The sequence below is a fragment of the Carettochelys insculpta genome, chromosome 1 (genome assembly GCF_033958435.1).
Source record: "Carettochelys insculpta isolate YL-2023 chromosome 1, ASM3395843v1, whole genome shotgun sequence".
In the NCBI taxonomy this organism is placed as follows: Eukaryota; Metazoa; Chordata; order Testudines; family Carettochelyidae; genus Carettochelys; species Carettochelys insculpta.
In genome coordinates this window covers 38,070,942-38,143,030 of record NC_134137.1, presented here as the reverse complement: position 1 = coordinate 38,143,030, position 72,089 = coordinate 38,070,942, and the positions used below count along the sequence as shown (strand labels likewise).

The following is a 72,089-nucleotide window of genomic DNA, read 5'->3' as shown; positions in this document are numbered from 1 at the left end:
CACAGGCCTGAATTCCTGAACACCCGAGCGTCGTGCGTGCTGCCAGGCCAGCCAACATAAATGTCCAGGAAGCAGCCCCGGCTGTCCACCAAGGCCTGGAGGACCACAGGATGGTAGCCCTTCCTGTTCAGGAAGCTCCTCTGCTGTGCTCCAGAGCATGGATGGGGATATGGGTCCCATCCAGAGCCCCAAAGCAATTTAGGAAGCCCAGGCTGGCAAACCCCACGATGGCGGCATCTGGGTCCCCAAGCCGCACGAGCCTGTGGAGGAGCAGGGCATTGATGGTGCAGATGAGCTGCAGGGGAAGGACATGGGAGAGCACCAGTGAGGGGTGTGCAGGGTGTGTCTGGCCCTCCCGCCCCCCAGGGGTCCCTCCACCCCAGGGCTGCCCTACCCCCAGGGCTGCCCTCCCCACCAGGACTCCCCCCTCCTTCCTGTGGGTCCTCTTACCTCTATGAGGACAGCCCTGACGGTGGCCTTGCCCACGCCAAACTGCTGGCCCACGGATCGGTAGCTGTCTGGAGTGGCCAGCTTCCAGACAGCGATGCCGACCCGTTTGTCAACGCTGAGGGCACACCGCATGAAGGTGTCCTGGTGCCTCAGTGCAGGAGTGAGCCACTGGCAGAGCTCCAGGAATGTCTGCCGGCTCATGCGAAAGTTCTGGAGCCAGCGGTCGTTGTCCCACTCGCCGAGCACCAGCTGCTCCCACCAGTCGGTGCTTGTGGGGTAGCTCCACAGCCAGCAGCATGTGCAGCGGGGAGGTGGGGTGGAGGACAAAAGGGTCTGGGTCTGCTTCCTCCTCCCCTGGGGGCAGCTTCTCTTCTGTGAATAAAAGGTGGTCAGCTGCCTCTTGAATAGCATTGAACAGGGCAAGCACTGCTCCTGCAGGCGTGGCTGTGTGGACCTCTGGCTGCTGCTGCTGCTGCTGCTGGGGGTCCATACTGCTTCGACGGGTGTGCGTGCCTGTGGTTCTGCGGACCGCGTGCTGTGCAGGCAGAGTGTGTCTGGGAGGGGCCTTTTAAGGGAGCAGCTAGCTGTTGCCCCGGAAGTGCTAGTCCGCCCTGTGACCCTGTCTGCAGCTGTTCCTGGCACCCTTATTTTGATGTGTGCCACTTTGGCGTGTAGACGCTCCCCTGCAGCGCCTACTTCAATGTGGTGCTGCCCAACGTCGACGTTGAACGTCGACGGCACCAGCCCTGGAGGACGTGTTGACCTTATTCATCAAAATAGCTTATTTCGATGTCGCTACATCAAAATAAGCTATTTCGATGTAGCATACACGTGTAGACGTAGCTAGGGTGAGAGTATACCTGTCCCTAACACAGCTATATAGGGGAAAAGTAAAGATTCCCATGCATTCACTAGGGCTGTGGGAACTGTCGGCAAAAGATACGCAAACTATACAATGCATTTTTGTATCTTTTGCCAGCAGTTCTGTTGTGAGAGGCTTTTCCAACATTTGGTGCATCCACAAGGGGCCAAATGCCAGAAAACACTCCTTCTGTTGAGACTGCCCTTCTTCTCCGTGGAACAAGGTGTACGGGGAGGTCAATAGAATGCTCCTAACCAGCTGATCTCTTCCAAGAGATCTGCAGTCTGGACGCGCGCTCTGTCAACAAACCGTCAACGGAAGCCTGCAGTATAGACATAGCCTAGGTGTTAGAGCAGCCTTAGACCCAACTGCTGAGGGGAGTGTAAGTATTGTATTCCAAACACTCTCGTAATGGATACTGTAGTTAGCCAGATGTGGGGACTAAATAGTTATAGACCCAAACCTCCCCTTAAATTGGCCACCAGAGCTGGCTAGCTATACTGCAAGGGTGGGTGGGAGGGAGTTAGCAGCACCCTGAAAAGCACTGCAGCAAGCTGCGCTGTCCAAGTGCACCATCAATGCTCCAGTTTTTGCATAAAATGCACCACCTACTATTGACACTGAAAAATTACTCCTGTTCCAAGTGTATTTTTAATGTTACAAAAAGACTTTAGTCCAGACCTATTTGTGACAGGGGTTTTTATGAATGATGTGCTTGGGGTGATAGTTTCTTCTCCTGGAGCAGTGGTTCCCAAAGTGTGGACATGTACCACTGGTGGTACTCAAAAAGATTTCAAGCGGTAGGCGGCAGAAAATAAATTGCTAAATATCAGGAGATAAGCACTGGGACGGCACTGGGAGAGGCTGTACGCCAATAAGGCCGAAGTCCTAGAAGGGGTACACCAATGTTTTAAATTTGGGGAACACTGTCCTAGCGCTATGATGAGCAAAAAGACAGATGGGAAAAGACTTTCCAAAGAGCACTGATGAAGAGTCTGCAGGGATTAGTGGCAAAATAGATGCAGCAATAGAAGTGAGTGGGTAATATTATACACACATGCAACAGGACTGATCCTATTATCTGTGTCTGAGAGGGAAGCCAGGTACATCAAGTGGGAGGAAAGCATGTAAATGAAAGACCCAGGTTTTTTTTTTGTTTTGTTTTTGGGGTTTTTTTGTGCTGGTACAGAGTTCTGGCACTTCGGCAATGCCAGCACTGATGGGTGGCAGGGGACCCCGCCAGCCCTAGCAGGGAGACAGCTGAGGTAGAAAACCCAGTCAGCGACAGCCCCAGCCACAGGAACCCCACCCCAGTGGGCCCTGGGCTAGAAGACTTGATGGCAGCTCCAGCCTTGGGGACTGGCTGGGACAGGACAGTCCCAGATCTGTGAGCTCTGCTGACCCCTCCAGCCCAAGGAATTTGGGCAGGGCTGGGGCCCATGGAACCATAGCAGCCCGGGAGCTGGGAGCCCAGCCAGCATCTCCAGCCCTAGGGATCTGGCCAGGGCTAGGGCCAAGGTAACTCTGGCAGCCCCGTGACTGGGAGCCCAGCCAGCTGCCCCATCCCCAAAGATCTGGCTGGGACTAGGGCCAAGGGAACCCTAGTAGCCCAGGGGCTGGAAGCTGGCAGATCCAGCCTGGGGGACCTGGTCAGGGGGTGGGGGTTCCCAGCAGCCCCGCAGTGGGGAGTGGCCAGGCTGCAGAGCTCCTACAGCTGGGGTGGGGCTGTGGGGTGGGGAGCCAGCTAAGTACCAGCTCCTCTTTCTTTACACAAAAAGCGCTGAGTAGACCCATCATTTGTCATTATAGACAAGTGGGTGTGTTTTAATAAAATAATACCGGACCAAATCTTCAGCTGGTTTGAATTTACTTAGCTCCAAAGAGAGATACTCCAGGTGAAATCATTTGGGGATCACTCAAGACCATTATATTAGTGTGTTAATATTTGATATTCATTTTAATTGGCCTTTTTCATGTTTAATTTAAAGATTCTGAAACTCTCCAATTTTTTATTGCAAAAGCTGCAAAATGCAAGGACTGAGTTCCCAATTAAGAAAAGTTCTTCTTTCTCTTCTTTGCTTATGGTAAATTTTAACCCTCCTTGAATACAAAAAAAGAACCTATTCTAAAAATAAATGAACTGACAACCTTCCACACATCACAAAGAGGGTAGGAAAGCTCCAAATTCAAAATGTTAATTAAGTTTGGCTTAATGTTAGAGCGCAAGAGTTTCAGCCAGTGGAATGAACACCCCTCCCCCCCGGGGTGGCATGGACCTTCACCCCTCACCCAAACCTTGGTATGGCCAACCTGGAGCAGACAGCTGTCTCCCTGGAGTCTAGTGTCCTATAACAGGGCTGCCAGCAAGTAATGTATGCGCCCAGGCCCTAGCACAGGGCTGGAAGCTGGCCACACTGGACAGTCACCAATCCATTGTCCACCAGTTTGGGGTGGGCAGGGCCAACATCAAGGCCGTCCTCAATGAGGTAAGCCATGCCCAGGTCATGCCCCCACTGCATGCAGGGGCCAGAGGGTAGGGGGCACCATGACATGGGGTACCATCAGGGACTGGGGGGGGTTGTCCCCACCAGGGATGGGGCAGGGGTGGGGGTGGGGACGGGGCCCCCAGGGAGGCCTGCCCTGCAGGGAACAGGGGCATGGGCAGGGATGAGGACAGGTGAGCCCACTTCACCCCACCCCACGATCACGAGCACATCCCACATTCTGGTGTGTGCACTTAGACCTGGACAAGCAATTCCACCAGCTGTTCATTCTGACAGATCATCAGAACGCACTGGTAAGTAGTTTGAAAACATATGAAAGAGGACATGAACCTCTATGCAGTATATGCAGTATATAGCAACATTACATTCTGGTTTAGGACAAAAGGTGAATACATTCTGCCCAAATGGGGAATTTAAGATTCAACTTGTTATATCGCTTTAAAAAACGAACACAAAAACTCAACTTCGGTGCCACTGTTATATATTCGTCTAAGGCCGCGTCTACACTTACAAAAGAATTCAAAATGGTAATACTAATGGCCAAATTGAAGAATACTAATGAGGCACTGAAATGAATATTCAGCACCTCATTAGCATGCTGCCATCCACGGCACTTTGAAAGTGCCACGGTTCACTCGCCCATGGCTCATCTACACATGGGTCCTTTCGAAAGGACCCTGCCAACATGGAAATCAGCTGATAGGAATAAGGGGATTTCGATGTTGGCAGGGTCCTTTTTGAAAAAGACAAGCTGTGGGCGAGTGAACCGCCACACTTTCAAAGTGCTGTGGCCAGTGGCATGCTAATGAGGCGCTGAATATTCATTTCAGTGCCTCATTAGTATTCTTCGATTTGGCCGTTAGCACGGCCATTTCCAAGTTTTTTGTAAGTTTAGAAGTAGCCTAAGTGTAGCAACATCTAGTTTTCCTCTACTGTCACTACTCCTACAACTCTAGCCCCTGTCATTTAGTAATTCCTCGCCACATCCCGCTTTCACAGGTCTTAAATAGTTCTTGATCATGAGTTTGGCTCCTTGCTAGGCTCAATCTCATTCAAAAAACTCAGCATCTGATGTGTCCCACATACCAAAAATGCAGCACTAGAGCTGCTGTCCCTGGAAGATGTACAAATGATTTAGAACCTGTATGGGCAGCAAAAGAGTCTAGGGTGCTATAACATTTTTTAAGTAACTTAAGGCAAAGTTGCAAGTTATTCCACAGGGATCACACTCAACAACTTTGGCCATTTTTAAATTGTACATAAAAATACACTGAAAAAAAAACAAAATTGACAACTTTTTTTACAAAATTCTCATTACCACAAAGCTTTAAAATAAAGAAAAATGAAAGGCTAGACAGCTATAGGAAGGGTAGCCTGACTTCAATACCAGGGAAGCTAGAAGAGCAATGTATAAAACATTCAGTTTGCAAATAATTGGATGATGAAGGGGCAACCACTAGAAGCCAGCAGGGATTTACTAAGTACAAATCTTGCCAAACCAGCTTGATTTCCTTCTTTGATAGGGCAAGTGGATCGGTGAGTAGGGAGAATGCAATGGACAAAGTATACTCGAAGTTCGTCAAGGCTTTTGACACAATCTTATATCACATTCTCATAAAAAGCTAGAGAAATGGAGGGTTGGGAGATGTTGAATTAGAAGGCGGTCTTAAGTGAGGTTCTACAGAGATCTGGGGTTTTTTTCCTTTAAATTTATTTGCCTCATATCCCTAAATGGCCCCCTCAGGGGCTGAGCTCACAACTCAGGGTTTAGCAAGCTAATGCTCAAATCACTGAGCTATCCCTGACCCAGGTCAATACACCCTCTTACAACCATCTGTCATGACATCACCCAACAATAAGGAGTCTGAGCTGATTCATTCTTCCATTTTTTCATTTTGGTCTTGAGATCTGTGTTTCAGACAAAAGCAAAAACAGCTGATGCAAGGTAGATTGACTCCCAGAGGACTGCTGATGTGCAGTCTCTGAAAGGCCTCTAGAGAGTCATCATGGAACTGTCAAAAGATTTTCAAAAAAAAAGAAAGAGCGTAAATCTCCTCCACATGTGAAACCAGGTAAGTCCTTGGCCCCATTCATTACACCCCAACCTGGACCATGGTTCATTTACCTGTTTTCTAGCCACCTCGTTCACTGGCAATTCCTGAGAGCCACAGTCACCTTTCTCCAAAAGGGTGGGCAAGAAGAGGCCATCTAGCTTGTCGGGCTGCCTCAAGAGTAATTGGGTTTGGAGTTTGTGTTCTGGAGTATCCACCAGCAGCTGGGCCAAAGGGCTCCCCCTGGCTACTGCCTCCTCCTCTTCAGAAATGTCATTGATATAGCACTTTTTCTGTGGGCAGTCAAAGGCCCTTGGCACATAAACAAAGTCCAGACTTCTGAGAGGGGTGGTGAAGGGGTCCGTGTTATCTCTCCGCTCTTCCACAATTTTCTGAAACGCGCATTCTTGGAACAAGATGTCCTCTTTTTGTGAGGTGCTGGAACTTCTGGGAGAAGTGCTACACTCTGATTGGTAAAGGGTGGTGGAGGAAGCTCTTAGAGGGGGTCACATGACCCACTTATGGGCGGGTCACTCCCCCACCCCAGAACCTGCCTAATTCAGTCAAAGCCCACTCTCAGGAAAGTCCTATGGAGGCAACATCCCTCCCAACTGGTAGAGGGTGGTGAGGGAAGTTCTTAGAGGTGTCACATGACCCACTTCAGGCCAGGTCAGCCTGCCCCAGAACAGCCTCCTTATTGGTCAAATCCACTCTTGGGGTGGTCCTATGGTATCCAAACCCATCCCAACTGGTGGAGGGTGGTATGAAGAGTTCTTAGAGGAGTCACATGACACCCTTTGCTTCTGGTCATGTGTCCAGCTGGACCATGGAAGTACTAACCCCCAGAGGTGGGGCTTCTGGTGACAGGTGGGCAGGGCCTAAGGGGTCAGTGGGTGAGGCTAATGTCTGATTGATGGTAGACTTCACCTTGGAAGTTCTTGGGTGACACTTCCAATGACAGGTGAGAATGGCTGGGGGTCAGCAGGCGAGGCGTAGGGGGTCAGTGGGCTGGGCTAACGTTTTATTGGTGGTAGACCCCTTATACTATTGGGGTCAGTGTTGCAGTCCAGGCAGTAGTAAGGGCTGACTGCCCTGGGCCCTGCCCTGTCCACCTTTGGCCCCTCCCCTTGTTCTCTCTTGCCACAGAGGGTAGGACAAGAGGTAATGGATTCAAACCACAGCCTAGCAGATTCGATTATATCTCAGGAAAATTTTCCTTCTGGTATGTCTATACTATGCAGCTTTTTGCAACTAGATTGTGACAACACAGCCCTGCTACTAAAAGCCAGCATGTGCGAGTGCTGTTTGTTGGTACTTTGCCAGTAAAATACTTCAGTCCTCAATAAAGACTGAAGCACCTGTGAATAACAAAAGTTTTGTTGATCAAGTGCAAGTGTAGACATAGCCTAATTGTAAGGAGAGTAGGACAATGGCAAAGACAGCCTAGGGAAGCTATGGAAGCTCTTTCACTGGAGGTTACCAGTCTTGGAAGGTTTAGCCATAACAAATCCTCCATCCTGGCTGGGGGTTAGACTAAATGTCCCTTGCGGTCCCTACTAAGCCTATGATTCCTTGACAGCTAAATGCTGTGAATTTTATGACTTCCTTTCAAAAGCAAAAATTGTTTCAGGTTTGAGGAAACACTGAAGAATGTCAGATCCAGCAAAACATTCTTTGTGTGGAGCTCTCTGCCACGGCATCTCAGCCACTAAGAAGACACCTCTGATTCTGCACACATTCTTAGTCCTAAACCTGGGAATGGCCCCAGTGATTTCACTGACATTACTTCTGCACCTACAAAGAAGAGTTTAAAAGACTGGCACCTTCTTTCACTTGCAATGTTGCCTTCTCTGGGGCACCTGGCATTGGCCACTGTCGGCAGATGGGATACTGGGCTGGATGGACCTTTGGTCTGACCCAGTATGGCCATTCTTATGTTCTTATGTTCTTAAGTCTGGAGTAATTCCTTTGAAATCAATAGAGTTACATTGGGGTAACACTTGTGTAGGTGATAGGCAAATCAGACACAATAGCTATGTCTACACGTGAAGCCTACATCGAAGTAGCTTATTTCGATGTAGCGACCTGTTTCGATGAATAACATCCACACGTCCTGCAGGGCTGGCAACGTCGACGTTCAACATCAATGTTGCGCAGCACCACATCGAAATAGGCGCTGCGAGGGACCATCTACACGCCAAAGTAGCACACATCGAAATAAGGGTGCCAGGCACAGCTGCAGACAGGGTCACAGGGCGGACTCAACAGCAAGCCGCTCCCTTAAAGGGCCCCTCCCAGACACACTTGCACTAAACAACACAAGATCCACAGAGCCGACAAATGGTTGCAGACCCTGTGCCTGCAGCATGGATCCCCAGCTGCCGCAGCAGCAGCCAGAAGCCCTGGGCTATGGGCTGCTGCACACGGTGACCATAGAGCCCCGCAGGGGCTGGAGAGAGCGTCTCTCAACCCCTCAGCTGATGGCCACCATGGCGGACCCCGCTATTTCAATGTTGCGGGACGCGCAACGACTACACGTGCCCTACTTCGATGTTCAGCTTCGAAGTAGGGCGCTATTCCCATCCCCTCATGGGGTTAGCGGCTTTGACGTCTCGCCGCCTCACGTCGATGTTAACATCGAAATAGCGCCCAAGACGCGTAGCCGTGACGGGCGCTATTTCGAAGTTAGTGCTGCTACTTCGAAGTAGCGTTCACGTGTAGACACGGCTAATGTGATAGAAAGTAGCAGGAAAGGATGAGAACATAGGTGCCAACTCCACAGGTGCTCCTGGGCTGGAGCCCCCACAGGGAAAAAGTAGTCGGTGCAGAGCATCCAGCAGCACCATGCTCCCCCTGTGTCTCCCTTCCCTCTCGCTTCTTGTGTGTTTGTGGCCTTGCTGACCTACTCCTCCCCTGCTCTCCCGGCACCTCTGGTGTGCTGCAAACAGCTGATCTGCAGCTTTCATGAAGCTTTGGCAGGTGGGGGAGGAGTGGGGACCAAGCATGCTTGGGGGAGGGGGCAAGGCCAAAAAGGTGGGGTAGTGACAGGGGTGTAGGGGAAGAGGTGGAATGGAGTTTGGGCCTAGGGCAGAACATGGGGACGGGGGTCAAGCACCTCCTTGCTGGAGGCGAAGTTGGCACCTATGGATGAAAATACAAGATTTGACCTTTATAATTGTTTACACTGCCCCAGCCTGCAAAGCTCTTCACGAGGAACTGAAATGGGAAAAATCTATGTCCACACCCAGGGACTGGGAATCAGCCTGACCATAACACAGAGACAAAAGCTTCTTACTCACGTTCTTCAGACTAAGCAACCGCATCAGAGATGGTCTGATGTACTCTCGAACACTGCTGTAGAAAACACGACTATAGCAAACAATGGTGAACAGGAAAACCTGGTCTTTTGGTAAGCAATTGAGGGAAAGAATGCAATAGCATCTCGGCTGACATCCCAGTGCCACTGATTTGGCAATGCTCCCATTGACTTTAATAGTGACTACAATTTCACTAATTTTAATGTTGTCTAGAAACAGTGACTCAGACAGCCGCCATGGGCCAGGTGGCAAAGTGGGAGGAGGGACCCTGGTCCTGGCTCCTGGAAGGGGCAGGGCCAGGGTAGAAGGGGCAGGGCTTAGGGCAGACATCTCTGTCCCCCCCCACCCCCAACATGCTCCCTCAGAACTTCATACAGAGCTGGGACACAATACTCCACGGCATTTCAAAAGGACCCAGAGCTCTGGTCACCGGGGTTGCTACTTCAGCAACAGAAGGAGCTCTGGGACCCTTTGAAATTCTGGGCCCGGGGGCCTGGCTAGAAATAACAGAAAGGGTACTGAGCTGATGTAAATCTATGTAATTCCACTGAATTCAGTGAAGTCACACTGAGTTACATCTGCTGGGACTCTGACCCAGCTCACGCATACTGAACTTTGAGTTTGTTTCTTTGTCAGATTTTAATTTAGGATGAAAGTCCAGCAATTCTGTCCATACCTTTACCATGAGTTAATTTTTTTCCCAAGACGTCCAGCAATAGATGAAAACTGTGATGCCAGTCTAAACTGTGACCTTGTTCCTACATAGAGACAAATCATTGTTTTCCTCACAAACAAGTACAGTAAATACTCCAACAGCTTCATTCTTCAGTGGTAGCTTTGCAACGCCCCCAGAAGTGGGGCATTCTCACAGAAATGCCATTAATGTCCAGAATTTTGATCCCTTTTGAACCAAATCTTAAGCCTGCTATATTGGGCACAGCTGTTATCACAACAGAAATATAGTCTCTGCTTCATTGGTCAGAAAAGAATCAGAGGACCCAGGGATAATAAGATATGTTCCAATTGTGTTTAGAAAAAATGGCTTCTGTTGAAAGGCTTTTAAGGATGATTGTAGTGCTGCAAATATAATTTAAGTACTAACATTTCTATTTAAAAAACCTTTGAGGAGATATGTGGATTAGGCAATCATTGACAGGACGTTAAGGTAGGATTTATGAGTAACTTATCACAAAGTAAATCAAATAGTAATGTTGCTTATGAGATATCTTCACAAAGACCTATGAACATTTCTCAAGGTAATTTCCTGCTTATTTCACACCAAACCAACCCAATACTCTTCTTTGACAGGTAATAAACCCTATAGATGGGGACAAAAAAAGCAGCAGCTGTGATATATCTCAACTTTAGTAAGGCTTTTGATAGCACCTCACATAATTTTCCCAAAAATCAAACTAGGCAAATACAGGCAGGATGATCCTACTAGAAGGTAGGTGTACAGTTGGTTTGAAAACCATGCTCAGAAAGTAGTTATTGCCCGTGCATAGTCAAACAGGAAAGGTACATCAGGTAGGATCCCTAAAAGATTTCTACTGGATCTGAGTCTATTCAATAGTTTCTTAAATTATTTGGTTTATGGCATAAAGAATGCACTTATAAAGTCTGCAGACAATATTAAACTAGGAGGAGTGGGAAGTACTTTGGAGAACTGGATTAAATTCAAAGTGATCTGGAAAACTGGAGAAATGCCCTAAAATAAATAGGATGAAATTCAGTAAAGACAAATACAAACTACTCCACTTAGGGAGGCACAGTCAAGTGCACAGTTCCCAAATGGGAAGATGACAGCCTCAGAATAAGCACCACAGAAAATGAGTACTGTGTCCATGTCTGGGCAACAGATTATTGGGAAAGATATGGAGAAATTAGAGTCCAGAGGACAGCAACAAAAATAATTAAAGATCTATAAAACATGATCTGTGAGAAAAGAATGAAACAGTTGTGTTTGTTTAGTCAGGAGAAGATAGTGTACAATCATCATCCAGTCATGATGTCAACCCTAGGAGAAGAGATGTATAAGGGAGTAGGACCTCATATCAATTTGCAAGTAACAAAAGGCTGTGGTAAATGTGGAATATTTTTGAGAACGTAAGGAGGAGGAATGGGCTTAAACTAAGTGAGGGACATTTAGGCTAGTCATTTGGAAAACCTTCTCAATTGTTAAGGTATTCAGCACTGGAACAAGTTACCTAAAGGTGTTGTGGCATCTTCATCACTGGTCATTTTAAGAACAGGTTAGACTAAGAGCCTTTCAGCTATGGGCTAGATAATATTTATCCTCAGTGCAGATGACTGGACAAGATGACCACTTGAGGTCTCCTCCAGTCCTACATTACTATGCTTGAGGTTTCTGCAACTAGAGGAGATTAAGAGCTGGATGATCCAGATATGTATATACAGCTTTTAGCACCACAACTGTGTTGATGAACCCCTGTTGTTAAAAGTCAGGCAGTGTAAATATTGTTTGTTGGTGCTTTTGCTGACAAAAATCTTCCAACCCCTAGGACCCACATTTGCTTTCTGCTGACAAAGCACCATTTACACCAGTACTTGCTGTGGAAAGCTTTAGTTGTCCTGAGAGGGCAGGGGACAGGAACAACACCTGTGAATGACAAAAGCTTTGTTATTCTATTGCCAGAGTAGACAAAGACTAAAAGACAGAGAGATGAGATGGGAAAGAGCCCAGGGAACCTTTAACTGGGACTGAAACCGAGCATACCTAGATTACTACACATAGGATGCCTGGACTTGAATCCAGAGATGCAGACAGATCCATGTTGCCCTACCTGCCACTTGGAAGTGGCAGTAGACCTATAGCTGGAAAGGAGGATGGTCTGAAGCAGCATTTGGACAGCTTGTCTGGTGAGACTTTGATGCTCCAGGAGCTGGGACTGTACAAGAGGGCAAAGTCACAAAGAGAGAGCCCTTCACTTTGTGAAAAAAGACTGGGACCACAGTGGGAACCACATAACAGTTGGGGTACCATATGGGAGTGACATCTAATTCCCAGAATTAGCACCAAAGAGGTGTATCTGCCTTGGGGGGAGCTCTTTACACATGTACGTCTTAACACAAATTGACAATGTTACTGTTTAAAAGTTTCAGTGGCCCAGTGAGGAAGCAACAACAATAGTATGTGACTACACTGGTCAACCACGAACTACAAATGTAAATGAGTTAAAGTGAAGAGTTTGGGAACAACTCATGTGTTGGTATGTTTGCATTAGCGGTATGAAGAGTGGAGGTATTTATGAGACTTCAAAGTCTTTTGGTGAGCTATGAGAGACTGACTCTGTAAGCTGAACACTTCCTTTACAAGATCACTTAGAACACCCTGGCCTGTGCTTATTTGTGTGACCTAGCTATAATCTGGACTGGAAAATTAGATTTGAGAATATGGCTAAAGTGTTATGGGAAATGCACAGTGTAGGGGTCACAGCTGCTCCTAGTGTGGTTCAGGTGTCTTTCACAATTGACTCCTAATTGGGGGAAAGACTGCTGCCCAATTTGGTATACCACAGTTGCACACCCATTGAATTCAGGATTCGGTTTTAATTACATTGAAAAGAGCTGTTCATTTGCAAGGAATTTCCAGTCCAGTCTTTTGTGTCATCCTTGGTTTGTGCCTGTGGGGGGGCTGTGATTGTGTGCTCTGCCTGAATCAAATTTTTCAATTAAAAATACCCAAATTGATGTGCCCTGTTTTCACTGAATTACTTTTTACAGAACACATTCCTGTAGCTGTAGGGTCACATTGTTCTGGTACAATTAGGGGTGACATTAGAACAAAAGCACTGCAGCAACTGAATGCTATATTTCATGGGATTTAGAAGCACAGCCAATAAAATGTATGTGAATGCAAGTAGGTTTCCATAGATTGCTCCACCACAGACAACTGGTCAGATCTGTGAGTACGGCAAAAATGAGAACCACAAATAAGGGGCCATTACCAGAAGCGACTTAAAGTTGCCCTTTGTATAGTCTTGGTCCTGTATATGCCATGCTCCCTGCACTTTTAAGCTCTCCATGAAATACTATTACATTTGCCAGCCTAGAATGGCCATCAGAATCTGTAAACGTTGCCCATGATGGATATGGCTTGAGGCATCTGTACTACACCTTTTTTATCTACCCACAGCCTTATTCCAGAATGGGCATGTGACACAGAACTCCTGGGTTGACACTATGTCACTGCAAGATCCTTCTCAGCCTGGGTTGATCTACCCTGAAGCCATTTAATCAGGTTTTACCACCAAAATTACCTCAAGACTTGGCCTAGGACCTTTTGCACAAACATGTTTTCACAGATAGGAATCTTCTGATTTGCATGTAGAAAACATTTCACAGAGCATACACATTCACTCTTCTGAGTGCCATGAAAAAAAATACCACTGAGGAACCCAATCCTGCAAATATTAACTACCAAGAGCAGTTTCATTAATGCCAAAGCTCTCACTCAGAGTAGCAAGCGTTAGAGCCCAGGGTCTCAAAAATATTTAGTTGTCTGATGACTTTTTCTTGGTTTCCTTGGAAGTTAAGCTTCTAAAAACATTTGAGGATCTGGGCAAAGATATTTGCAGAATCAGGGCCTAAATGTAATCTTTCATTTATCATAAATGACTATCACTTCTGCATCACAACCAAAAATATTTCTTTTAAAATGGGTTAAATGCTCCTCGCTTTATGACAGCACTAAATTTACCATTACGTAATGGCTATGGCTAGATTACAGCAATTTGTGGAGAGAAGTTTTTGTCAGAAGATATCTTCCAACAAAATTTCTGTCAACAGATCTTGGCCAAATTACCAAAAGAGCGATCTGCTCTATCAACAGAGAGTGTCCAGACTGCCCGTCTGCTTTCTCAACATAACTGCCAACTGGAAGTACAACAGACAGGGCTGCCTGATGTCCTGGAAGGCCCATCTGTTGACAGAGATCCCCCTGGAACATCCAGCCTAGCTTTCTGTTGACAGATATTTATGCCTTGGGGGAAGCTGAATAAGACTGTCAACAAAAGTGATTTTTTTTTGTTTACTGTTAACAGAATGCCTTGGGAATCTGCACACTCCCCGGGTTTTGTCAGCAAAACCCTCTAGTGTAGACATAGCCAATGTGTATACACAGAAAACCAGGGTTTATTAGGAAGGTATAAAAGTGGCAGGAAGAAAAAACGTTAGAGAATAATAATCTGATGTTCTTCATCATCTTTCTCATATGTAAATACTTTCTTCATCAGATAGTTCCATTGACTTTAACATGTGGTAACAACTTTCATTCAAACATCTAGCATACTTGATCTGTTCATTGTTACTCTGTCATCCCCACACTACCCACAGGTTCATCAGTGGATTTCAGCAAGTCACTGAGGCAGTTATTCAACCCTCCTAAAGTCCATGAGGAACAGTGGGAAGTCTTCACTACTGGAGGGAAGTGCTGTTAAATGCCATGCAGTACACTTGGATGGTTTTCTTCTTTTTGTCAAATGGGATTTTATTTTTGTTTACTCTTACAAAATGAGCCTGAGGGATTAAGTAAGCTTAATTTACATTTGCAGTATATCAGGTGCTCAGATGAATTTCCTCCTGGTCTCTAAACACTATGGACAAACTTTTGCTATGAGCACTTCTGAAAATCTCATCCTGTAGGCCAGAGTCTGGTACTATTACTCTCACCGAGCAGCACCAGACTCCAGTCCCAGTCACATCAGTGGGACAATTCATGAAGTTAACTATTGTGCAAAGTGGAAGGGGTAGAGGGACTCAGTCCTATGGACTAATGGTTGTAGTTCTTAGTCAAGTGCAATAGAAGTAGGAAGAAATTTCACCTGGATGAGGATTGAAGGCCCTGTCTTGTGATCCATGTGCCCCTGGCTATCCTCCAAACTTGCTGCAGCTCCAGTTGTTGTGTAAGAATATGCAAACTGAGCCCAGACAGAGATCTATAGCATGTGGCTATATTAAGAAAAAGGAGGGGAAAATCACAGTGGTAATAAATCTCAAAGAACTTGTCTTTTATTAGGGGCTACGTGCATTTGGCAGAGTCTATTGAGATGATGATAAAATAACATATTTCACCATAGATTATATTAATTTAAATCCAAAATCTAACCTCATGAAGGCAAGATGTTCTTTGATATTACAGCTTTGGATTGGCTGCTGCATGTTACAGAAGTGTTCATAAATGGTGCCCAGATGGATTTTTTTGTGGTGCCCAGATGGATTTTTTAGAATGTTATTTGCAATGATGGCTCTTTCTGGACCCACCCCCACCTCAGCATGCTCTAGAAATGCCGTGGCCCAGTGAAGAAAGGCCCTCTGAGATTCAGAGAAGTTGGGTGCACTGGGCTTCAGCCAGAAGATGGGGAGGATGCCTCAAGACTTGGACATGTCCTGGGGCTTCTGCCTCTCAGGGCAAGAGTGCAGCTTGGAGCGTTAGCCATGCATGGCTGTGGGGTGCTCCAGGATTCCGCTCTGAGGAAGAGCTTCTCCTGGGGCAGGAGGTATACAGGCTTCTGTCCTATGGAGCACCTGGGCTCAGGGCTTTTGAGCAGTCTTGTTTGGCAGACCGCCCTGACAGAGCTCACAGCTCCCCAGAGGGCTGTGGGTCTCCAGCTGAGAACTGCTAATTTACAATACACCATTACCATAATGAGAGAGAATGGTTAATTCTGGAGAGAAACATTTAGTTAGAATGTGGATGTGACTTGAGCTGCAATTTACATGTAAAATAATATGGATTACAACAGTGCTCCAGGATCTGTGCCGGCCTGGGAGGCACCAATATTAGCATTACCACACCCCTGGAAATTCCCTTCTACAGGAGGAATTCTCTACTGTCAAGCTGGAGCTGTTTCAAGTTCACTTCATACTACTTACATGGTGCAAAATGAGCATAGTGGGCCAGAGAATACACATCTCTGAGTTCACAAGTCACAAATCTGAACAGCTATCCCTTAACATTATAAAAGAGAAAAGGTGGGTGAAGTAATATATTTTACTAGACCAACTTGGAAGTGGGAAATTGGAAGCAGCTTGAAAGTTGATTCTGTAGAATATTATCTTACCTATCAGACGACTCCAATATCCTGGGACCAACAAGGGTATAAGAACACTGCATATTAATGTTTGCAGGCAGGACAGTGAATCCCACCAACTGAGGCATGAGGACATGGGCCAAGCAGATGAGATGTCTGTAAATGTCTGGAGTGATATCACACCACTAAATATTGTGACAGTAGATAGGGATGGCCATATTTGCTTCTGATCTGTTTGATCAGACTGTGATCCTCTATTTCCCCAGAACATAAAGCAGTGCTCCCTAGGGAACCCAATCCTATGGCTGTGTCTAGACTAGACCCCAACTTCAAAGGGGGCATGGTAATTAAGGTGTTGGGAGATTACTGATGAAGTGCTGCGGTGCGGTACGAAACTTCGAAGTGCTGGCTTGCAAGTAGCCGCAGGTCAACCGTGAGTACTTTGAAGTGCACGTGCGACTCCGAAGTCCCTTCACTCCACACAGGGCTGGATCATTTGAAATATTAGCAATGAAGCCCAGTTCAAGGAGATGGAAAGTTCAAGGCTCATGTTTTGTTCTTTGCTCAAATTACGGTAGTTTGAAGTTGAGTTGATTACTTGGTTCCACCAGCTGTCAGCTCAGAGGTGGATGTGTACTTTACCAGAACATAAGAATATGAGAACATAAGAACAGCCGTACTGGGCCAGACCAAAGGTCCATCTAGCCCAGTATCCTGTCTTCCAACAGTGGCCAATGCCAGGTGCCCCAGAGGGAGTGAACAGAACAGGTAACCATTCAGTGATCCCCCTCCTGTCAGCCTTTGCCAGCCTCAGGCAAACATGGAGACTTTTTCCCACTCGATGGGTCTTATGTGTTTGGTCACATATATGAATCTGGAGAAGAAATAGGAGATGGAATTCTTTTGGATGAAGATGAATTTTGGACAATGGATTATGTCTGCAAAGGTGAATGCTTCACTGAACTGATCAGCTTTCCCCCAAAGTGAATTGGAGCAACAAGGATCAGCTTCAGACTCTTATGGAAACATAATATAAGGTGAATTTCACTGCGTATGTGTCTCATGCTGCTGCCACCATGGAAGTACATGAATACAAGGCAAGATTGAGCAAATAAAAATCATTCCCTCAAATTAGGCTATTGAGTTCATGCCTACATGCCCATATAAATGGTTTGATTTGTCCAAGGGCCGACCAGCAAGAAATTCCCAATACGTATGCATTTTTAAAAATAATATTAGCTGCGTCTACACGTGCACGCTACTTCGAAGTAGCGGCACCAACTTCGAAATAGCGCCCGTTGCGTCTACACGCGTCGGGCGCTATTTCGAAGTTAACTTCGACGTTAGACGGCGAGACGTCGAAGTCGCTAACCTCATGAGGAGATAGGAATAGCGCCCTACTTCGACGTTCAACGTCGAAGTAGGGACCGTGTAGACGATCCGCGTCCCGCAAAGTCGAAATTGCTGGGTCCTCCATGGTGGCCATCAGCTGGGGGGTTGAGAGATGCTCTCTCTCCAGCCCCTGCGGGGCTCTATGGTGACCGTGGGCAGCAGCCCTTAGCCCAGGGCTTCTGGCTGCTTCTGCGGCAGCTGGGGATCTATGCTGCAGGCACAGGGTCTGCAACCAGTTGTCAGCTCTGTGTATCTTGTGTTGTTTAGTGCAACTGTGTCTGGGAGGGGCCCTTTAAGGGAGCGGCTTGCTGTTGAGTCCGCCCTGTGACCCTGTCTGCAGCTGTGCCTGGCATCCCTATTTCGATGTGTGCTACTTTGACGTGTAGACGTTCCCTCGCTGCGCCTATTTCGATGTTGGGCTGAGCAACGTCGAAGTTGAACATCGACGTTGCCGGCCCTGGAGGACGTGTAGACGTTATTCATCGAAATAGACTATTTCGATGTTGGCTGCACGTGTAGACGTAGCCATTGAGTGCAATCCATTGGCAATGTGGAGCACTTTGGCTATAGAAGGGGAATGCTCCTCCAACCAGTCAGCTTTCAATTATGTTTATGCTGTAACAGTTATTGCAGCATTCCAGGTTGAAAAGACTGCAAAAAAATAAAAATAAAAATAAAAATTAGGCTTATTACCTCAGAATGATCTAAAGACTACTGAAAACTAGTGGGATCTTTTCATTAGTTCAGTGGGTTGGGAAGAAGCCCAACATAATTATGGCACAGACAATAAATGGTAAAAACCAAAATCGTGAAGACAGCATAGCAAATAATCTCCATCTCGCTGTGCCAACTTTTTCTCTGTTTGCTGAACTACAGTTAAAGTGTATTCTGGTTGTCAAAAGAATCTTCAGTGTTTTTTATTATGGTATGTGCTGGGCTTTTGAAGAATAAACAACCCACAGCCTTTTAATGAGAAGTCATTTTTATTGTTTCCTTCCATGTCCGCTTTCCTTTACTTTAGTTACCTCTGATACACATCCCTCATGACTACCTGTTTTCCAAGAGCATACTTGACTTAGAGCCAAATTTGACTTCCCCCCAGGAAATTTCTGAAGAAGGCTGGCGGGAGGCCCAGGAAAGTCTGTAAGGGACAGAAGTACATCAACATCCAAAAGCTTGAAGATTAACCAGAACAAATTCAGGCTTGAAACAAGGCAAATGTTTTTAACCTTTAATTAATCACTAGGACAGTTTACCTAGAGATGCGGCGGATTCTCCATCCCTTGACATCTTTAATTCAAGACTGGGAGGCTGGGTCTACACGTGCCCCTTCCTTTCGAAAGGGGCATGTTAATGAGCAGGTTCGAAATACGCTAATGAGGCACTGCAATGAATATGCAGCACCTCATTAGCATAATGGCAGCCATGGCGATTCCAAAGTGTGGCTTTTCGAATCGTGCACCACCCGTGGAGATGGGACCTTCCAAAAGGACCCCCCTCCAGTTTTCAAAACCCCTTCTTCCAATCACCAGATGGGAAGAAGGGCTTTCGAAAACTGGGTGGGGTCCTTTCGGACGGTCCCATCTCTACGGGCGGTGCGCAATTCGAAAAGCCGCACTTTGGAATCGCCTCATTAGCATATTTCAAACCTGCTCATTAACATGCCCCTTTTGAAAGGAAGGGGCACATGTAGACCCAGACAGAGTGTTTCTAAAATATATGTTTTAGTTTACACCGAAATGAAGGGTTTGCTGTAGCAATTGCTGGATGAAATTCTAAGGCCTGCGACCTGCAGGAGGCCAGGTTTCTGGTCTTAAAATGGATGAATCACATACACCCATAGATTGTGCTTGTATTATGGCATATCACAAGAGATGTGCCTAGCTCATCTACTATTAAAGTAGTAAATTAGGAACTTGCCTTGTAACCTGAACTAAATGCTTTCATTCTGTTGTTAAGGCTAACGAATGTTTTATTGTCAGGCTATGATTTGTTCTGTGATGTGGATCATGAGTTTGGCTATTCTCTGCGACTGGCACCTTCCAAAGGCCCCAGTGGACTTGTGCAGCCAAACTGTATATTTTCTGGAACCAAAAGGATCCCAGCTCTCACATGATGAGCTAAGTAATCCAGCCTTTGCATGGTCAGTGCTGAAATGGTTGCAGTGTGAACAATGAGGGTCTAGTCCTCTACCTCAGTGTAAATCTGATGTAACAGAGTGATCTTATTCACATAGGCATCCAACTGGTGAACGAGTGGCGAATCTGGTGCTAAACATCTCTTTGACTGAGGGAAGGTGCAATCCTTCTATAACAGAATTATTTGTAATCAGATTATTTCGGTATCATTTAAATTAATTTTCCTTGTTTACATGAAGCATATAAATCGTGCTTCTTGCTGCAAAAACAAGTAGAATTTGATTCAGACTAATTGACAGCGCTTTGCATAATGCAATATTCTGAGCACAAAATGCTGTGTGCGGAGAAGGGTAGGGATCAGTACTTCTAGAAGCTAGTGAGACATTACTCTTTCATTGCTACAACCTGACATCCAATATGGGAATAATTATTTTGTTGGGCTTCAATCAACCTTTACCAAAGCGCATATATCTCTGCTATGGCAAAACTGATAATGATGATATTTAAAACAGGCGTCAGTTGGACATGCTGTTTGAACTTGTGACATTGTTATTGGTCGGTGCAGTCCCCATTAATCACAATTAAGCTCAAGATGCAAAAAATGCTGATTACATTATGGGCATTCTTCTACCTGATTATTTTTTAAACAAAAGTGGGAATAGGGGGAGAAGATTTCACATTGGAAGGGCACACCTCCCTCCACCCTTTTCCTTGACCTTTGTTTTACTTTTGAATACTTTTTGGAGTTCCCAGGAGAGAAACTGCTTTTGCACAGTTACATATAGACATTGCAATAGTGTTTTCCAATTGTCTGGTTTGAGTTGCACCTTTATAATTCAACAGGAAACTGCAGCTTTAGAGGGCGAAGGAAAAAATTCCAAAGCCGAGTTTATAAAGGTATGGCAGAAAAAATAAACCTTGTTCCTGGATGACAACAGATTTATTTGTACAGTGTGTTTTGTTTCATACACCTAATGTAAATCGTACACAAGCAATAGGTGTGCTTTTGTTTGAAGGCGGTCAAAATGAAAAATCACTTAAGGTCACCATTCCCCATAAAGGTGGTGATTTCCTAACGTTAGACGAAGTGACTAGTATTAGAAATGGGGTAAACATCCACTCGCATTATATACGGTGCTTTACTGATAACCTTATCTCTGTAGATGCAGTCCCACTTCTACCTAAACGTCTGAAGAGCACATTCCTTCCTGACTGTTCAATTTGTCATTTCACAGAATGACAGATACTAGAGGATGACCCTCTGTCTATCTATCTAGCTTATTCCCAGGCTCAAAAAGGTCCCATCTTCTTTTATCAGTGTCATGTGCTGAGCTGAATGACTTTGATTAAAGAATTGATTTTATGAAGTTTTCTTTAATACTCAGCACTTCTTAAAGGCTTATTTGAACAAACTAGGCCCCAGTTCCACAAAGCATGTATGTAGGTGAATAGTCCCTACAATAACATCTAACAATAACAATAACGTCTAACATCAGTACCAGGCAAATTAGTAGAAACAATAGTAAAGAATAAAATTGCAAGGCACGTAGAAGAGCACGAATTGTTGGGCAAAAGTCAGCGTGGTTTCTGCAGAGAGAAGTCGTGTCTAACTAATCTATTAGAATTCTTTCAAGGGGTTAATAAACATGCGGACAAGGGGCACCCAGTGGACATAATATACCTAGATTTCCAGAAAGCTCCTCAGTGGGGGGGGGCAACGAGCAAGCTGTCTGGCTACACACGGTCCCACACCAAAGGCTTTTATGTAAATTAGGTGGTCATGGGATAGGAGGAAAGATCCTTTCATGGATCGGGAATTGGTTAAAAGACAGAAAACAAAGGGTTGGAATAAATGGTAAATTTTCACAATGGAGGGGGGTAACTAGTGGTGTTCCCCAGGGGTCAGTCCTGGGACCGATCCTGTTCAACTTGTTCATCAATGATCTAGAAAATGAGGTAAGCAGTGAGGTGGCAAAGTTTGCAGATGACACCAAGTTGTTCAGGACAGTCAAAACCAAAAGGGATTGTGAAGAACTACAAAAAGATCTCAGCAAACTGAGTGATTGGGCAGCAAAATGGCAAATGAAATTTAATGTGGGTAAGTGTAAGGTAATGCACATTGGAAAAAATAACCCAAATTACACGTACAACATGATGGGGTCAAATTTAGCTACGACAGATCAGGAAAGGGATCTTGGAGTTATAGTGGACAGTTCTCTGAAGACATCCACGCAGTGTGCAGCGGCAGTTAGTAAAGCAAATAGGATGTTAGGAATTATTAAAAAAGGGATAGATAATAAGACAAAAGATATCATACTTCCCCTATATAAAACTATGGTACGCCCACATCTTGAGTACTGCGTGCAGATGTGGTCTCCTCACCTCAAAAAAGATATATTGGCATTAGAAAAGGTTCAGAAAAGGGCGACTAAGATGATTAGGGGTTTGGAACGGGTCCCATATGGGGAGAGGCTAGAGAGACTGGGACTTTTCAGTCTGGAAAAGAGGCAATTGAGGGGCGATGTGATAGAGGTATATAAAATCATGAATGGTGTGGAGAAAGTGAATATAGAAAAATTATTTACCTTTTCCCATAATACAAGAACTAGGGGACACCAAATGAAATTAATGGGTAGTAGGTTCAAAACTAATAAAAGGACATTTTTCTTCGCACAGCGCACAGTCAACCTGTGGAACTCCTTGCCGGAGGAGGCTGTGAAGGCCAGGACTCTATTAGGGTTTAAAAAAGAGCTCGCTAAATTTTTGCAGGTTAGGTCCATAAATGGCTATTAGCCAGGGGTAAAGTATGGTGCCCTAGCCTTCAGTACAAGGGCAGGAGATGGATGGCAGGAGATAAATCACTTGATCATTGTCTTCTGTTCTCCTTCTCTGGGGCACCTGGCATTGGCCACTGTTGGCAGACGGGATACTGGGCTGGATGAACCTTTGGTCTGACCCAGTATGGCCATTCTTATGTTCTTATGTCCCATTCCTATTCAACAAAAAATGTAAGTCTCATTGGCATCCACAACGCTTAAGCTTATGTGCTTTTTTGAACCAAGATTTTTGGCCCCAATCCAGCAAAATATTTAGGATAGGTCTATACAGAAATTATTTTGAAATATCAGCTGTTATTTCAAAAAAACTATCCTAGTGTTTACACAATGCAACTGCTACTTTGAAATAATTTCAAAACAGTGGTTCCCTTATTTTAAAATTGGTAAACCTCCTTTTACAAGGAACAGCACCTATCTCAAAACAACTATTATTTGTTGTTTAGACAGGGAATAGAGCCTATTTCAAAATAAGACATAGTGTCCACGTCTACACTAGCCGGCTATTTCAAAGTAGATGGCATAACTTCAAAATAGCACGTCATGTCTACACATGCCGCGCACTACTTCAACGTTGAAATTGACGTTAGGTGATGAGATGTCAAAATCGCCATCCCCATCAGAAGATGGGAATAGAGACCTACTTCAAAGTTAAACATTGAAGTAGCGAGTGTGTAGACGACCCATGTCCCGCTACTTTGAAATAGCAGGGTCCTCCATGGTGGCAATCAGCTGATAGTTTGTGACATGCTGCCTAGCCCCTGTGGGCTATGATCACTGCATGCATGGTCCCAAAGCACCATGGTCCCAAATTTCCTGTGGCAGGAAGCTGAGAGCATGCAGCCAGCAGCACACACATGTGGCAGCCCTGCACACCCTTGAGATGCCTCAAGCCTCCCACCCGCTAACCATGACAGCCAGCCCCCAGAGCAACCCCAGAGCTTTCCCCTGAGGGGACCCAGGGTCCCCAGGCATCCAGACAGGGGGTAATAAGAAGCAGTGGGGCCCCTCCTGAATGAATGCTGAGCTCCAAGACCTGTTGGGGCTTTGAGGGGAGGAGGAGGTGCTCCAAGTAATGGGGAGCAAGCGAAAGAACACAGAACATTCACCCAGCTGGCTGAGGGTCTGGCCACCCGAAGTCACCTGCCTGCACTCTGGATCGCATCTGGAGCAAGGTAAAGGAGTTGCAGCAGGCTTACGCCAGGGCCTGGGACTCAGCCAGCTGGTCTGGGGCCACCCCTGCCACTAGCCCCTATTACAGGGAGCTCAGGACCATCCTGGGCCCTCGGAACACCTCCCCAACAGCCATCCTTGACACTGCGGCTGAAGACCCCCAGCAGGCCTCAGAGCCAGAGTCTGGCCCGGAGACCAGCTCCCCACCCCTGGGGTCACCAGAGGAGCCAGCCCTCGTGACCACTGAGGAGGGGTCTTCTAGTGAGGAGGGGAAGCTCCTCATTGACCTCCCATCCCGGAGCTCCAGCCGGGTGTCCAGCTGACCGGCACCCCCTGACTGCGGCAGTGGATGGTCAGGTACATACTCCACAGAGCACACACTTCCAGGCCATGGGGCAGGGGCAGCACACATGACCGGGGCCCCCTCACACTCCCAGCAGACACCGGCCCACCATAGCCCAGCCACAGCATGGCCCCAGGATGGCAGCATGGCCATCAGTGCCCATCAGTACCCACTCCCACAGACAGTGCCATGTCCTAACCCCAGGGCGGAGGGGGAGGGAGAGCCAGCCATGCAGTGTGGCCGCCCACAGGGACATCATGCCCATGGACAGGTGACAGATGGTGGGGACCCAGCACCCATGGGGGGACGGGAGGCATGGGCCACAGGCTAGGGCACAGTACTAACAGCCTTCTTCTCCCTTCCTCCCTGTTTCTGCAGCTGCGCCATCCAAGGCTCCAGACAGCCAGACACCATCCGTCTTCCTGGAGAGCCCGCCAGGGTCCAGGCAGTGCCAGCAACCAGGGGCACCACCAGCACCAGGACGGGTGCACCCCCACCGGATCCAGGGGACAACCTCCATGGACCCCCAGCTCCCGGTAACTCTCCAGCGGCAGGTGGAGGTTGCTGAGGAGAGGCTCCGGTAGGACTGGGAGGAGGCTGCCTGGCACCGGGCAGCATGGCAGGACTTTAGGGGGGCTGTTCCGGGCCATCGTCCGATCATTCCAGGAGGCTGTGGCCTGGCTCCCACCCCCGGCTGACCTCCCTGCCACCTTCCCCGCTGCCCCCTCTACTGCCCTGCCTGGCAGCCCCCCAGGACTGGAGCTCGCAGGGGCTGAAGACCGTCTGGGAGAGGCAGTCCAGCCCTACTTGCCAGTCCTCCCGGCTCCCAGCCTGCTGCGCTGGGGGACGTGGACAAAAGGCGTCCTGTGAACTGAACCACTGGGGGTCGTGCCCATCCATCGCTGTCCTGGAGTGATGGGGCAACGGCCAACCCGTCCACTGCCCACCCCCATGTATAGCTAGTTATCTCCCCATGTATATATAGTTATCTCCCACGTATATAATTCCAATTTTTTGTGCACAAACCATACTAGACAGTTAACAGTTAATCAATAATTCACAGTTTTATTTTTCAAGCAACCCAGTTAGGGCCTAGGAACACACACAGACAAGCAATCACCACAGTAGGAATAACTGAAGTGCCCCATTTGCTTTATGCTACCGTTGGCGAGATTTGCAGTTCAGTAAACCTGTACCATGCACAGCCCCACAGACCATGGCCCAATACACTGATTATTGCCTTTGCCTCATTCAGAAACTCCTCAGCAGTGCAAATATTTTAAGAAAATTGCGAATGAATGAAACTACATTTATGTTCTTTTTTCTCTCCTAAGTTTCATGTATATTTTTGTCTGTTCTCAAGTATATACAATCAGCTATGAAGAAAAAAAGATTGTGTTTTCCTTTGAGATGAATGCTTGATGTGGATGGTAATACTCAGTGACAGTGGTCTCATAAGCACCAGATGGATGCTATCAGCTTGCAGTGTTCGACACAGCCCCCACTTGGTTATGAGCAACTTGGTGCATGTAAGTATTTGTACAGAGGTTCAGCTGAAAGAGGGCCGAACATAAACATGCAAAAAATATTTGGAGAAATGAGATTTGTGCATGAAATAAAATCTCTCACTGGAATCTGTGCCTCATGTCTAAAAATCAGGCACCTGATGTTCTGCTACTCCTGCTCTTGACATCTGATAGCTTTCAGCACAGATAGGTCACTCAGAAATAATGCTGAGACACTACTACAATAGGGTTGATATTTAAACTTGGGTGGAACAGACAAGAAAGCACAGGTAAAACCATGAGGTAGGTCTTCAGTAATATGTTCCACATAATTACACAGGCGGCTTTTTCCATCTGGGGGCACTTAATGAAAAGCCTAACTCATGACCGTAACTGCCTTTCCCATGGCTTTGTTTAATGCTTAACTACAAACCAAGCTCATAACTTCAATTGCTTTTAAAAATTTTGCTTGGTTATTAGAGGACATATTAAATGTTCTGACATAAATGTGTATAATTAATGTGTATGTGTGAGAATTCCAGAAGGGGGGGTCACAGCTGTCACACACAAATATATCTGTTTGAGTTCATGGCTGTGTCTCCTCTTTCCAAAGAGGCATGAAAATGAGGAAAATCAAAATGCAAATGAGATGAAGATTTACATATTAGGCACTTCCTTTGCATATTCTTTCGAAAGAAGAAAAGCGGGGTAGATGCTGCTCTTTCAAAAGTAAACCCCTTCTTTGAAAGAACCCTTTTTCTTAATTTTTTTTTAGGACAAAGGGTTCTTTTGAAGATGGAGTTTACTTTCGAAAGAGCTGCATCTACACTGCTTTTCTTCTTTCGAAAGAATCTCTTTTGAAAGAATATGCAAATGTAGTGCCCGATATGTCAATCTGTGCCTACTTTGCATTTTCAATTTTCCTCATTTACATGCCTCTTTTGAAAGAGGAATGCTAGTGTAGATGTAGCTCATATGTGTGGCTAATAGATAATGGTCCTGCTTGGTTAGGTCTCCCAACCCCAGTACTGACAATTCTTTTTGAATGTTTACATCAGAGAATTCTTATCTCAAATGTTAATCATTTACACCACCCAATGGGGATGGTTGAGACCTGGGCGTTTATTCCAAACATAGAGATAGAATCAGAACTTTACCAAAAGGAGCCCGGCCACAGAAAAACATGGCATTACTGTTTTTCATGTTTCTTTAGCTTCCAACCAGGCAGATGGGGAGGGGTAGCTTGGTGGTTTGAGCATTGGCTTGCTAAATCCCAAGTTGTGAGCTCAGGCCTCCAGGGTACTGTTTGGGGCAAATGCCTTTAAAAAGGGATGGTACTTGCCCCTGTTGAAAGGGCAGGCCATTGGACTCAGTGATCTCCTGAGGTCCTTTCCAGTTCTATGGGATGTGTACCTGCATTTATTTATTTAAGCAGGATACTGAAATAAAAAAAAACCTGTGGTTTTCACACCCCGGGAGGAAACTAAATCAGGATATCTCAATTACACTAACAGGGACACAAAATTTATCACTTTGAATGAGATGGAAATGCAAATCCTTCTAACTTTATGTCAGGGAGATTGCTTCTCCCCATTTTTTAATATTCAGTAGAGCAGACTCATATTAAACTGAGTGCCCAATGAGGTCATTATGGTTCATATCAACTGCCTCTCTAGGGCTATGGTTACATTAGTGAGTTTTGCCAGCAAAACTCCAGTTTTATCAACAAAACTGGTGGAAAGTCCACACACAAAATGGGATTTGTCGACAGTATCTCAACAAAACGCAGCACGTTCGCCGACAATCTTCTGCCTCTCCCAGATGAGGAAAAATGTCTTTTGTTAACAGGTTCTGTTGGCAAAAAAGCTGTGTAGATACTCTGGGGGGCCTTGTCTCGACAGACAGGGCATCCAGAACAATGGGCAGTCCTGTCTGCTGTGTTTCTGGCCTGTTTTGTTGAGAGACCAGACTGAGTGGTGCACTTTCCTGACTGGCTTTTGTATATAGCTACTCTCTGTCAACAGAAGTTTTGTCAGGAAATCTCTTCTGACAGTGACTTCTGTTGACAGATCACTGTAGTGTAACTATAGCCTAGAATTTTACCTAGGTCTATTTTCTGACCAGCATAGGAAGACTTAACATGCCTTTTCCATTGCTGACACAGAATGATGCTTTCTTATAGGAATCTACCAGGCTACCTTGTGTGCAGATAGAAGCCTGGCATGCCTCAAAGTGCACTTCCTATACATTGCTTAGGATCCAGCCTTCACTCACCCCTTCTTGGGGTCTGTTTTAGCAAAAAGTTAGCACAAAGTCAACCGTTAATCTCAGCTCATGACTCCTAGATTCTGCCCCAGCCACAGGGCCCCTTTAAATTTCTAGAGAGGGGTACTTCCACCTCCTTTATATCCAGGCTGGATTTAAAAAGTCATGTGCAGAACTCACTAACCATGTTACCACAGTTTTAGTAAATGTAGATGGAGTGGGGTCAGATAACTTGTCAGTGTCTGAGTCCTACACACCTCATCTTGATTATTTCAACCTTCTGCTTACTGAGAGTCACAAAACGCAGATTATCCCCTGCCCAGTCCATGTAAAATGGTGCCTCTAAGTCCCTCTCCCTTATGTGCCAAAACAAAAGAGCAGTCCAGTAGCACTTTGAAGACTAACAAAATAATTTATTAGGGGATGAGCTTTTGTGGGACAGACCCACTTCTTCAGATCATAGCCATACCAGAACAGAGACAATATTTAAGCCACAGGGAACCAAAAATGGTAATCAAGGTTGACAAATCAGAAAAGTTCTTCTCGAGGTGAGCAAATCAGAGAGTAGAGGGGCAGAATGAGGGGGGGAAGTCAAGAATTAGATAAAGCAAAGTATGTAAAAGAGCCCCCATAATGAGCTAGAAAATTGCCATCCCAATTCAAACCATGTGTTAATGTGTCAAATTTGAACATAAAAGAGAGTTCAGCAGCCTCTCTTTCCAAACTGCTGTGAAAGTTCCTTGTCAGTAAAACACAGACTTTCAGGTCATTAACAGAATGGCCCACTCCATTGAAGTGCTGGCTGAGAGGTTTGTGAATCAGGAGTGTTTTTATGTCTGTTTTATGCCCATTAATTCTTCGTCTAAGAGAGTTTGAAGTCTGTCCAATATACAAAGCATCTGGGCATTGTTGGCACATGATGGCATATATGATGTTAGTTGAGGAACATGAGAATGTGTCTGTGGTTCTGTAAATAACCTGGTTAGGTCCAGTGATGGTATCTCCAGAATAGATATGTGGACAAAGTTTGCAATGGGCCTTGTTGCAAGGAAAAGTTCCAGGAGTGGTATTCCTGTGATATAGTCTGAGGTTGTTTGTGAGAATCCTCATAAGGTTGGGAGGTTGTCTGTAGGAGAGAACAGGCCTGTCACCAAGGACCTTATGGAGTGTGGTATCCTGATTAAAGACAGTTGTAGGTCTTTAATAATGTGTTGCCGTGGTTTGAGTTGGGGGCTGTGGGTAATGACCAGTGGAGTTCTGTTATTGGCTTTTTCAGGCCTATCTTGGAGTAGCTGGTCTCTGGGTATTCATCTGGCCCTGTCGATTTGTTTTTTTTTCTTTTTTTATTTATCCTGGTGGGTAGTTCAGGTTTATGAATATTTGGTAAAGCTCTTGTAGCTTTCAGTCTTTGTCAGTCAAATCAGAGCAAATGTGATTGTACCTAAGGGCGTGACTGTAAACAATGGATCTAGTTGTGTGTCCAGGATGGAAGCGAGAAGTGTGTAGGTAAGTATAACTATCAGTGGGTTCCCGGTAGAGTGTGGTACTGATCAGGCCATCCTTGATTTGTACTGTAGTGTCTAGGAAATGTATCTCGTGTGTGTCTTGTCTTTCTCAACCCCTTGTCTGCCTTTCTCAACTCCTCTGCTAATCTCTCCTTTCCTAACTGCATCAAGTTCTGCCATTCCCAGCTTATCCACCCTTTGTTCACCATGTGTCACCTCATTGACTTACCCATGGTGCCAGCCTGGATGACCTGTTTAGCCACTTTTCCTACAAGTGTCTCTGTGCTTTCTTCCATGCTGCCTCCTATGCTTGGAATGACCCTTTGTGATCTCTCTCAATGGATTCAAATGCAAGAGGGCTGTTCTCAACTCCAATTTATAGCTCAGCCCCTTGCTGTTGGGTAGACTATTTATCCTCAGGGTTCTCCCACCCATGGCTAATGTATTCCTTTTGAAATAAGACCAGTGTGCAACCAGTTCTGTTGCCCACAGTTCAAGAAGGATGTCAATAAATTGGAAAGTGTTCAGAGAAGAGCCACAAGACTGATCTGATTAGAAAACTGCCTGACTGTGATTGATCTCTTGGGTCTATCTATTTAGCTTAACAAAGAGATAGTTAGGGGGTGACTTGCACATAGTCTATTAGCGTCTATGTGGGGAACTAATATTTGAGATTAGACTCTTCAGCCTAGCAGAGAAATGTATGACACAATCCAATGGCTGGGAGTTGAAGGAAGACAAATTCAGGTTGGAAATCAGACATAAGTATTTAACAGTGAGAATAATTAACCACTGACACAACGTACTCCAGGTCATGATAGATCCTCCAGGGCTGGCAATTGTAAACTCCAGCTTGAATGTTTTACTAAAAGATATCTTTGGACTTTTGGAGTTCTGTGGCTTGTGTTATACAGGATGTCAGACCACATGACCACAATTGTCTCTTATGATTTAACCCACCAACAAAACCATGCAGGGATCGTAGCTCATCTGTCCTTTTATTGTGGCTTACTAACTGTATTATTCATTTATTCAAATGCAGTAGCGCTTATGGGCACCAATCAACGTTTGGAGGTAGGGGGGCACTCCTTATGCTGGGCATTATACAGATAAACCATAAACAAACACCAATCCAAGGAGCTCACAATCTAGTTCCTGTCAAGACAGCAGATGGATAAGACAAAGGGGAGTTAGAAGCAGGACAGTTACAGTAAAGCGAATGCATTGTCATACTACAAGCAGGGGTTTCAGCCCACTCCCAGCCCAGCCATTAAATGTGAGCATTGCCTGAAGTCAGTAAATTTAATCTGTAGGATTGAGTGACTATACCAGTAAAACTTGTTGTATTTCAGTTTGAAAATTTTGTCTGTGTTTGGTTTTTTACAAAGCCAGAACAATGCTTGAAACTCATGTGACCCAAAACCAAAGTGTTTCAAACTGCTACATCCATCATAATATTTTGGAATAGACCTTGGGATTTCAAAATGACCCTAAGTGAACACCACCTCTGTTTTCTGTCTCCTCCCAACCTGCATCATCCTGGACGGCATTGTGGGCTTTCATATAGAGTTGAATCAGACATTAAAGAGTGGGTCACCTATTCAGGACCGCCAGTTCTGCAGTACTTTGCTATCCCATGGATGTCACTCAACCAGGTACAGTATTTGGCCTTGTTTAGCTGATAAGAGCTGGTGGGCTTACAAGCAGAGGAAATGAATGAAAAGAACTTTCATTACAATGTATTTTGGGCTCCACCAACCCTTTCCTATGACACATTGCACCATATCCACTTGATTTCTCAATACGTCCAAATTAGTTATCTTTAACTCCAGTAAACCTGTGCTGCTGTGGTTTGCAGTCTCATCCTTCTGTATGCTAAACTCAGATTGCTCATGATCACTGATACCAGACTTCCCCATTTTTCACATTTTCAGTTACTTCTTTCTCACAGAAAAACAGATGTAAAGGATGATTGCTTTGTTGCATGACTGAGAATTTTCCTCTATTTCTCTGGGTTACAATAATGCTACTTTGCATTTAATAGCCATTTAAGGTGCTCAAAGCACTATGGAGTTACTGACTAATTCTCATTCCCTTGGGTATGTCTATACTTGGGAATAAAGTTGAATTTTTAACACCAGATTTTGCAAAGTTGAGGTGGAGTGCCTTGGCCCACTAAGAAGGTCAATTTAGTGTGTCCCCACAAGGGTGCCTGAATCAGACTGTGGAAGCAGTGCATTCTGGGTACCTATCCCACAGTTCCTGCTGCTCCATTGCATTTTGGGGTTTTGTGCTGGTGTCTTATTGGAAAAAAGTAGCTGAAAGCGATTCTGATGTCACCATCGCAGAATGCCTTTTTCTCACCTCCCCTTTACCCCTGGAAAAAAAAGATTGCATTTTCACATGCTTTTGGTCTTGACTGCCAGCCACCATTACAGACACTAACATGGATCCCCATATACTTCAAAGTTTGATGCAGTGTTTTGCGCTGAGTGCCCTCACTGCAATGGAGTATTTTCTGAACATAATGCCCTTTCAGAATGAGCTCATTATTGCCGGGGCCATCAAGGGACACGAATCTCTGGAGAGAAGAACCACAGAGTTTCTGACAGCACTGAAGTCACTGTATAGCATGGAGTGGAGGTTCTGGAGCCTCAAAACCAGCACAGATTGGTGGGATCACATAGTTTTGGAGTCATGGGACTACCACAGTGGCTGCAAAACTTCCACATGTGTAAGGCCACTTTCAAGGAACTTTGTAAACTGCTGTCTTCTGCCCCGAAGTGCAGCAGTACCAGAATGAGACCTGCTTTAACAGTCAAGAAGCATGTGGCAATTGCTCTGTGGAAGTTTGCAATGCCAGACAGCTACCAGTCAGCGGGCAATCAATTTGGAGTGGACAAAGCTACAGTGAGAGCTGTCTTGATACATGTAGCCAAGGTGATCAACATGCTTCCCTCAGAGAAGGCAGTGACTTGATGCCATGGGGTTCCCTAACTACGGTGGGGCCATAGATGGCATGCATATCCCCATTCTGGCACCAGTTTAAATATACTGTGCATTGCAACTCTCGCCCTGAGGACTGAGATATAATTTGAGCTAATATGTGTGGTGTAGTGTATGCAGTACAAATCAAAGTTCCAGATCTTATACTTCCACCAAGATTTCAATTCACCTTCAGGTGATAGTTCTCTGTTTTTTGCAGAATGTCCCCCATTGCTTGTAAATGTTGGGAGTTCTTCATTTGTCTAGTAATATTGGCTGGAAGATCAACAATGTGGTTGAAGGATCCTCTTAAAATTTGTTTGATTCCTTCGCCGGATTGTTGGAAAATTTGGAGCATTTTGCTGATCTCTGGTAGGACAGTAAAACCTCATGAGAGTCAAGAACAATAAAAAGGGTGATTAAACACAGAGAAATGATGCTCTGGGCCAAGCCCAGCTATGGTGTTACACCACTCAAGTCACTTGAGTTATTCAGGATATTAATTTTTTCACTACATATACATTGATTTCCAGACATTTATCTTTCTCCTATCATCAGACTTATCATTACTCCTGACAGGATGTGTCAATTATGTTGGTGAAGAATCCTTTGCTCAAATTTTTTGCTATTATGTAATTTCAACTATTAGAGTTTTGCTGTTCTCAGAAAGTAATATTCTATTTCCCACCTAATGGATTAATTTCCTCCTTTGTTAATCTCAGGGAAAAGGAGCCTGAAATTCTATCTCCCATTGTGTGGTTGAGTTACTTTACTCTATTGACATTCATAGATTTCTTCTTTGCCCATTTATCTACCTGGGCTCTATTGTTTCTGGCTTCATAAAGTTTTTTTTTCACCATATTTTTTCTTTTACATCCATTTTTCTCAAACTAAAATAAATATTGTACTAATGTAAACCATAGAAAATATATAATATTGCTAATGTTCTGTCCATATATTGTATAATCATTTCTCCAACATTATACTTGATTTAAATCAGTGTAAATCTATGTAGAAGACATTAAAATGTTAAGATGCAATGCATAAAGTCAGAGTAAGTTTATCTAATATAGCATGGAAAGAAGGAAAGGCACCAAAGGAATGGACAAGATCTGTGCTAGTGACAATACCCAAGAAAGGAAGTACATTGGAGTGCAAGAACGACAGAACGATTGCCCTAACGAGTCAGCTAGGAAAGGTGCTGATGATGATACTGACTGAGAAACTAAGATCGCAGATAGAAGAACATACAGCAGACGAGCAAGCAGGGTTCAGAGAAGATAGAAGTACCATACAGCAGATATTGGCACTAAGACGGATAGCGGAGAAAGCTCAATGAAAGAACAAGAACGTATACACTTGCTTTGTTGATTTTCAACAGACATTTGACAGTATAGATCAGAAAGTGACTTGGGTGGTGTTGGAGTCATACGGAGTGGATAACAGACCGATACAGTTGTTGCAGGATATCGATGACAATGTGGAGGCAGCAGTGAGAACATTCAGGAAGTTGGTTTAAAACAAGTAGAGATATGAGATAAGGAGATCCAATATCACCAAGTATCTTCATCGCACATCTGGAGAGAGTGATGGACAAGATCGAGGAAGAGGTAGGAGGGATATCTGTGCACCAGAAAAGAATTAACAACTTAAGTTTTGCAAATGATATAGTTATCATTGAGGAAGAAGAGGAGAAGCTACCGAAAATGGTGCAGGTGCTAAACGAAGAAGGGAAGCAGTATGGACTGATTATGAACATCGATAAAACAAAAACAATGGTATTTGGAGATAAGGAAATAGGAAGGAAGAACAGTGTGGATGGTATTAAAGTAGAAAATATAGAGAAGTTCACATAGCTGGCAAGCAACATAACATATGATCTAGACTGTAAGAAGGAAATAGTGACTAGAATAGTGAAAGCAAGAGACGGTTTGAAGGCGATGGGTAAGATCTGGAAAAGCAAAGCGATTAGCTTAGGAACTAAGCTGAGCATCTTGAAAACGTGTATTCAGCAGCATGTTGTATGGATGTGAGACATGGGTGATAACAAAAGATTTGAAAAGAAGAATATTGGTGTTCGAAAGCAGTTGTTATAGAAAGATTCTGAGAATAGGATGGATGCAGAAGGCCAACAATGAGGAATTATATAGAAAGATACAGCCGAAAGAGAACCTGCTGCAGAAGGTTATAAAATGGAAGCTACAACTATTTGGGCATATTTGCAGAATGAACAACGAAAAAAAATTAAGACCCTGGTATTCAGCATAATGGATGGTTCGAATAGGAAAGGTAGACCCCACAGAGAATGGACAGATGATATAGTAGATTGGTGAGGACTGTGTCTATAGACTAAGCCACTCTGCACTGGACAGGGAAAGATGGAAGGAAATAGTGAGAGAGGCATCAGACACCAACAGGCACTGAGCCCACAGTTATTGATATGATGAAGATGATGATGATGATGATGAAGTTTATGGAGACAATATCATGTTACTATCTCTGTAGGAATTGACCAAGAGGTAAGGAGGGGCATCACGTTTCCATCTATTCCAGATAAAGTGTTCAATAGGATTCTTTTGGAGAGAATGAACACAAATTGATAGACAGCTCAGGAAAAAAAAGTCCAACTTCCAAAGCGAGAGATCTTGTACTGACCAAATAGCAACTCTCAGAGTGATCATAGAATGGTTGCATGAGTGGAACTCCCTGCTGTACATAACCTTCATAGAGTTTGAAAAAGCCTTCGACAGAATTGATAGAGACACTTTCTGGAAACTGCAGTCTGACAGCCTCGGTGCTGTTAAGGAAGATAAAAGTTTCAGGGAAGGAGACCATCTACCTGGAGCACAGGGTAATAATCGCATAGATGGGGTCCTCCTTCCAAATAATGTCAGAGTATCCTCTCACACTGAGGATACCTCTCCAGGGGAGGGAATTCCAGTTAGTAGGAAGAGACAGGCTTTAGTTATGAGCAATTCAATCATTAGGAACATAGATAGCTGGATTTGTGATGAATGGGAAAACCAAATGGCAACTGGTCTGCCTGGTGCATGCGTTGTGGATCTCTTGAGACATCTCAATAGACTTATGTGTACTACTGGGGAGGAAGCAGTGGCTGTGGTACATGTTGGTACCAGTGGCACAGGGAAGGATAGGAGGCAGGTCCTGGAGGCCAAATTTAGGCTGATAGGTAGGTGATTGAAGCCCAGGACCTCCATGGTAATGTTCTCTGAAATGCTTCCAGTTCCACACATAGGGCCAATTAGACAGGCAGAACTGCAGGGTCTCAGTGTGTGGATGAGACAATGGTGTAGGAGGAAGAGGTTTAGATTTATAAGGAACTGTGGAAATTTTTGGGAAAGGGGGAGCCTTTGCAGAAGGGATGGGCTCTACCTAAACCAAAATGGAACCAGATTGCTGGCACTTAAAATTAAAAAGGTTGTAGAGCAGTTTTTAAACTAAGGGCTGGAGGAAAGCCAAGAGGTGTGAAGGTGCATGTGGTTTGGATGGTGGCATCCCTTAGGGGAGGATCTCTTATTGTAAACTCTCTACGTCCTACTAAGGAGGAGAGGATGAAACATGATAAGACACAGGTAGTATCTGATGAGAAACAGTCAAGTATAAGAGTCTCTTTCAATCACATCATGTAATGGCAGGCAGCTAAAGAGTGAAAAGTTCTTAAAGTGCTTTTATACACATGCTAGAAGTCTAAATAATAAGGTGGGTGAGATAAAGTGCCTCATGTTAAATTACTATATCGATATAATAGGTATCACAGAAACTTGGTGGAATGAGGATAATCAATGGGGCACAGTAATACCAGGGTACAAAATTTATCAGAAGGACAGAACAGGTTGTGCTGGGGATGGGGAGGAAGGGTGGCACTATAAATTCAAGAAAGTGTAAAATCAAATGAAGTAAAAATCATAAATGAACCAAACTGTATCATAACATCTCTCTGGATAGTAATCCCATGCTTGAATAATCAGAATATAATGGTAGGGTTATATTACCAACCACCTGACCAGGATGGTGATAGTGACTGTGAAATGCTCAGGGAGATTAGGGAGGCTATCAAAATAAAAAAAAACCAATAATAATGGGGGATTTCAACTACCCCCATATAGACTGGGTACATGTCACTTCCCCTATATAAAACTATGGTATGCCCACATTTTGAGTACTGCATGCAGATGTGGTCTTCTCACCTCAACAAAGATATATTGGCGTCAGAAAAGGTTCAGAAAAGGGCAACTAAAATGATTAAGGGTTTGGAACAGGTCCCATATGAGGAGAGGGTAGAGGGACTGGGACTTTTCAGTCTAGAAAAGAGGAGACTGAGGGGCGATATGATAGAGGTGTATAAAATCGTGAATGGTATGGAGAAAGTGAATACAGAAAAGTTATTTACTTGTTCCCATAATGTAAGAACTAGAGGACACCAAATGAAATTAATGAGGAGCAGGTTCAAAACTAATAAAGTTTTTCTTCACACAGCGCACAGTCAACCTGTGGAACTCCTTACCAGAGGACACTGTGAAGACCAGGACTCTAACAGAGTTTAAAAAAGAGCTCGATAAATATTTGGAGGTCAGGTCCATAGATGGCTATTAGCAAGGGGTAAGGTATGGTGACTAGCCTTTTGTCGAAGGCAGGAGATGGATGGCAGGAGACAAATCACTTGATCATTGTCTTCGGTCCACCTCCTCTAGGGCACCTGGCATTGGCTACTGTCAGCAGATAGGATACTGGGCCTGATGGACCTTTGGTCTGATCCAGTATGGCCGTTCTTATGTTCTCATGTTCTTATGTTCTTAGGACGGGAAGCTGAGGTAAAGTTTCTTGACACCTTAAGTGACTGCTTCTTAAAGCAGCTAGTCCTGGAACCCACAACAGGAGAGGTGATTCTTGATTTAGTCCTAAGTAGAGCACAGGATCTGGTCCAAGAGGTGAATATTTCTGGACCTCTTGGTAATAGTGACCATAAAATAATTAAATTTAACGTTTCTGTGGTGGGAAAATACTACAGCGGCCCAAGACTGTAGTATTTAATTTCAGAAAGGGGGATTACACAAAAATGAGGAAGCTAGTTAAACAGAAATTAAAAGGTACAGTAACTAAAGTGAAATCCCTGCAAGCTTCATGGAAACTTTTTAAAGACACCATAATAGAGGCTCAACTTAACTTGTATACCCCAATTTAGGAAATGTAGTAAGAGAACCAAAGAAGTGCCACCATAGTTAAACAATAAAGTAAAAGAGGCAGTGAGAGACCAAAAGGTGTCCTTCTAAAAACAGAAATTAAATCCTAGTGAGGAAAATAGAAAGGAACATAAACTCTGCCAAGTGTAAAAGTATAATTAGAAAGACCAAAAAAGAATTTGAAGAACAACTAGACAGAGAGTCAAAAAGTAATGGCAAAAAAAAATTTAAGTACATCAGAAGCAGGAAGCCTGCTAAACAACCAGTAGGGCCACTGGATGATTGAGATGCTAAAGGAGCACTCAAGGATGATAAGGCCATTTCACAGAAACTAAATGATTTCTTTGCATCAGTCTTCACGGCTGAGGATGTGAGGGACATTCCCAAACCTGAGCAATTCTTTTCAGGTAAAAAATCTGATGAACTGTCTCAAATTGAGGTGTCATTAGAAGAGGTTTTGGAACAAATTGATAAACTATACAGTAATAAGTCATCAGGACCAGATGGTATTCACCCAAGAGTTCTGAAGGAACTCAAATGTGAAATTGCAGAGCTACTAACTGTAGTTTGTAACCTGTCATTTAAATCAGCTTCTGTTCCAGATGACTGGAGGATAGCTAATGTGACTCCAGTCTTTACAAAGGGCTCCAGAGGTGATCCTGACAACTACAGGCCAGTAAGTCTGACTTCTTTACCAGGCAAACTGGTTGAAAATCTAGCAAAGAAGAGAATTATCAGACACGTGATGAACATAATTTGTTGGGGAAGAGTCGACACAGCTTTTGTAAATGGAAGTCATGCCTCACCAATCTATTAGAATTTTTTGAAAGGGTCAAAAAGTATGTGAACAAGTGTTATAGTGGATATAGTGTACTTAGATTTTCTGAAAGCCTTTGACAAAGTTCCTGAACAAAGGCTTTTAAGCAAAGTTAACTGTCATGGATTAAGAGGGTAAGTTCTCTCTTGGATTGTTACCTGGTTAAAAGATCGGAAACAAAGGGTAGAAGTAAATGGTCAATTTTCAGAATGGAGAGAGGTAAATAGTGGTATTCCCTCAGGGGTCTGTACTGGGACCAGTCCTATTCAACATATTTATAAATGATCTGGAAAAAGGGATAAAGAGTGAGGTGGCAAAATTTGCAGATGACACAAAACTACTCCAAATAGTTACACCACAAGCAGACTGGAAAGAGCTACAAAAGGATCTTAATAAATCAGTTGACTAGGAAACAAAATGGTAGATGAAATTCAACATTGATAAATGCAAAGTAATGCACTTTGGAAAATATAATCCCAACTATACATATAAAATGATGGGGTCTGACTTCGCTGTTACCAGTCAAGAAGGAGATCTTGGAGTCATTGTGGAGTATGAACCCTCGACATGCCAAGTTGTTCAGAATGGTGTCTTGACAGAATCCTTCAGCATACTCTCAAGAGTGACTATTGTCACCTTTCCTGTTCTTGATCACAATATATTGGATTATGAACAGGACAACAGATGGCTGTCAACAGGGCATTCAGTGGACATTTTTCAAACAGTTAGAGAACATTGATTTTGCTGATGATGTCACCATCCTTTCACACCAACATGAAAGCATGGAAGAAAAAGTCTCAAGACTCGATAAAACTGCTGCAATGACTGGATTGAGCATTAACAAGGGAAAGACCAAGATAATGAGGATCTAGCAGTCCAGCAGCAACACCTCACACTGGGAGGGGATCACCTGAAAGATGTGGAGCAGTTCACCTACTTGGGAAGTATTATGGGCAGAGATGGAGGAACAGGTAAGGATATCAATGCCAGGATAGGGAAACAACAGCTGCATTCAAGATTCTCCATCCCATATGTAGTTCACAAATAATATCTGTGAATACGAAACTGCAGATCTTCAGCACAAATGTGAAGAGTGTGCTCTTGTATGGACATAAGACCTGGCACACTAAAATATCTTCAAATCACAAGCTACAGACAATCATAAACAGATGCCTGAGGTACATCCTTCCCACCAAATGGCAAGACTTTGTCACAAATGAGGAGCTTTAGAACAGGGCAGGACAAGAACCAATTGACATTCAAATCAAGAGACGAAAGTGGAGATGGCTAGGCCACACTCTCAGAAAACCACCATCCAGCAAAGGCCATCAAGCTCTCACATGCAACCCACAAGGAAAATGCAAATGAGGAAGACCTCAGACAAGTGGAGAAGATCTACTGACATTGAAGGATAACAACTGGGGTACTCCTGGAGTCAGCTAGAAGATTTGTCCTGAGAGAGTGAAGTGGAGGAGACTTGTAGATGACCTGTGCTCCACTTGGAGTACAAAGGTTAAGCAGTAGTATCTCTATTGGAAGATCTTACAGAAGGAAATATTGTAGGAAATCTCTCACAACAATAGAGTCCAAGTTCTGTAGCCATACCATTGGTGGTGTAAATTATACACTGGAACAAATCATTGTTCCTTAATATTTAAAGCTGCCAATTTGTGCAGGCTGGAATTCGAAGGACAACTTATAACTACTTGTTTTTACAGAATTTAAATATTTGACTCTGGATTGTACTCTCATGTAACAACATCCAAAAATCAAAGGAGCCACACCAAGGATAAATTTAATCTGGTGGTGCTACTCTAGCGATTAAGACAAAAAGAGTTGGCACTTTATTTATGACATCTGCTAATTCTTTGGAATTATGGGGTGTACGGTGGTCATGACACCATTCCTTGATCTTACTTAAGGATAGCATTTTATCCATAACAAGATTCTTTCTCAATCAAAGTATGCCCATGATCCACAACTTAACACACTGTAACTAGCCTGTGATGTCCAGTAGCCTCTATTGCAAAAAATACTATACACAATGGGCCAAAGTTGTCCCTGGAATAACTTTATTAAAGTTCATGGAGTAGCATCAAGGTGAATTCAGAACCATATTTTAACAATGTAGTATTTAAAATAGTATTAAAATATTTTATGTCAGCCTTTAGAACCTTGTGTGGTCATTTATACCTGTGCAAATTGAGTGCAAAATGGGTATAGAGCACTACCAAATCATAACTACACTCACATTTTACACAGGTATAATGGACAAGATAGATCACATTCATACACATAGGGTGCGTCTACACTAGCCAGCTACTTCAAAGTAGCCAGCACAATGTGGAAATAGCACGCATCACATCTACACTCGCCGTGTGATATTTCAACGTTGAAATCGACGTTAGGCGGTGAGACGTCGAAATCGCTATTCCCATCCAAAGATGGAAATAGCGCCCTACTTCGATGTTCAATGTCGAAGTAGGGTGTGTGTAGATGATCCACATCCCAATACGTCGAAATAGCGGGGTCCTCCGTGGCAGCCATTAGCTGAAGGGTTGAGAGATGCTCTGCCAAGCCCCTGCGGGGCTGTATGGTCACTGCGTACAACAGCCCTTAACCCAGGGCTTCAGGCTGCTGCTGCTGCAGCTGGGGGTCCATGCTGCGTGCACAGGGTCTACAACTGGCTGTTGGCTCTGTGGATCTCGTGCTGTGCAGGGCAAGTGTGTCTGGGAGGTGCCCTTTAAGGGAGCGGCTTGGGGCTTTGCTGGTCCCTTATTTCAACGGGCAGCTCTTGTGTGTGTGGACACTCCACATTTCCTTCCAGGACGGCTCCTTTCGATGTTCCCCGTTGCTATTTCGATGTGGAATGTTGACGGCACCAGCCCTGTAGGATGCATAGACGATACACGTCAAAGTAACCTATTTCAATGTCCTTGCTTCAAAATAGGCTACTTTGACGTAGTGTGCTAGTGTAGACGTAGCCATAGCAATAACAAATAGTAACAGAGGAGCCGTGCTAGTCTATATACTATCAAAACAAAAAAGTAGTCCAGTAGCACTTTAAAGACTAACAAAATAATTTAGTAGATGATGAGCTTTCACGGGACAAACCCACTTCTTCAGATCATAGCCATACCTTACCATACAGACTCAATATTTAAGGCACGGAGAACCAAAAATAGTAAACCAATAATAGTATTTTTGGTTCTCTGTGCCTTAAATATTGAGTCTGTTCTGGTAAGGCTATGATCTGAACAAGTGGGTCTGTCCCACGAAAGCTCATCACGTAATAAATTGTTTTGTTAGTCTTTAAAGTGCTACTGGACTGCTTTTTTGTTTTGATAGTGATAACAAATATATTCATTATAAATGTAAAGGGAAATTAATGTATAGGAAAACATGAGTGATGGAATTTCCCTCATATTTCATCATTATTGATCTTTCTTCTCTATCCAGGCTTGTTCTGCAATGTAGTTATCTACGAATGTAAATTACGAAGTCACAAGAAAAAAATAGGCCACGTCACAAAGACTGGGAAGAAACTTGGGGAGGTCGGCGAATGTCCTGTTTCCTGTATTAAACATTAATGCATAGATTCAAACATAACTAAAGGGCATAAAACCAAGCCCGTTGTTCCTGGTTTGTGGTCAGGTAATATTAGCAGTGAATAATCTTCAGAACCAATCAGCCTCATGAGGTTGTTATTTTAAACCTTGACTTTTGGGCACTGAGTCAAAAGATCCGAGTTAATGTAACATTAATGTTCCTCTTACGGACAGTACAGGGACAGAAACTCATTGGAATGTGTCATAACAACATGCCTTACCTTGCCTGATGCCTTCTATATTATATGCTTTTGCTTGTCGGGTTGCTCTAGCTCAGGACACAGGAGCCACAAAGGAAATTGGAATGTACACCTCATCCCAGTGATAAGAATCCACATGCCATCTATGTTGAAGACAAAGACCCTTTCCACATGAGACACCATAATTCATTTCACTTGGACAGATACAGGAAAGAAAACCCTCCTACAGCCAATATAAAGGTATAAACTCTGATCATTGTTGGTCTTGTGTTAATCCGGAGTAATTTATATGCACTGTGTGGTGTGACTCCACTTTTACAGTTCACTGAGATAACTGACATTACAATCTGACTCAAGAGTGTTCATCTGAGTATATAAACACAGTTGTCATATTTTTAATGATTGCACAGAAAAACTGGCCTATGAATCCTTTCCTACACTATTTAGTTTACTGGATCTAAATTCCTAAAATTTTCTGCAAACACTGAACTATGTACATTGGTTAAATCAAAAGGGACAAGGATATGAAGACTGTGGGCTTATCTGTAAAGAAACTTAGTGCACAGGTAGGCATAGCATGAATAGGCAGCTTAGTATGTGGTAAGTACGTGCAGCAGCTTAATACATCCTAAGTGGATGCTGCCACCACACACTGAAAGTTCCATAGCACACTTTTACCCGCTACTAACTGAAACAGCAATAGGTCAATGTGCATTACGGAACTTTTAATGCATGTCAGCAGCATCCATGTGGTCAGTTACAGCATGGCACGTTACTGCACTGTACCACACACGGAGGACTTGTCTATACTTACCGGAAGATCAACATACTGGAGGTCGAGCTTCCAGAGTTCGATTTTGCACATCTGTGAAGACACAGCCAAACTGGCTTCTCTGGGCTCAGCTGTTGACCCCTGTATTTCATGCTATCCTGGGAAGTAAGGAACACAGACGTAAGACTGTAGAGGCAGGGTCTTTAATAGGGAAATAAGTGAATTCCAATACATTGATTCTAGCTACGTAAATATCATAGCCTCCATAGCAACAAAACCAGATCTTCCACGGTAGGAGTGAGGCCCTAAATAACGTTCAGGATCTCGGGTCTCTGTGGATGGTTATGAATATTCCTTATTTACCTGAGTCTGTAATTTATGTTTGCAATATTATTTAAGTGTATTGCAGTCATGCCTACGGCTGCAGTCATGGACCAGGGCCCCACTGCAGTAGGCACTGTACAGACACAGAATAAAAGAGCGTTTATCACTCAAAGAGCTTGCAGTCTTTTTTTTTTTTTGTAATTTATATTTAATTGCAGTAGTGCAGTGCCCTATATGAGTCTGTCAGACCAAGAAAATGTTTGCAGCTGTTTAAAATGAGTCATTTTTTGCTATTTGATGCACATAACAATTTTAAAACATCCTAGTATGTAGTAGGTACTTTCTAGGCAGAAAAGAAAAACTCATCTCTGCTCCAGAGAGCTAACAGTCTGGATAGGCTGGTGGACAACTGGACATAGAAGTATGGATTCTTTGCCATTCCTCCTCATATTTTTTGTGATAATTCTCACTCCTGTTCAAATTTAATAAAGCAAACATTGCTTTTCAGAAAAAAAAGTCTTATATAACCCTGGTGTGTGTGTGTGTGTGTGTGTGTGTGTGCGCACACGCATGTGTGTGTGTGTCCATGAAATAAAGAGACTAGTTATCGATTAAATTATCAAGGAAGTGAAAAATAATATGTGTAAGACGTCAGATCTTGATATAAGGTAGGCAACTTTTTCAGGAATGCACATCCTGTTGTGGTTTATTGGTGAATTTGACTATTACAAAAGCATACTGGATACACTAGGAAGTTTTGCTGGCAAAACCCTGGTTTTGTCAACAAAACTAGTGGAGCATCCACACACAAAATGGGATTTGTTGACAGTATCTCACCAAAACCTGGCACATTCACTGACAACCATCCGCCTCTCCCATCTGCTGTGCCTTTTGTTGGCAGGTTCTGTCAACACAAAAGCCGTGTGGATGCTCTGGGGGTCCTTCTCTTGACAGACAGGGCATCCAGAACAATGGGTAGTCCTCTCTGCTGTGCTTCCTGGGGCCTATTTTATCGAGAGAGTGGCCGGGCACAGCACTCTTCCAACTGGCTTTTGTGTGTGGAAGCACTCCCTTGACAGAAGTTTTGTCAAGAAATTTCTTCTGACTATGACTTCTGTATTATTGCAGTATGGCCTACACACAACCACCTAACCTCAGGAAAATTCTCACTAGCAACAACAGGCCACACCACAATAATACAAACCTGGAACTTTTCCTTACAACAAACTCCATAGCCAACTTTGTCCATGTATTTATTCTGGAGACATCATCACTGGACCTAACCACGTTAATTACAAGATCAGGGGCTCATTCTCATGTACCTTGGCCAATGTTATATATGCCATCATGTGCTTTCTAGAATCTGAATACAGATAATCCTGTCAGTGAGCATTTCAGTGGAGTGGGCCACACTGTTAAAGACCTGAGAATATGTGTCTTAAAACAAAAAGACTTTAACACTACATTATAAAGGGAAACATGTTAACTCGAGTTCATGCTCAAATTCAATATTTTGCATCTTGGTCTTAATAGAGATAACAGTTACCTCACACACTGCAAAGACAGCTTCTCCATCTTTGTTACTTGTAGTGCTTCTCAACCAAGTCACAACGTAATTTTCTCCCCCTCCACACACACACACACTCTTTTTCCCCCTTCTGTCCTACGTATCAGATTTGTCAATTTTCATTTCAATTTTTTGTCTGTATCTCTGTTATACAATCATCACGTCAATTCACTTTCAGCACCATTTCCAGTACAGCACCTATCTCCAGAGCTGAAGAAGTGGGTCTGCCCCATGAAAGCTCAGCACCTAATAAATTATTTTGTTAGTCTTTAAAGTGCTACAGGACTGCGTTTTTGTTAAATCTAAACAGCACAAGAATTCTTCCACCAATCAGCTACTGTCTCTCGGAGAGGTGAATTACCTATTTCAGCAAAAGAACCCCTCTGGTTGGCATAAATAGTGTCTACATTGAACTGCTCCAGCAGCCCTCCTGCAGTGGCACTGCTATCATATTGAAGAGAAAACAAGATCTGTGTAAAAATGCCTCCTCCATACCCATCTGTTTGGTCAGTCCATCCAGTCAAAGTAATATTTGCTTCCTCATGCCCTAAAACACATTTTTACTATCTTTTACACCCCTTACCACTGCAGAGCCAAGCCACGTGTGGCAGAGAGAGTCCAGTCTGGCTGCCCTGTCTCATCCACCCCTAACAGTGCAAATAATTAAGTTCTCTGTGCATGTACTTAGCTTCTCCTTCTGAGCCCCAGTGAAGACAATGAGCTTCTGCGGATGTAACTGAACACACATATTGAAGACAATGGAGTTGAATAAGTATAGCAGAGTTACCATCAGATCTGTAGTCTTTATTACTAAAGAGAGGAGCAAACCAAAAACAACAGTCATATTTCCTATTCACGGGTAGAGTTTGTATGGCTGGCAGTTAGGAAATCACAGATTTATACTCATAAAGGGAGCAAAACTAACATGAAAAATGTATAGCATTATAGTAATGTCTAGAGGCCCCATGTGGCTACATCAACACGAGAAGCATCTGTTGACAGAAGTGTCTGTTGGAAGGGATTTCCCGCCAAAAAATTCTGTTAACCGATTGCATCTGTGCATAAGAGCAGTTTTGTCAACAAAACTCTCTAGTGTTGACGTGGTATTTAAGATCAAAGACCCATTCAAATAGGAACTGTATGCATAGGAAACTGCACCTCTCTTAAGGAACTTACAACCTAAACAGACAAGATGCAGTGTGAATAAAAGGAAGCAATATGATCCCTATTTTACAGATGAGAAACTGAGAATGAATCATTGAAATAATTTAGTAAAGGTCACCCAGGAAATTAGTAGCAAAGCCAGGACTCAAACACCATTCTTGGCAGTCTTAATTTAGCGACTTAACCACAAATTCGGCTTTCTTAAATAGACTCCTCATACACAAAAAGTTTCCCATTTCTCATCATTAATTTTTAAACACAGATATTGCTCACTCCAATGAAATCTAAGTGGGTTCTTGTGGGTTTTGGGCCTGAGGCTTGGTCCACACTTGAAGATTAGGTCAAATTCAGATGATTTAGGTCAAATTTGTAAGGAATCAGTTCACACTACAGGGTTCACTTCATCAGCTTTAAGGGCTCCTGAGGTCGACTTTTGTACTCCTGCTTTTCGCAAGGAGTAATGCCATATTTGATGTTGCATGGCTGACATTAGTGTAATGCAGATGGACAGTTGTGAAATTCAACATTCTTGGCCTCCTGAAGGTGTCCCACAGTACTCCAATGTGACCACTCTGGCCACCACTTTCAGCTCCACAGCTCTTCAGGTGTGCAGGAAGCAGTCTGGGAAAATCTGAATTTCATGTCCTGTTTGGCAATGTGACAACCAGAGTAGGCAGCACACCTCATCAGCACATCTGCCCATGAATTCCAAGGGTTGCACACGAGCTCCAGCATGGAGCATGCAGGAGATCCAGACCCTCGTTGCTGTGGTGGGCTGGTGGGGTGGATCTGTGCTGGCAAATCTATGCGGCAGCAAAAGAAATGCAGACAGATACGCCAAGATCTCACAGAGTGTGGAGGAAAAAGGATACACCAGGGATGCCCAGCAGTGCTGCATGAAAATAAAGGAGCTCAGGCAGGTGGACCATAAAATAAAGAAAGCAAATATATGTTCTGAATCAGCACAGCTAACACGCCATTTCTGTGAGCAGCTGCATGGGATTTTAGGGAGTGGCCAAACCATTGTCCCCAGAGTGTTGTGGATACCTCCAAAGAGATTCCTCAGCAACGAGGACTTGGTGGATGAGTAATAGGAGGAGGATGACAATGGCTAGCAGGCAAATGGAGCAGCTGATCTTGCTGACAGTCCCGAACTTTTTGTAATGCTAGATCTCATCCCCCCACCCTCAGGATGTTTTCCTGCCAGACCCTCATGGTGAGAAGGAGCACCTCTGGTGAACTCTCATTTTTACTCTGCTACCAGTGGGCAAAGGAAATGAGTGTGATCTGGGGCAGTCACTGCACCTATGTAGCCCGAGACTCCCCAGAACAACTTGCTAATGTGTCTGGGGATGGAGCACCAAGCCTTCTTGCACATCTCCATAAAGCTCTCAGACAGGTACTCTAAGTCTTTAAGGTTTTTGGGGAGGCCTGCCTTATTCTTCCAACCTCCTCAGTAGGACATCTTTCCGTGTTAAGACACCAGTAAGTAATCTGGCATCACTGCACCACAGAGCAGTGTATCATAATAACCAGCCTTGTGCCCACATTCAGTCAGCATCTGTTCCTTATCCAAGTTTGTTAGTCTAACAAGACTAATATCTCTTTTCGCAATCTTGGGGAAGCGAGGGAAGGAGCATTAAGCTACTACATGACAGCACAAACTGCACTGCCATACCTGGACTACCCCCCACCACCCTCCCTGGGCTGCTGGTAGAAAGGAAATTTTCACAATCCAAACCAACAGAGGAGGGGGGAACTTCATGGTGACCAGCTACCAGGAAGAAAGTGCAAGCTGCTTTGCCATGCCTGGACTACTTCCCTCCCTTCCTCAGGCTGCTGGGAGAAGTTAAATTTTCACTGCCCCAGCCAAGGGAGCGAAGGTAGGACCATATTGTGACCAGCTACAGAAAGGAGCATGCAGCTGTTCTGCCATGCCTGGACCACCCTGTCCCTTCCCCAGGCTCCTGGGGGAAGGGAAAGTTTCACTGTCCCAGCTAAGGCAGCAGGGAGGGAGACCAGGGGGTGACCACCACTGCCACAGTCTCTAGCCCTCCCCACATCCACTTGCAGCATGCACAGCTTCAGAAACTGCTTTTGCAGTCACAGGCTTGAAAGCATGCCCCCAATCTGTGCCTTACCATGGCAGAAGGCAAACTGTGCCACCCACATCCCTTAAGATCTCTGGGTAGTACTTGCTGCACAGAGGATGCTTAACAGCCAAAATGTGTCCTTGCATGGAATACATCCCCACTGTCTCTCACAGAAGTTCATTCATGAGATTCTTTGGCGTGCTGCTAAACTTATCTACTGTAAATGTAGCTCTTTAATGTCTGGCCTTCACTTGTGTTTTGTTGCTGTGTGTTCTGCAGCAGGCTCTTTGCCCCCCTCCCCTCCCCTGGCATTACACTGGCACAGATCCACAGGAGAAAATGAATGTGAGAAGATATGTCCATGGAGCACTTTCAGGATTTCGGCTTCTGTGAGTGATTCTGACTATTCCGCACAGAGAGGGCACAGAACCGTGCTGTAGGAGAGGTAGACTGATCAGTAAGAAAGGAGAGCAGATTGTGAGGTGAGAAGAGAGCACAGAGAGCATGAATTGGAGACCCAGAAGGAGATGTTGAAGCTAAAAAGGCAGCAAACAGAACTCCTGCAGTTCCTGGTACAGGACCACAGAGCACCACTACAACCCATAATGTACCATATGCCCTCCTCACCGTGTTTCCTAACCTGCTGTCATCAGCACCCCAGAATGTGCAGTAGGAGGAAAGTGAAGGGCAGCCTTGCATCCACTCCTAGGGTTGCTTCTCAGAGAGGAAGGCTGACTTTTTCCCACCTGTGATGGAAAATGCTCTTGTTTGCCCACCCCAAAGCCCCTGATACAAACTCAGTTGGTGCCCCCTTAATAAAAACAATTAAGCTCAAAAAAGCTCAAATACACTGTCTTTATTGTTTGTGTTGCACAGGGGTGGGGTGACTTACAGGTTTTAAAGGCAAGCACACATCATTCGGGGGGGTGCCTTAAGAACAACAGATATGACTGTCATGTCACTGGCTGGTCATTCAGAAAGCTGTTTTTCAAAGCCTCCTTGATTAGCAGCACCCCTCATTGTACTCTCTTTATTGCCCTGGTGTCTGGCTGCTCATAATTACTGACCAGGTGATCTGCCTCAGCCATCCAGCCAGACATAAAATTTTCCCCCTTATTCTCTCCTAAATTATGAAGCACACAGCAGGCTTCCACCACAATGGGAATGTTGCCTTCGCTGAGTTCTAACTGAATCAGGAAGCTCCTGCGCCTGGCTTTTAAATGGCCAAATGCACATTCTACTACCATTCTGCACTTTCTCAGGCTGTAGTTGAACTTCTTCTTACTGTGATCCAAGCTGCCTATGTATGATTTCAGGAGCCAAGGGAGCAAGGGGTAAGCTGGGTCACCTATCATCCAATGGTGATTTTCTGGTCTGGGAAGAAAGTCCCGTTCTGCAGCTTTCTCAACAGACCAGAGTTCCTAAAGATACAGGCATCATGCATCTTTCCAAGCCATCCCACACTGATGTCAATGAAACAACCTTTGTGATCCACCAAAGCCTGCAACAACATGGAGAAGTATCCCTTGTGGTTTACGTACTCTGTGGCAAGGTGGTCTGGTACCAATGGGGGTACGTGTTCTGTCTCTTGCCCTGCCACAGTAATGGAACCCAATCATGGCAAAATGTCCACTCTGTCCTGCATATTTCCCATATTTCTCATTGATTTCTTTGGCTACCTGGGTCACAGCAGCCCCACTGTAGATTTGCCTACTCGGAATTGATTGCCAACTGACTGGTAGCATTCTGAAATTGCAAACTTCCACAGACCTATTGCCACACATTTCTGAACCATCAGAGCAGGTCTCATTTTGATGTCCCAGCACTTCAGGGTGGGGAAAAGCAGTATGCAAAGTTCCATGAAAATGGCCTTACACATGCATAAAGTTTGTAGCCACTGCTGATCATCTTATGCCTGCAGAACAGTGGGGTCCCACCAGTGTCAGCTTGTTTTACATAACCAGTATTAATGTCCCACTGTGTACAAAGCATCAAATGCATACAACATCTCCCATTCCTCCTCTCCAGTGTCTCACATTCATATATGTCTGTGTCCTCCTCAGAGTCTTCACTGCTCTCATGGCTGCTTGGGCACTGCTCACACCACAGCACAATGCATGAGGTACTCATAATACTTGCCACAACAATTTTAAGCTGTATGGATTCCACGCTAGCCTTGCAATGGCCTCTGCATGGATATGAAAAAAGGGCAGAAAAACACATTTTTATCCCATCATACACTGGGACAGAAACCCACAATGCAACAGGATACCAAGAACTGTGGGATAGGTGTCTACGGTGCATTGCTGACAAAGATGAAACTAGCAATGCTAATGGGGACACACTCCATAGACTTCATGTGCCAATGTGGACATGCACCCTCGACTTCGTAAAATTGGGTGCTACAAAATCCACCTTAACAAATTTGACTTAATTTCATAGTGTAAACATACCCTGAGTATAAAGGGAAGCCTAGGCCTACTAGGTGTTGAAGAATCCCATGTGCTGGGTTGGAATAGTGGAGATGTTCGTAACTGAAGCCACATCTACACTAGACCTGAAAGTGGATTTCAGATATGCAATTCCAGCTATGGCAATTGCATAGTTAGAATCAAAGTATTGGAAATCAACTTACATGACTGTCTTCACAAAAGAAGGGCAATGGGAGCATTTCTGCTGTCGACCTCCCTTACTCCTTGTGATAACAAGGAGTAAAAGGGTCAACGGCTGACTCCAGACAGATCAATTTCATGTGTCTTTACCAGATACATGAAATCGAACTCGGAAAGATCAACCCTGACTGGGTCAATCTTCCCAGAAGTGTAAACAAGGTATAAGGGAGACAGGTTCCACAGAGGATGGACCTAAATTATGGAATTAATTCTTGCAAGAAATAAGTTTGACCACAGATTTTCCCACAATTGAACTAAGAAATGTGAACTCATTTCTTCGACTGAGCTGTTCCTAACAGACACGATAATAACAAACAAACTAACAAATAAAAAGTCATCGGCCAACCAAACTTTTTTTCCTGAAAATGAAGAGAGAAACATTGTAACATTATATTTTCAGTACTTCAAAGGTTCTCGGAAACTGCATACTGTGTTAAGGATTATACTGTAAAAGCAACCAGAGAGAGGAGTATGTGGCAGCCAGGATTAAGCAAACTTGTGTGGGTTGCCTCTGCTAAAAATAACTTGATGAAGACTATTTATAGAGCACAAAAGAGAAAGTGAGTCAATAATTCCCAGAATAAAGTTCTTCATTTCAGTCTCTGAAAATGTGGCATTTGTACTAATCAGTCTTTGAAGGCTCTTGAGTTAACCTGTACTTCGGCCTCTGTTTAAAATATTGCAGGCACCTGCATGTAAATATCTGACTCTTGAGCAGGGTTTCATGTAAACTGTGTGCTTGTGCAGACACTCAAGAGAGATTCAAATGCCGCACATCTGATTAGCAGAGTGCCCGCTGCTAGGATTTTTATTTATCTTGGCGGTGCACACTCTCACATGCCTTGGTACACATAAAAATTTTTTCATGTGTGGATGGAAAAGATTAGAGGAAATATTTCACTTGAGCCTACTGTACATGTTAAGATAAAGTTCCAACAGCAGGGCCTTTCTAACTAACCAGGCGGGTATAAAAGGTGCAGTGAGGTAGAGAGTCCCAGCTGTCCTTCTGTAACCCATCAGATGTGGCTCTCCAGCTAAACAAGTCCCTCAAAGTATCAGCTGCAGGAATCGAACTTTCTCCTTTAACAGGGCAAATCAGGTCATGGAATTAGACAGCTCGCAAATGTCCTCCACAGCATTTCAGATCTAGTCAGTGTACAGAGTCTCTAGTAGTATTCAGGTGCGTGAGCAGGCAGCCCAGAATGATGCACTAATACAGCCAACAGCAGCCTCTGTTCTCATCAGGCTGGTGTCCAGGCTGACGGAAGTTTCCTCCTGGAACCTGTATATAACTGTAGCTCCTGCTCTTGCCTATTCACCAGAGAAGTGACAACCTCTTGGTGGTGCAGAGGGGAGCTCTGCCTCTTCAGTCTGCAAAACACAGGGGTACACTCTGCTGGCCAGAGACAACTTTGCCCCACTGGATTGGAGGGAAAGGTCTTCACATGGTACTTAGCATTTATAATGTAAGTGATCTCCAGCAATAAAAGGGAAGGGACAGCAAGTTTGCCATTAAATAGGCATGGAGGCAAAGTTGGAATGAGAACGACGATTTTGGACAGAGGACAGTATACAATGTCCTGCAGCGTCAGAATGTAGACCCAGATTCTGTGTATAATAAACAGCCATTTTTCCTCAATAAAGATGTGAACAATAATGTTTAATGGTGAGTTTAATAAATGCAGATATGAAAAATTATTTAAATGACTAAATACTCAGCACAGCAAAAGGGATTGAACGTCTTAGCTATTAAAAGAACCAAAACCAGTCTTTAATAGATGTACACTATAATAAAGATCATAAGTGGTACAGAGGACACTTTTCTCATGATTTCATGACTATTTATGGTAAATCTTTCTTTTGGGCATCAGCCAACACACTTGAGCCACTCTTGACCTCTTCACTTAAGGACAGACTCAAATGCTTTCTAATATAAATTTTGTTGACAACTTGGCTCAGTCCACTCTTCCCAAGAACTATGACCAGTGAACATTCAAGAATGAATCACTTGATGCTACTTCACTTTTTTGCCTGACTGAACATTAAAAACACTTGCAAATTATGGAATGTATTGTGTCAGACATGATACATAGTTCCTAGTTTCACTGTGAAAAATTTCCCCTCTCAGTCGGTGGAACTATTCTACAAGAGCTAGCTAAGCATTGGTTTTCACAGAACAATTATTTACCTGAGTAAAGGTCCTAGGTGTGAAGCTTCAGATGGTAAGCTCGTGATACTTTTGTGTAGAGTATTATGGTGCTTCATTGTGTAGAAGTAACAGCCACAAAAATGAATATTACATACAAACTTTTAATCTAACATCTTATAGCTTTCAAAACCTTTAGTGTCTGAGGTTGAAATTTTCCCATTTGAGCCAGACTTTCTGCTGTGCTGTTTCTATTTAATACAGCAGAGAGAGGGGGAGCTAATTTGTTAGCTGTGGCTCTCTGACTCTCTGGTTCGGCTTTGGCCCTTTCCCAGCTTAGAGAAGCTTTATGGCTGCTCTAACTAGTGTTGGCTAGTCCTAGGCTTCATTGGCATTGGAATTTCTCTGTTTTATATGAGGAATCAGATCATTCCCTTGACAGGCCAAGATTAGCAAAGCACAATGTGGCTAACATCCATCTTTAAACTATCACCCCTCCTCAGCTGTGTCAAAGCACAGCTCACCCGCAGGAATTTTTCTATTAACTTCAGTAAGAAGGCTCCTCCTCTACAATTAAATACGCGAGTAACTTTATGCATGTTTAAATACACAGTTAACTTTATGCGTGTGAGTAGTCCCGTGGTGAAACACAGCAAATGTCTTTTCCACAGTAGCAGTGCCAGATGTTGCTTGGAGGAGAGCCATTTCTCCTTTTCCTCCAGCTGGGATCCACTGTCATATTTGGCTGAAGTACACTTGGAGTAAACCCATGCATTGCTTTCTGTAGAGGGTGCATGAGGCCAGAGTGTGGATACCTAGGCCAGAAAGATGGCTTTTGCCCAGTTCTGCTCTCATTTACGCTACTGCTACTTCACTGAACTTCATTGAGTTGCACCAGCATAACTAAGCATGGCTCCTTACTTTTCATATAAGACTCTGTTGGATTTTCACATGTATACCACAGGATAGTTCTAGCCCCTTTTTCTTTATATCTAACAATCCATTATAGAGATTCCTCAGAGCCCATTAGATCTGAAATATAAAACATTAAGATGCCCCATAACCTTTCTATATATAGAAGCGATCAGACTCCGAGCTCAATTAAATCTGGAGAAACTTCACTAACATCAATAACTTCAAGGTCATTGACAGCAGAATTTGGGCCAGAAAGCTTACACAGAAACCTTTACATTGGCAGGTACTACAGAGTAAGTGGTTTCAAGTGATTTTGTCCACCTGGCCCTAACACTCATTTAGTCACGTCCTCTGCAGTCAATCAATACATGCAGAGCATCAAGCCAGAAGAGTGTTGCAATGTGTGCTAATGGCGCCAAGGAAATTTTGGGAAGCTGAGACTATACAGCAATTGTATTGATTGACTGAGGTTAAGAAAGATAATTTCCCTCTGTCTCTGTGATTTTAGCGCCTGAGTCACATGAAAGGGGAGAGAAAAGTTGGCTGCCTGCTGTATGAGTGTGACATCAGCTGTGCTGTCATCAAAAAGTTAATGTTTCTTCATGTACATTTTGGAATAAAGACACCTTAAAAGCCTTACAGCAAATAACAAAACTACCAAGGAAGCCAAAAATGACTCATGCAATCTATTACCACACACATCCATAAGGGCCTATATAAGCCTTATAGCTGTGACCATCAGACACAAAAGAGCTAAGATTTTCTTTTTTTAGCAGAGACCATTTGATAACACCATGCGATACATCCTGCTCTGCGCTGCCCTGTTCCTGCCTGGAAGGCTTACTCTCCCACTTAAACAAGAATCACAGCGCTCCAGCCACCTGGAGCGTATGCAGGTATGTCACGAATAGGGCTATCAGTCTGGCTGTACGCCTAACCTAAGAATATGCTGCTTTGCCACTGTAAATCTACCGCCTAACTATTTCTTTCCAGAGAGGGTGTTACATGGTTTTATTTTTATTTTGGTGTTACATAGTTGCAACTAATTTCACAAAAACTAGAAGGCATGAAGTAAAAATTTTGAAAGCCCCTATGTGAAATTGCAAGTGATTAAAAGTGACAGGTGTTAAAGACATTAAGGTACCTAAAGATGCGGACAGGCATCCAGTGGGACTTCCAAAGAAGTTTATGCTATCTATCTATCTATCTATCTATCCATCTATCTGTGTATCTATGTATCAATCTATCTATCTATGATTTCAAGCAAATGGAGTCTCCAAAACCAATGGGACAAATTAAGGATTAACTTGATGTGTGTGTGTGCATGCACACGTGTATATATATATATATATATATATACATACACACACACATATATTTCAGTAACAAAAATATTTTAATAATGATAATCTAAACTATTTTAAATGCATCTGACCACAATTCTATCCAATGCTCACCTTTCTTTAAAAAGAGGCAAGACTAATCATATATGTGACACTGGTTGAACTGTTCTCTAGATTCTAATGGCAGTAAACTCCCACTAAATAAATAGGACCACTTCTTCAGCGTCTGGCTATTATTGTGCAACACTTTCCTTGTATATTTAATTGGTATTATGGAAAAACTGGTAGATTGAAGTGTGAAAGAAAAAATGTTATAACTGCCCATGATTGGGTATAAAGTAACACCTCCACCACAAATAAAATGTTGAGGAAGCTTGAAGTTAGGTGATTTCAACTTATTGTGGAAAAAAATATATGCTAAAATATCCTGAAGTGCTCCACATCTCCTGCTGACTAATCTATGCACCCTTTTGGCATGTCCCAGAATAGGAAAAGGAACTGGATGATTTTACAGTAATGTTTATAAAAATTATAACAATGAATTATGAATTATTATGTATTACAAAATATATGATCCTTTGATTCTACCCTCCATCTCCTCTTACTCTATTTTCACACCATAAATATTGCTTGATAATAGATAATTTTTAGGAAGTCCATATAGATTTCTTTTTTTAAAATTAAAAGGTGCTCTCTTTGCATATTTCAGATTAATAGTCTAATTATTTCTTTTCACAAAGTTCACTGAGAACTTAGTGGCAAATGACATCTTATGATATTCATTTGTAAGGAACCATAAAGCCACAATTTTGTTATAAAGGTCACACGAGTCACAGAATCCATGATTTCCAAAGACCTCCATTACTTCAGCTTCTAAGGCTGTGAGCTGCAGTGTCCCACCCCCTCATGCAGCAGGGTGGAAGTGTAAGGTTCCCCGTCAGAACCCACAAGCTCTGAGCTGCTATGGATAGTGGGGGTACCCAGCAGCTTCCCAGAATGACAGAAGCAGGGGGGCCCCTGAAGCTCTGGACCCTGCAGCTCTGAGCCACAGGTGGAGGGGTTCCTGGAGCTTCCAGCTACACAGTTACTAAGCCTGTTCCCATTTTATAATGGAAAGTATTAGCAACTGTCATCAGTTTTTCTTTATTGCCCGTGACCTGTCCGTAACTTTTACTAAAAACGTCTATGACAAAATCTTAGACTTAATAGTACTTCTAAATGTCTAGGGGTCTGGTTCACTGAGGACCTTCCATAATACCAATTGGACAGTGAAAAGGGATGAATGTAAATGCATGTAAATTTACACACATTTTCAGATCCTTTACACTACCAAAACGATTTAAAAAGACATTGGCATAAAAGAGAAACATGTGCCTAAGCTGTAAAGCCAGAAAAGGTTCAGGAGTAAGCACTTACTCAAATATAGGTCTATCTCATAGTTGCACAAAACTCCTTTGTGTCTTTCATAAAAGACTTGGCAAAGCCCTGAAGCATATGGATGTGGCGTAAGATTAAGTACACAAGTCTCAAAGGAGAAAGATCATGACTACGTTAACATCGATCCACATTTTTATTTTGTTCACATATATTGGGAACATGCCCTAATGTCTGTCTAAATTGCTTCCCTTTCATGACAGAGTACAGTAGGTTTCTAGGGATGTAGTAGTGTAAGTATACCCAAGGATCTGAGTCTTACACTTGCTGACAAGTTCTGTAAAGGTATAGGAAAACACAACTAGAGATGCATCCTAAACCTAATGTTTCTTTTTATTTTCAGAATTATCTTGCCAGGTTCTTTCCATCTATTAATAAATTAGGTTATCTTACCTTAGAAGAGAAAATTAAAGAGATGCAGAAATTTTTCCACCTGACTATAACAGGAAAATTAAATTCAGAAACGGAGGAAATGATGAATAGGCCAAGGTGTGGAGTCCCTGATATGTTAGATTACAGCACATTCCCAGGAAGTCCAAGGTGGAGGAAAAATTTATTAACTTACAGGTAGGTTATTTGTCACTTTTTGCATCTTTTGTTTTATTTTAATTATGCCAGATTATTCCATGCCTTAAATGACACTTTTTTTTCTTTTCTTGTTAAAAGGATTGTTAACTATACACCTGATCTGCCTCGTGATATGGTGGAGAAAGCAATCGAAAAGGCTTTTAAGGTGTGGAGTGACGTGACACCACTGAAGTTTCAAAAAGTTGAAAGGGGAGAAGCAGATATCTTGATTCGTTTTGCATATGGTGGTGAGACTGCTGCTGTGTTTTTAAGAATCTATTCATTATATTTGCTTTAGAGATGAAGACACACTTTAAAAGTGTACATAGAAAGTATGGCAAAAGACCACCTTGGCTTAACCGGGAGATCTTGCATGATCTCAAAAACAAAAAGGAGTTATATAAGAAGTGGAAAATAGGATAAATTACAGAGGATGAATATAAGCAAACAATACAGATATGCAAGGGTAAGATTAGAAAGGCAAGGGCACAAAATGAGATCAAACTACCTGGAGACTGTGTCTATACTTGCATTCAACTGTCTAAAGAGGCATGCAAATGAGGGAAATTGAACATGCAAATGAGGCCCAGATTTACATATCTGGCACCTCATTTGCGTTTTCTTCTTTTGAAAGAAGAAAAGCAGTGTAGATGTGGCTCTTTCGAAAGTAAACCCCCATCTTCGAAAGAACCCTTCTTCCCATAAAAAAAGGGAAGAAGGTTCTTTCAAAGATGAGGTTTACTTTAGAAAGAGCCACATCTACACTGCTTTACTTCTTTTGAAAGAGCTTCTTTCGAAAGAATATGCAAATGAGGTGCCAGATGTATAAATCTGCACCTCATCTGCATTTTTGATTTCCCTTATTTGCATGCCTCTTTCAAAAGAGGAATGAAAGTGTAGACACAGCCAAAGGGCAACAAGAAGACGTTCTACAAATATATTAGAAGCAAGAGGAAGACCCAGGACAGGGTAGGCCCACTGCTCAGTGTGGAGGGAGAAACAATATCAGAAAACTTGGCAGAAGTGCTTAATGACTTCTTTGCTTTGGTTTTTACCAAGAAGTCTGATGAAGGAATGCCTAACATAGTGAATGCTAGTGGGAAGAGGGTAGGTTTAGAATATAAAATAGAAAAGGAGCAAGTTAAAAATTACTTAGAAAAGTTAGATGTCTGCAAGTCACTAGGGCCTGATTAAATGCATTCTAGAATACTCAAGGAGCTGATAGAGGAGGTATCTGAGCCTTTAGCTATCATCTTTGAAAAGGCATGGAAGTCCAGGGAGATTCCAGAAGACTGGAAAAGGGCAAATAGTGTAGGATGCTGCCTTCAGATGCTTATAGCTTTACAAGACATTTTCTTGATGGCTGTCAGCCTCAGGGTGAACTTTTTTGGAAAGTTTCAGAGATGGTTAAGCCATTTCTGAGAACATGCCCTCAATAGGACAGAGGTCCGTGGAGAAAAACAGTTTGTGATCATGTAATTAAAAACTGTATCATAACACACACACACAGGGGCACTGAATTAACTGCACAAGCCATCTAAGTGTGAGAGAGGTAGCCATGTTAATCTGTATCTTCGAGAACAACAAGAAGTCCTGTGGCACCTTATAGACTACTAGATATATTGGAGCATAACCTTTTGTGGGCAAAGACCCACCTTGTCAGATGCATGAGTCTCATGTTCATCTTATGTGTGGGATTTCCTACCTTTTGAGTGACAGACTTTGCTAACTGAACATTATTTTAGTCTCATTTTTAATATAATATATAATCTACAATTAATAAAAGCAAACTCTAAACTTCAGGATATGGAATTCAGTGTTTGAAATGCATCATTATGACATTTGATGACATATTCATTTCTCTTCCCATGCAGAACATGGTGACTCGTCCCCCTTTGATGGACGAGGTGGAATACTGGCCCATGCCTTTGCACCTGGCCCAAGAATAGGAGGAGATGCTCACTTTGATGAAGATGAGAAGTGGTCACAAAATCACATAGGTAAAGTACTTCCTGTTCCCTTCACAACAAATCCAGCTTCTTATAAACAAAATCCTAACACTGTGTTTGCTTCCTATAACTGCTCAGCAGTTTCACCACGCTTGCTCGCTTGCTCGCTCTCCATAGATCTATGGGGGTTCTGTAATGGTAACATATTTATCTTTACTTACCATAGCATACCTATAGAGTCTGCACCCTGAGAAGCTCAAAGCACTTTACAAAGGTGGGCAAGCAATGTTATGCTCTTTTCATAGATGTGGCACAGGTGTAAGTGATTTGCCCATGGTCAAAAGGTGACCCATTAACTACTGCCAAAATGTCAGTCAGGATTAGATTTCAGGTTTCCTGTCCTCCATTCCTGGGCTTTGCAATATTCTTACTAAAACATGTGAAATATACACATTATAATTAAGTGGAAGATGAGAGAAAAATAAACTAAACCTATTGGATTTCATCACAATGGAAAGATGGAAATTCCCCTGCTTTTGATGCTCTGTTCTACTGAAGGTTAATAGGTTTTCCCCTCTTTTTTCTGTATTTTAGGAACAAATTTATTCCTTGTTGCTGCTCATGAATTTGGTCATTCTTTGGGACTGGGTCACTCAGATGTTCAAGGTGCTCTGATGTACCCCATCTATCACTACTGGGACCCAAACACCTTCCGCCTTCCAGATGATGACAGAAGAGGAATTCAGAAATTATATGGTAATTTCACAGCGAGGTAGCTGTGTTAGTCCGTATCTTCATAAAACAAAAAAGCATCCCTGTAGCACTTTAAAGACTACCAAAATAATTTTATTAGGTGATGACTTTCGTGGGGCAAACACACAGTTTTCCAGATCTGAAGAAGTGGGTCTGCCCTACAAAAGCTCATTTCAGTGTGAGATGTTAATGTTGATATTAAAAATTACCAAAAGGGAATTTGCCACACTTTACTTTGAGAAGTACCTTACTCAGCTAACAGTCTCATTGATTTGGTCTACTCTCAGAGCAAGGTACTACTCCGTTTGAGTAACGGTACCAAAATTTAGATCAAGACAACATGATATACTTCATACTTCCCACCTAGCCTTTATGGAGTCTGAGGGCAAGGTCTTCGTATTGTGACACCACCTAATGGAGCTGGAGAGACTGAGTATAGGTTCCCTACACACCTTGCAAAACTCAGTGACAACATGCTCCTAACCTTACTACCAGTGAGTAGTACCTTGCTGTACCAACCAGATATTAAAATCAGTTGGGCTGCTTGCTCAGTGTAAGTATGGCAGAGTCTGACTCTCACTTCATTGCCCACAGAGTCCAGTATTACTCGCTTTGAGTTCCAGGGCAAAGCTGTGCCCTAAACTGCTGAGCAAATCTTGCCAGTGATGCTTGTGTGTGAACATGCCGTTTCATTGGACACTTCACACAGGGTCAATAATCGTGATACATATTTTGCTGCAATTTGTCCCTTAAACAAATACCTTAATGTTTCCATACTTCTATCCCTCAGGCAGAAAAAGAGAAAACTTCTAAAGAACCGTGCTGTTTTCCAAAAGACTGAAGAATTCACTAACCATACTTTTCTTTCACACTGGAAATGTTTCCTTTTATTTCTTAGTGAATTAAAATGGCAAATGTTTGAAGAGAAATTTCTGCTCCTGGACATGTACTGAGATTTGAAAGCCTCTTAAAATTTATTCAGTAGTTTTTGTGAAAATAAAAATTCTCCCAGCTCTATTCTGCCATTCTACATTCCCGTCTGTCAGACTCTAGTGGGCTGCATTTCACTGCTGGGCTCAGTGACTCCTATATGCGCAATTTATATACACGGGACAAAATTCTCTATTGGGTACCTGAAGTGCATCTAACACCACAGTTTAGGCTCCCTGTTCCCAGCCCACTGCTGTCTTCCCTCCCTGCATGAACATACCCAGACGCAAAATATCGTCCAACTGGCCCAGCACAAGGGTCTGCAACTGAAATAGCGAGATGAGCCATTTTTTTCAAATTCAGTTACAAAAATCAGTACTTCAAGAGCCATAATGCATGTGAACACAAGACAGTCCTTAAATATATACTAATATATAAAATATAATAAATAATCTCAAACCATGATTTTCATCGCCCCTATTTTAAGAACAGACCACACACAATTTGCACCACTTAGAAAGTTAAGTTACTCCCATCCCCAGGCTTCATCCCCACATCCTGCAAACCTGCCCCCCATCTCCAGGTTTAACCCCTTTAGCCCCAACCCCTTCCCCATCTCCAGGTTAACCTGCCTCAGAGCATGACCTGCCTATGCTGCTGCTCCTCTTTCATGGCCCCCACCTCCCTCCTGCTGCTTCCCCTTAGTCACCTCCTCTCTGCACAGCTCCAGCAGGCTTGGCCACCCCTTCCCCCAGCTCTCCTGCAGGCTTCCCCCATATGCACAGTCAGTGGCTCCCCGCTCTGCTGCCTTTCTCACCCAGGACTCCCTGCCCTGCCGGCTGACTTCTGCCAGGCTCTCTGCCACAGCTGACTGCTCTTGCAGCTGTGGAGGCTGCCACCGCTGACACAAAAAGGCTAAATGCAGTTTAATGGCAGGAGCAAGCTGAGAATTAAACCAACTGAATTTGGTATTTTTGTTTAGTGGCAGCAGCCTCCGGAGCCACAAGAGGAGTCAGCTGTGGTAGCACTGTGAGCAGCTAGTGATTCCTTAACGAGCCGCATGTGGCTCTGGAGCCACAGGTTGCTGACCCCGGCCTAGTGGAAGGATAGAATATGATGCAGTGTACAAAGCCAATCCCCACTTCAGCACCAGAAGGGCTGGATCCCCATGCAGAGTCTTTCCCCCTTCCTACACCCCCACAGTCCCAAGAAGGTCTGAAAGGCAAATTCTGTTTAGCTGCCTAGGGTAGGGCCTCACTCAGTGCAGGACACGAATGCTTCTCAGGTAATGTTCTGTTTCCATTATCCTGACTCAGCGTCTTTTAAATCTTAATCTTTGATCATTTACAATTATTCCATCCTTTGTTGCCCTGAAAGGTGAAGTAAGGCCTGGCAGAACCCTGAGGAGATTAGTTAGGTGGCTCACAGACTCATGGCGTTAGGGAGCTGACATCCCATAAAGCATGAGAAAATCTTCCTCTTGCTGGAAGGGTAACAAGGGGTGTCACAGCCCTGGGCACCCCTAGAAAGTGACACCAATTCCCCTGAAATATCCTTTTCCTCGTACAGCCAAACTTTCAAATATGTTCAAACCATGTTCAAATACATCAAGGATCATTATAAAGAGAACTGTGCTCAACTGTTCCCCATGGGCACCAAAAGTAGGAGAAGTAGCAATCCACTTAATCAAGGGAGATTTTGGTTAGATATTAGTTTTCCATCTAACTAAAGATAAGGTCTGGATTAGGCTTCAAAGAAAGGTTCTGGAATCCACATCATTGGAGGTTTTCAAAAACCAATTGGACAAACAGCTGTCAGGGAGTGCCTAGGTATGCTTGTTCCTGCCTCTGCACAGGGACCTGGACTAGTTCATCTTTATAGGCCCCTTTCACCCTACATTTCTGTGACTCTCTGAAAGGTAGAGTTTAACTGCTGAACATCACAGTGAATGGATCCTCTGCTTGAGTCCAATATGAAATATTAACACAAGAGCTGGTCCCTGATTCAGAGAAGTTAGACGACCAGTGAAGACAGCAGGATGCACCCTGTCATAGATATCCAGTGACAGCCATTCCCTGATAGAGCAGTAGGAGGAGCTAGGGAATCCAATGGTTCTTCCCTGATAAAGGTTTGCAGTGCACAAACAGGGACTTGACTAAGAAAAGCAGAAAAACCGTCCCACCCCAACTGTTGCAACACCTATTCTAATTCTGTAAGTTAACAGGTACAATTCACAGATACACTTCTGACCCAGAAATAGGCTATACAAGAGGGCAGGTAACTCCAGAACACAAGCCATTCCACTTACAATTCAGAAGTCATCAACAACACTGAATTGTCAGAAAGACAAAGAGGATATGATTAAGAACCAGACTCCAGGGAGGGATCAGATCTATAGGAATTAGATCTAGCTTGGCATGTACCCCAGAAGAATGGTTAGAGACCCCAGAGAGGCTCTGGGCTGAGGTCTTCTTCCATCTTAGCACAGGAAGGGCAAAGGAAAAACACCCCACCCCACCCCCCATAATAGTTACAGTGGACCTGTAGGAGACTTCAATTTTTCTGAAAGAAGAAATCAGACCTCTGAGCAATTGAAGTGAATACTTCAGACAGTTTAGCAGGAAATGTGTGCACAATAAACACAAAAGCTGGGGCTGGGTTATTTACAGATGACCGTGTTTGTGAAATGTATGGCCAGCACCTGAAAAAGAAATGAAAAGAGTCATCAGTATTTGTATAGTGCCCTTAATGAACATAAACAATAACAATATGATAATATCACCGGGAATGAGCTGCTAAATATGGAAGAGAAAGCAATCACCAAACCAGCAAAAACTACTAGATAGAAGAACTCAAATTACTTCATGTAGTTGCTTTTGAATTAGCAGAAGGTATGAATTCAACAGGGGTCTTCACTGATCTCCTTCCAATATTTGACTCTCACAGGAAGATTTTCTCCCCATTGAGATTGATAGGCAATGACATCCCAGACCCCCTCAGCCTTTCTCCCTCCCTTGCTAACTGCTGCCTGGTGAATGCTCCCAGGCCCTGAACTCAGGACAACAAACTGGGGAATGAGGCGGTGATGGAGACTAGAAGCCTGACCATTCAGGGACCTTTTCTGTGAGGTGCAGGATCATCACAGCTAACTTTGGATGACAAGTTCTATCTGCTGAACACCTTCTCTGAAGGGCAGAGCACCCTTAACATCCCACAAAACAGTGGGACTTTGAGGACACTCAGCAACTCAGAGGATTGGGCAACATAAAACAAGAAAGTTAAGCACCAAAATCTGTACTTAAATACCTAAATACAAATTATAGCCACCTGCAGAAGAGCTGATTAAGGCACCTTAATCTCTATCAGCACTGAGGTTCTTATAAGAGATATCTGGATTTTAGGGCTGGCATCTGATTTAGCTGGGCCCTGGGAAAGGGAAGAGGGCTCAGACCCGGGCTCCCAGAAAGGTGAAGGGCTTGGGTGGAAGGGTCAAGGCTAGGAGGTAGCCTCCTGCCTCTAACCCTCAGCACCACCCAGATCATGCCTAGTAGTGTTCTGGTGGTGATTTAAAGGGTGCTGGGGCTCCAACCATTGCTGCTTCCGAGGTAGCAGTGGTGGCAGCCCAGAGCCTCAGGACCCGTTAAATCACTGGGCCCTGGGACAACTGCCCCTTTACCCTACCTCCGTCAAACCCACCGGCAGCCTCGCTTTCAGTGTACAAACTTTAGGCACTCGAGTGTGAAAACAGAGCTTGAGTTAGTCTTATTAACCCTCAGGACCAGACCCAATTGAATCAAGGAGAGGAAGAGTTTAAAAACAAGGGGAATGACATTTAAAGGTGTATTTGTTCTTTTGTTGATGCTTTATGCCAATTGACTGAATTTTCCGAACCCGAATACCTAATCTTAGACTCCTAAACACCACATGTCGGTGCTTAATTGCGGAGGCGGGGGGTTAGTTGTAAGTCACCTTTCTGCAGGTAATGGGCCAGGCTGCCCTATGTTACAATGGAACAGAGCAAAGTAGCCATAAAGCTGTCCTTAGTGGGCAGCTAGGAATTTCCCCAGCATGTGCGAATCCCTAATGCACAGAGAGCTAAGAGCATATATAGTGTGCAGTACATGTAGCTGTCTGAATGTCACCAGCTCCTGGCTTCACACCCAGTATATGGCGTGCAAGCTAGTAGCAGAAGCTGGCACAAGCAGAGCACATTGCCCAAGTGGAGCAATGGCTGTGACAAGACCACATGATTTAGAACAGCAGAGTCTAGAGCTCTGATGCATTTCAGCCAGTAGTTGGCTGTTACTTCAGTAGCAACCCTTGAGCAAGCAGTATTCCGCACATGCGCATTGCTGAGCCTATCTAGACACTGCATGTCCATCAGAATAACTAGATGTTATGAAGTCTAATAAAAATGCTTTAAGTGATAAAATCAACCAAAGAGATTGTTCTTTTCCCACTCACAGCATCCGAGAAGTACTACAATGGCTCCCACTGGTCAGTATTATAGCTGGCTCTCTCCCCTCTCTTGCTCCCTTTCAGGGTAGCAGGAGCATCTTGTTCTCTTTGTCTCTAGTTCGTTCCTTAAGCACTCTGCCAGGTCAGATGTAACTTAGGACCTGAGTAGCCACCAGCTGGACAGTGGGACTTGGGTCTTGCTGTAAAAGCTGGAAAGCTGAAATTAGAGAGGGCAACACTTTAGTGAACAAATTGTCAACCACAGCTCAGAGTGATCACTGAACCTTGAAGTACCTGAGCAGAAAGATCACACAGAAGAATATGAAACTGGGATCCATCCTTATATTGGGATGGAAAATACACGAGAGATGGGTATGTCTCACTTTTCATAGTCACCTATGCCTGAAACAGCTGGAGACTTATTACTTCTGAGTACCAAGCTACAAAAGATCTCCAATACAAACAAAGCTTTCAGTTCATCCATTGGGACCCTTCCATGCTCCATACATTACAGAATCTCAGGGAATTTGCTGCAAATAGAAGAAGGTCCATTGTCCCATTGGCACCTGCAGATAAGTTATTTTCCATCTCTATTCAGGAGCTATTGCCTCAACTCAAATAAACCTGTAATTAAACAGAGACCAGGTCCAAACTGGTTTACGTGTGAGACAGAGCACCTGATGGAAATAAATCTGCTAGTGCAGAATTTGGAGTAGCAGAAAGTGGCTGCAACTTCTACATAGGGAGCTAAAGAAGCTCAAAGAGTGGAAATCCTGGCTGGGGAAGGGTGTTGCAAGGACAGCCAGAAGATCTACCGACTCATACCACATCTGCTGCACTTTGCTCTTGCAGAGGAAACTAAAGTTGACTTCTCTTGGGTGAGAGTGGATCTGTCCTTTGATGTGTGGCTGACGCACTTTGGACCAATGTTTTCAGTTACTGCTTGCTTGTCTGTTAAATTCCTTTAAAACTCACTAATGAACACGGTTCAGCTGTATTTATTACCTACCAATCAGCAGATGGTCCATGTCCAGCCATTCCATATTCTGAATATTCGTGTATTCCAGGATGATGCCTAAATGCACAGTGCAAAATAGATTAGAATTTTAAAAGCCCTTCTCTTCATGAGTGCACAGTGATATTAGCCCCCGTACAGGTCTTTGGCTTCTACCATGGGCCTACAAATGAGCATAGGCAGGAGGGTACTAGAGAAGTTTAGCGCTCACGCTACAGAGAATAAGAGGCTTTTTTTAAGCATGTTTACATAACACCCATTTGACAGTGGTCTCAGCAAAGCATAGGGGCAGGAATAAGTGAGTTCTAAGCAAGGATCTCACAAGGTGATCCATAAATGACAGGCCACAACACCTGCCTGTCTCACATGGTAGTGTTAGGGAGAAGAGGGCACACGGCCAAAGGGAGGAGTTTGCTGCTTCCTTGACATGATGGTGTGGTCAGGAACCTGCAACAGCAAGCGCTATAGGGAGGCAGACTGCCTGCTTCTCAGTGACAAAGCAGCAGCTGTAAAGAACATTGTGCATAGGTCTGTACTTTGACATAGGGCTATCATTCCCCGCTCAACGAGAGGTGCCCACACAAGCTCAGACTGCTAAAAATAGATTGCAGCTGAGGTAGCAGGACCAGGGGGAGGAGCTAGCTACCAAGAACAGACTTTGGGGAAGGACGGGATCATCCCTGGGGTAGTTTACCGCTTCTGCACTCCTGCTGCGGAGGTTACTCACTATTTTTAGCACACTCATTTGATCAGGGCTCATGTGGGCCTGTCTCATCAAGGTAGGAATTCTACACCCCAGCTCAGACTACAAACACACCCTGTGTGACAGTGTCCCAGCCTCTCCTACTAAATAACTTCACAATGCTTCCCTGACACCATCCCAAAGCATTTTATAGCAACTAAAGATTTGCTCCTAACACCACGCTGGAGAGGTAGGAGCACATTAACATTTCCCTTTATGTGGAAAGCAAAGGCACCGAGAGATTACTGACAGCTCAGAGCTGCACAGTGAGATTTTTTTCGGTGTACCTCAATGGAAATACCAAAAGGGACACTGGACAGCATCTCTCACCAGCCAACTTGGCTGCAACTGCCCGGATCTCTTCCCAGTTGCTCCAGAAGTGTTTGAGGGTGGTTCTGTACAAGTTCTCCAGCAGCTCTGCATTCTCTTTGGCCTGGAGGAAATCAGGGACACATGAGCTCTCTCTAGCTAGAAATGCTCTTTGACTGCCAGCACTTGCTTTTACAAACCTCAGGTAAATAAAAGAAAGAAGAGGGAAAAGTGGGATATCTGTGGCAGATTTACATTCTTCTCACCTCTGGTCCTCTATCCCACTCTTACAGGGTGCATCTATGCTAGCTGGCTACTTCGAAGTAGCCGGCACAATGTTGAAATCGTACACATCACATCTACATGCGCCGTGTGCTATTTCAATGTTGAAATCGATATTAGGCGGCTAGACATCGAAATCGCTATTCCCATCCGCAGATGGGAATAGCATCCTACTTCGACGTTCAACATCGAAGTAGGGCATGTGTAGATGATCCAGGTCCCGGTACTTCAAAATAGCGGGGTCCTCCACGGTGACCATCAGCTGAGGGGTTGAGAGACACTCTGTCTAGCCTCTGCAGGGCTCTATGGTCACCGCGCGCAGCAGCCCTTAGCCCAGGGCTTCTGGCTGCTGCTGCAGCTGGGGGTCCATGCTGCGTGCACAGGGTCTGCAACTGGTTGCCAGCTCTGTGGATCTCATGCTGTGCAGGCCAAGTGTGTCTGGGAGTGGCCCTTTAAAGGAGCAGCTTGGGGCTTTGCTGGCCCCTTATTTTGATGTGGAGCGCTTGTGTGTGTGGACGCTCTGCATTTCCTTCCAGGGCAGCTCCTTTCAACGTTCTCCATCGCTACTTCGACATTGAACGTCGACAGCACCAGCCCTGGAGGACGTGTAGACGATACGTGTCGAAGAAGCCGATTTCAATGTCCTTACATCAAAATAGGCTAGTGTAGATGTAGCCGTAGATGCTTACATTGCCCATCACACACTGCCCCCTCACCTCTACACCACAGGGCAAGGCAGTCAATAATATACAGTTCTATAGCTCACTCACAAGGTATCTGCATACGTCCACTTGGAGCTCCTCCGGCTTCAGCTTGGCTGTGCAACCAAGGTGCTCATTAATTATAACTTCAAGCCTCTTCAGTCCCAAAAATGGGGCACAGAGGAGAAATGTAGCTCTGCACTCCTGAAAAAGAGGGGTGTGTTGTTTGTTTCCTAACATGTGCTGTGCTCATTCAAATGGAAGTCACCACCTTGACTGTTCATCTGCCCCAGGAACAAAAGGGATTTCCTCAGATGTAATGGGCATAAAACATGCAGGAATCACTGTAATGGAGGAAGGGCTTCCACTGAAACCTGGAAGTGGCATCAATGTCTTTTCAGAACAGATATATCTATGACAGCTGCTTCACTAGGCATAGCTGTGGTCTTTCCTCTGTTCTGGGGAGGCAGGAGCCTACGGTGCAGAGACAGACAGAAACAGACTGCTGTCGGTATCAGACCAATGGCCTATCCTGGACTCTGGTAGGCAACCCTGGCTACTAAAGGACCAGCCTGGCTGGAATTGACTTTGAGGGAGGGTAACAAACTGGGTGAGGGAAGAATTTGGGCCTCCGCTGCAGGACAGAATGGCAGAGCTCCCCTGGCATAGGAAGGAAGATTCCTTTTGCTTAGTAAAGAAGTCACTGTCGTCCTTACCATTGACACCTCAGGGTTTGGATCTTGCAGGTGCAGCAGAAGTGTGACCCAGCTCTGTTTAACCTGGCTGGCAAAATAGGCCTTCCATTTTCTCTTTGCAGAGGAGGCCAGGATGCCAAACAGGACAAAGGCCAATGAACGAAGAGTGTCATCCTCCTACAGCCAAGAAAGCCCTGCAGGTTAGTAACTAAGGGACGATCACATCATGCACATAGCACAGCCATACAGTACAGTTGTTCCCACTACAGCTGCTTGGAATAACTGGAATTAACCAATTTTTGGCAGAATTTGTTCAGTTATCAAATACCTTATTGGTTGTTCAGTTTTGAAGAAATTCCTGCCAAAGCCATGCAGGTATACTGAGAAACCTGACTGGTGTCCTGCCAGTGCACCAGCCTAACTTCTTGGCAGCCCTTCTAGCTGGCTGACTGAGATTTTGGACTTCCAGACCTCTGGCTTCTGAACAGTCTGCCTGACTCTTAAATTTGACACTTCCTTGCACCTCTAACTCCCAAATTCCCAGGATCCCCATCTCTGGGATACTCTGCCAGCAGACTTCCCTGGGCCCAGGCTTCCAGTAGAGTTGGTCTGAGAATAATAACTCTGTTTCACAAAGAGTTTTGAAATGTGCAGAGTAGAAGTTCCCCTAAATAGGAACAAGACCAGAATTTGAAATCTCTGCAAAAAGGAATCATCATTCCAACCCCCCTAGGTAAAAATGTTATAGGGCAGGCCCAGAATACCCTATTGCACTCTGTAGCCCCATTTTCTTGGTTGCCCAACTACCTAGTATTCAGGTGAGTATTCTGTGGGAGCAGGACATCATCCCCATTCTCTTAGTTCTCTTCTGTAAAACTTATCTACAATCACTTCACTCTGACATGAGCAATGCCCAGTGAGTGCACATTACGCATTGTAAATGGAGCCTCATCAGCATCAGCTGAACTGGGGTTGGAGACTTCTGTTCACATACATTGTCAAAGTAAGTCCGGATCTGCATGGTGAGGTCTCTAAAAGAAGAGCCTATGTCCTTCTTCAGCTCCTTCAGGACTTTAGCTAGTGCCTTCATGCTCTCACCAATGACTTCAGAACTGAGAGTGTTATTTAAAGCCCTGATCAGTACCTCCAGAAGAAGCTTCTTGTACTTTTTCACCTGTACAAACATATGACATTAAAACACACTTTTAATTGTCCATACATTTAATATGCTCTTTTAGCAGTTGAATCTGTGGGAATTTCACCCGTCCCCTAGAGACCTGTATTTCAGACCAAGTGCTAGCTACAATGAGCCAAACTCTCTGTTCCATATGACACCTGTGTAATCCTACTATTAGACTCCTGGTTACTCAGATTGAAAGGCCAACATGGATTATTATGATCATCCAGTCTGTCCTCTTGCATACCACAGAACTGCCCCTAAATAATTTCTCCTTGAACTAGAGAATCTCTTTAAGAAAAACATCCAAAATCTTGATTTTAAAATTGTCATTTACAGAGAATCCACCACAGCCACACCTTGGTAAATGGTTCCAATGGTTAGTTAAAATAAACATTAAAAGATACGCCTTATGACCTGTCTGAATTAGTCTAACTTCATCTTGCCCATTGAATCCTGTTATACCTTTGTTAATGTGATGAGTTCATTACCAAGTACTTATAGATTACCTCTTAGTCACTCCTTAATCTTCTCTTTACAAAGCTAACAAACTAGACTCAAAAAATTCAACTACTAAAGGTGTATTTTCCAATCCTGTAATTCTTATCACTCTTCTCTGAATCCTATCCAATTCATCAGCATCCTTCTTGAATTGTGGGCACCATCTAGACTCAGTGCTGCAACAGCTCTCACATCAGTGCCATATACAGAGATAAAATAACATCTTTATTCTTGTTCAAGATCCATCTGTTTATGCCTCCAAGGATCACTTCAGCCCTTTTGACCCTAACTTTGTACTGGGAAATTATGTTCACCTGCGTATCTATCATGACTCAGGTTTTTTCAGCATTAGTTCTTCCTGGGATAGAGTCTCTATTCTGGAAGTATGGCCTACACTCTTCGTTCCTAGAAGTACATATTTACAAATTAAATTACACATTGTTTCCTCATGCCCAGCTTGCCAAGGGATCCAGCTTGCTCTCTGTTGACTGCAGAGAGGTTATATGGTTATGTGAAAACAGAATTTGGCCTAATGCATTGTGTGAGGCCTCTGTAAACACTAAGCCATTGTTTCCCTTAGTTTTCTCTAGTTCTGCTGCATTCTATTCAGTATTCTATTTTACCTTCTCCGGTGCCCCATAGACTAAGTTTCCCAGGCCTCTTACAGCCATCTGATGGACAATGCTGTTGCTATCATGTGACCTTGCTTCCAAGTTGTGTAAGACAGACTTAAGGAACTTCTTCTCCCTGAGCATGGGATCACTCATTAGCTGAAATGAAATCAATATGTCCTTTAGCTCCAATATGTTAATTAAGACTGGGAGTATAATTTGAGGAGACACAGTGAATGAGTATCAGAGGGGTAGCCATATTAGTCTGGATCTGTAGCAGCAACGAAGGGTCCTGTGGCACTTTATAGACTAACAGAAAAGTTTAGAGCATGAGCTTTCGTGAGTTAACTCACTTCTTCAGCATCTGAAGAAGTGAGTTAACTCACGAAAGCTCATGCTCTAAACTTTTCTGTTAGTCTATAAAGTGCCACAGGACCCTTCGTTGCTGCTAGTGAATGAGTAAAGTGTTAAAAACATGGAGCTTTCCTTTGGGGCACTATAATGGGTGGCTATTCATCTCTTGTGAGCCTCTTAATGGCTGGATCCAGTACCACAATCTTTTTCTCACCCTGGGACAGCCTGTGAGTCAACTTCAGTGAGTCTTTTGTGGCTCAGCCCTCTGTCACAGTCCCAAAGTCCAAACAAACCCTTCTGGGTTAATGAGCAGTCCTGTTGCCCTCACTAGGGTCTTCAACCCCAACTTTGGATACTTCAAATTCTGTCCTTTGTTCAAGCTCTCCATAAGTCCCGTCCCTGTCATGGGGTTT

General features: G+C 43.9%; 1 protein-coding gene across 2 annotated transcripts; it reads left to right on the top strand.

Moving 5' to 3' along the window:
* The first annotated feature begins 42,361 nt into the window (after nt 1-42,361).
* On the top strand, nt 42,362-60,902 carry MMP7 (matrix metallopeptidase 7). Of its 2 annotated transcripts, none has more exons than XM_074981715.1 (7): nt 42,362-42,442; nt 54,632-54,751; nt 56,976-57,199; nt 57,299-57,447; nt 59,074-59,199; nt 59,743-59,904; nt 60,692-60,902. In XM_074981715.1, exons 1-7 carry the CDS (start codon nt 42,374-42,376, stop codon nt 60,712-60,714), a joined length of 873 nt encoding a protein of 290 aa, XP_074837816.1. In that variant the 5' UTR covers nt 42,362-42,373; the 3' UTR covers nt 60,715-60,902. The 2 variants fall into 2 exon arrangements, with proteins under 2 accessions (XP_074837816.1, XP_074837825.1); XM_074981724.1 differs by having other exon boundaries at nt 42,388-42,442; nt 54,629-54,751.
* The last annotated feature ends 11,187 nt before the right edge of the window (nt 60,903-72,089 follow it).

What these genes read in the sequence shown, in the direction of transcription:
- MMP7 (XM_074981715.1), top strand. Translation starts at nt 42,374, where the DNA reads ATGAGACACCATAATTCATTTCACTTGGACAGATACAGGAAAGAAAAC. An exon ending in AAAAATTTATTAACTTACAG is followed by an intron (nt 57,200 to 57,298) that starts GTAGGTTATTTG and finishes TCTTGTTAAAAG; the next exon opens with GATTGTTAACTATACACCTG. An exon ending in GTGGTCACAAAATCACATAG is followed by an intron (nt 59,200 to 59,742) that starts GTAAAGTACTTC and finishes TCTGTATTTTAG; the next exon opens with GAACAAATTTATTCCTTGTT.